Source organism: Leptonychotes weddellii, chromosome 1 (genome assembly GCF_054177405.1).
Source record: "Leptonychotes weddellii isolate Sample4059 chromosome 1, ASM5417740v2, whole genome shotgun sequence".
In the NCBI taxonomy this organism is placed as follows: domain Eukaryota; kingdom Metazoa; phylum Chordata; class Mammalia; order Carnivora; family Phocidae; genus Leptonychotes; species Leptonychotes weddellii.
The window spans coordinates 130,872,402-130,943,842 of NC_138369.1; the positions used below are offsets into that span (position 1 = coordinate 130,872,402).

The following is a 71,441-nucleotide window of genomic DNA, read 5'->3' on the forward strand; positions in this document are numbered from 1 at the left end:
ACCTGAATGTAAAACCCAAAACTATAAAATTTCTGGAAAACATTGAAGAAAATCTTGGTGACCTTTGGGTAGGCAAAGATTTCTTAGATATGACACCTAAGACATAATCTCTAAAAGAAAAAAAATTATGAACTTCACTTCATCAAAATTAAGAAGTTCTGCTCCTTAAAAGATATTATTAAGATAATGAAAAGACAAGCCACTGAGAGAAAATATTTGAAAATCACCTATCTAAAAAAGAAAAAGAAAGAAAATCACCTGATGAAGGACTATATCCAAAATATATAAAGAACTCTCAAACTCCCAAAATAAGAAAACAACCCAATTTTTAAAAATTGGACAAAAGATTTGAATAGAAACCCACCTTAGCAGATCTATGGATGGCAAATAAACACTTGAGAAAATACTCAACATCATTTGTCATTAGGGAAATGCAAATTAAAACCACAATGAAATGTCACAATCTATTAAAATGTCTAAAATTAAAAAGAGTTGCTCATCTCAAATGTTGGTGAAAATGTAGAACAACTGGAACTCTCCTGCACTTCTGGTGGGAATATAAAATGGTGCAACCAGTTCAGAAAAGAGTTTGACAGTTTATTAGTTAAACATGCACCTGCCATATGGCTCAGTCATTCTTGATACTTACCCAAGAGAAATAAAAGCATATATCCATGCAAAGACTTGTACACAAATGCTCATAACAGCTTTATTTATAATAGCCAAAAACTGGAAGCAATCCAAAAATCCATCAACAGGTGAGAGGATAAACAAATTACCGTATATACACATGAGGGACTACTACTCAGTAATAAAAAGGAATGAATTATTTCTATACCTACGATACACGGATGAAACTCAAACTAATTATGCTGACTGAAAAAAATCAGACCAAAAAAAGTACATACTAAATTATTCCATTTATATAAAGTTCTAGGAAAGGCGAAGTGATCTATGCTTGCAGAACACAAATCATTGATTATCTGGAGATGACCAGAGGGGCAGACTGGGAGAGGAGGAGCAGGAGGGTAGGATGACAAAGGGGAATGATGAAACTTTTGGAGGTGATGGATATGTTCTTAATTGTGGAAATGGTTGCATAGGTGTATGCTTCTGTCAAAACTGATCAAATTGTGCACTTTAAATACATCAAATTTCAGGGCGCCTGGGTGGTTCAGCCAGTTAAGCATCTGCCTTTGGCTCAGGTCATGATCCCAGGGTCTTGGAATCGAGTCCCGTGTCAGGCTCCCAGCTCAGTGGGGAGCCTGCTTCTCCCTCTCCCTCTGTCGTTCCCCCTGCTTGTGCTCTCTCTCTCTTTCTGTCAAATAAATAAATAAATAAATAAATACATACATACATACATACATACAATTTATCAAATGTCAAACACTTGACAATAAAGCTATTTTTTAAAATATTAATTTTGGGGGGCGCCTGGGTGGCTCAGATGGTTAAGTATCTGCCTTCGGCTCAGGTCATGATCCCAGGGTCCTGGGATCGAATCCCGCATCGGGCTCCCTGCCCCTGGGGGAGCCTGCTTCTCCCTCTGCCTCCCTCTCTCTTTCTCTCTCTCTGTCTCTCATGAATAAATAAATAAAATCTTTAAAAATATATATATATATTAATTTTTGTTAAAAAGAATGTGGTAAAACTCTGTGTGCTTACAAGGAAACAGCGGTTATCTTGTGGGGATTATATGGGATTTTCATGGCCTCAAAATATAGACATTATATTTAAATATTTAAAATTTCAAAACATGATTCTTTACAGTGAGGAGAAAGAGACTTGTCACCTGGGGGGGTCTTTCTTAACATGGAGCACAAGAACGTCAGGGTGGAGGGAGGAGGAGACATAGTCAGGTGCAAGCATTTAGAAAAAAAAAACTCTATCTTGACAGACCCTCCCTTCTCTCCACTCCTCTTTGAAGATTTAAGGGGGAAGGGAACAGAATGGGACAAGATGGAAGAAATGTTTAGGAAGGGAGATGTGCCCAGAAGACTGGATGGAGGAGTGTGGCCTCCATAGCAACAGTCTAGGAGCAGGTGGTAAGCACGTCAAGGAGGGCTTGGCTATGGCACTGAAGCAGGAGAGTGTGGAAGTCAACAAGAAGGACGGAGCAATAGCATGTGTTGAAGGCTTATATGTGGACTAAAGAAGCTATGGGCAGGAAAGAGGGAGTGGTGGGAAACAGGAGTTCAGGACACCTCTGGGCACGAGGCCACTGGAAGAATGGTGACACAACTAAGAGAAGAAAACTGGGGAAAAACAGGAAAGTCATTAAATAAGATATTACTTAGTCTAACCCCTCAGTTCACTGATGAGAAAACTCTTAACTGGAGAGTAAAGTGACTTGCCCAAAGTCACATGGCAGACCCCAGAACTCATGACTGCTAGGCTGTTTTCCTATTCTCCAGGCTGCTTCCCTGGAACACATGTCCTCCTACCTGAGGAGTCTGAGGGGTGATGGGCATCCAGGAGGTCATGTCCCACCAGCATTTAGAACAGTCAGTGGAGAGCCTGAGATGGCTTGGGAGCTGGAAATATTGATTAAGGAGCCAGGAGTTGGCTGAAGCAGCAACAGCAAATGAGATAAAAGGTTTTCTATCCATTTCCATTAACTTTCCCTCTTTAGATATATTATCCACTTGTATGTCCTGCTTTCTACTCAAATCAAATTTGCCTTGGAACCAGCACCTCTTCCCGACTTTCCTGACTTCATTATCCCAGTGTCACAGACTCTAACCCTGGGAGACTTGCTTGGCTCCCCTGCCTCGTCTACGTCCTGCATCCACGCTGTCATTAAGCCAAAGTTTTCCTTTGAAATGGCATCCCAGCCCAGCCCTTGGCTTTGTAATCTTGAATTTCTACAACACCTTGCCAACTGGCTTCCCCAGGCAAGGTGTGGAAGTAAAACCAATACCTGAAAGAAACAGAGACAAAGTCACAGGAGCACATTGGCCATGGGGACAGGAGAGAAGACTGTGTTGGGAGGCAGATGGGTCCAAAATGTCAGATGCCACAGAGAAGGGAGGGGCAGCGAGGACTGGGGCATGGAGACAGGATTTGGTCAGTGCAGGCTGCAAGCAGCCTGGAAAGAGAAAGTGCAGGGTGGAACCTGGCTGCAGACAGGACGGGAGGCCATGGAAGCAGCAGAGCTGAATCATCTGTCTGTGAAGTTTGGGCAGTGAAGAAAGACAGACAGTATAGTTCAACAGGATGATCAAGTTTCCAAATGTTCATTTCATTTCGGTTTTCAGAATGAAGCTAGCTATGCAGACTTGAAAGACAGCTGAGAGAAAAAGAGGGAAATAGAAAATTCTGAAGCTGGAAAACGATCAGAGTCCTTCCGAAACTGGAAGGGCGGGTGGCTTTCCCTGTTGCAGTGATCAGCCAGCATCCTGAGGGTTGGCCTGCATGGAGGAAGCTGGTGGAAGATATTTGGGCCTCAAATCTTGATTCCCAGCCCTCAGCCCATACGGCACAGGAAATTTCTAACACAAAGCTGCTTCCTTTGTCACACTATTTTCTGTTTGGAGTAAGTATAGGAAGTAATCTGTCCTTTTCTTTTAACAATTCCAAGGGAACGCCAAAACATCCCCTGGTCTTGGCCTTGCTTGATATACAGTTGTGACAGAACCAAAGTTCTTCCTGACCTCTACTCTTAATCTTTCCTGCTGCAACTGAAGCAAATTCCCTCTCATCCTGTCTTCGAGGGGAAGCCTGTGGTGGCCAAAAAACCCTGCCTGGATGAGGAAATCTGCAGCAGGTAAAGTAATATGGATTTCTTCCAGATCCTAAGGAAGTTGTCCCCATAGATTGCACACCCACGTTCCCTGCCAGCCTTGCCTAGACTGAAAAGGTGGGGGCACTCAAAAAGATTAAAGAACATGCGAACGCACCTGGATTTCCACTGATATTGTAAGAGAAAGACCTCTTTAGTCATCTCAAAGATCCAGGTCTGAGGAAGCCAGAAGGAATTCTGCCCCTAATAAACTGAAGCATATCTCAAGCTACCCAAGAAAAGTTATATGCACTTAAGTAGTCACCAGACACATAATCCAGTCAGTCCCAGGAGCCTCTCTGTGTCACTAAGTAGACTCAGTGAAGAGTAAAATTTCCTCTCTGATGCCATCTCCAGAGGCTAGGAGGATCTGCTAAGCATCCCTTGGGGATATGTCTTATAGCAAGTATTTTTACAAGAAAGAAATCAAGATGTGGAAAAGAAAGAGAAACAGGTTAGGGTGAAAAAGGAATAAAAACAAAAGTGGAAGAGAGATGTTGATAAGAAGAAAACAAGATAGGAGAGCGAGAGCGGTGGAGAGAGATGTAGAGCAAGGGAGAGAATCTCTTCCCGCTGTTCACTTAGAGCAGGATCTCATAAATAAAGTTTTATTCAAACACAGCCACGCCCATTCATTTAATTAGTGTCTATGGCTGCTTTTGTGCTATAACAGCAGAGTTGAGTTGTGACAGAGACCATATGGCCTGCAAAGTTGGAAACATTTACTATCTGGTCCTTTACAAAAAAAGTTTTGCTGACTCCTGACTTAGAGTAATAAATAATGTCATGATTTCCTCTAATACTGGTAAACTCTTCATGGTTCTTCAACTGTTCTTAATGCTTAAAGTTACCTTCAAAAACTATTATGCTGGAAAAAAAAAAGGCTGGAGCCAAGTGATGGGAAAATTATTCAGAGCTGTAGCTTAGAGAATGACCAAAGCAAATTGCACCAAGATGCAAAAGAAATCACAAAGCCAAAGAACAAATCTGACTCTCAAAAGGCTGTTATGGATGGCAAATATGTATGTGTAAAATACAATTTTAGCATTGCTAAATACTAATCATAAATCTATATACAGAAATATGTGTGTGTATTTCTAAGTTTCACATTCTGATAGACATTTTTTTCTGACTAGTATTTAGCAGTACACAATTTCCAACTGTTTTGTGGTGGAAAGGTTGATTAGTATGGTGCCCAAGAGAATGAAAGAAGTTGATCAATAGAATATATGAATAATAATATAAAATTAAAATATGGATAACAGGTGAATTTAGGGAAAGAAAATAGTTTAAGCGTTTCCATTATCATCTTCTTATATGACATGAGGGTACAAGTTTGAAAGTGGTGTTTTTTTATATCTCTATCCAACGTGCTTGATAACATGGAGGACAAAGGCAGGGAGTAAAGGATGAATGCCACCTCACGGAATGTGAAACAGGGTCATCTAGGCTGTTCTGGACCTTCTGCAGAGAAATTAAAGAGCCAGATAAAAGCCCCATGTCTCCTGCATTTGGCTCATATTTTTCCAATCTTATCTTCTTCAGATTACTCCTTTCCATACCCTCCAAAGCCATCCCAGTCTATCTTGTCCAGCCTACACACACACTCACGCTTCATCTCACACACAAGATTATACTTTTCATTCTCATTTATCCAGCAATCCCTGCCCTGTCCCCATCCCTAACTTTCTGCTCAAAGGCATAGACACTGCTGGTTACCCACCCCAAATCCACGCCTCCTCACTAAGAGAACGGCTATATTATTCAGAAGGGCAATGTGCCCAGCTAAAATGTTCACCTGCCCCAGCTCCTTTGTAGAAGGAGTTGCCATGTAACCCATTTCTTGTCATGAGACACGACTCAGAGAGAGTCAGCTTGGGAGTTGGGGAAAGTGTTTGCCCTCTTATATAACCCTCCCTTTCTCTTCCACATGCCTTTCTCCTTTTTCTATTGTCCTTTCCTCCCTCTCTCCCTTCCTTCCTTCCTTCCTTCCTACCTTCACCTGCCTGGTCCACAAACAGGGGGCAGGAGGTAAAGCAGCCATCTTGAGGCCAGAAGGCAACAAAGCCATAAGCTAAGGATGAAAGGAGAAAAGGAACCTGGGACACTGATGTCACCTTGGAGTTATTGTGTAGTCTTGGACTTCTTGCTCTGTGAGAATAATATGCCTCCATTTAGTTAAAGTTCTGTAGTCAGGTTTATGTGATGAGTAGTCTAATGTAACTATTTGTCATATGTCATACCCATGCTCTTCCTTCTACCTGGAAAGTTGCTTTCTCCTCACCCCATAGGCAGTTTTTGATGTCCTATGTGTTCTTCAAAGCCCACCTTAAATCCCACCTCCTTTTGGAAGGCATACTATGACATCTCTCTCATAGTCACATAGGGCACAACTGAAATCATTAAAATAGCATGCATGTATCAAGCCTGCTTCGTGTCATAAATACTTATGTATGCTTATTCACAAACACCCCTGCTAGGTTGAGAGCTGCTAAAGGCAAGGATCTTCTTTCACTCATTTTGAATGCCCTGCAGCACCCAGCACATTGCCCAGAGCAGTCACTCAGTAAAGGATTGTTTACTTTGATTGAAGAAATGCTCCTTCCTTCCCAAGTGTATATTAGGGGTCAATTTAAAACACCTGGCTTCTATGTAGATAGGGTGAGAAAGTTACCAAATGGGAAAAGACTTTAGAAATCCTCATCATATTCTCACCATGCTTTGACAGTTTTGAAACTGGGCAGTTTATTGCTGACTGACAGCCCAGACGTATAAACTAAGTTCAAAAGAAGGGACAGAAATGAGACAATATTTAAAGCAAGACTGGACCTATATATACCACCAAAAAAGCACGCTGGTTTCCCCACCAAACTCAACTTCAAATCTGTATCTCCTGAAGGTAGATTCCTATCCACAGAAGTTAATCTAATGTATTGCATTATGATTCCAATTACACTTCTACCACTACCATTTATTTAATTTATTTAATTTATGTTGTTTGACAAGAACTTCTTGAGCATCTACTATGTGCAAAGCTTAGAGTGACCAATCATCCCAGTTTGCCGATGACAGAGGGGCTTCCTGAGATGCAGGACTTTTTAGTGCTAAAACCAGAGAGTCCCAGGCAAACCAAAATGGTTGGTTTCCCAAAAAGCTCTGTGTTTGATGTTGAATATAAAGCAGTAAAAAAGACAGATATGGTCCCTGCCCATAGGGATCTCTACAATCTAGTGGGCTTTTCTTTGGGGGTTGAAGGGGTCCCAGTAATTACAAATAGATTTGCACCCTTTAACTATACTTCCAAGCCATTCATGTTAGATTCTATTTCACAGTAATCAAGTCCATCCAACACGTCCAGGTGCTAACACACAAATCTCTCAGCACAGCTGGCTGTCCATGTGGAAGGAAGATGAAGGACTTTGGAATAGGAGAGTAAGCAGAAGTTCAGTTCATGAATGTGGTCATTGTTCTGCCGGCTGTGAATTCCAACCAACTTTAATCACAGCCTGAGCCAGTTGTCTGTTGTTCTTGGATCAGCAGGCATACTCTATCTTCGGGTTCTCAACCCTCTTTGTGACACTAATTTTGACCTGTTGGGTGGAACAGTGCCTTCTTTGGAAAGGGCCAGGAGATCTGAACCTTTCTGGGGGAATGTGGAAGTAATCTGACTATGGCTTCTGCTGATGTGGCCATCACAGCTAGCTGGGGCATGACTTTTTTTCCATCATCGTTCCATATGCATTCCTCCTACAACTGGATGCTGGATTAAAAAGAAAAAGCTCTTCCACTCTTGGGTCAAGGGCCTACGGATGACTTAGTTTACCTTGTAGAATGTCAACCCTTCTTCTAGACTGGGAGTATGAGTTTAACAATCCAATGGTCCTATCCCCCACAGTCACCACCCACTCAACAACGCTGAAAGTCCTGGTTCCTCATTCCAAAAATCAGTGGAATAGTTCTGACTCTATGGGGGACTTTTTCCCTTCAATCCCCAGACTTCATTTCTGCTTGGCTTTAATAACAACCACCAATTGGTTTTCTACAATTGGCTAGACACCATGCTAGGTGCTTTTATATCCATTATCTTATTTAAATTGCACAACAACTCAAAGTAGACATTGTTATTCCCACTTCCAGATGAGGCCCAGAAAGGTTAGGCAACTTTCCCCGGGTCACATATTATAAATGGACAGAGTAGAATTTGAATCCTACTCTGTCAGGCTCTTCTGAGAGTTGGTTTGATGACCTGAAAAGGAACAGATCTTGTATGCTTGAAGATAAGTGTGAGAAGGGCTTCAGGAAGAAAAGCAATTTTGTGTCTGTTGATTTCTAAATCTTGCTTGGGGAGGGGGCGAGTAGGACAGGGAACGCTGCAAATCAGGGAGGAAGGCTGGACAAAAGCCCTGGTCTACTGCTTTGCATTAGATCAAATGTAAACTTAGTTTATAACTATATATGAGTTTGTGCTTTGAAGCAATAAGGAATTAATTTAAAGACTGCCTAAGAAGGTTTTTTTAAGGACATTTTTTCCCAACAAACAAAACTAAAATGCTTAATTTCATTTCCATGGAACTTTTTATGGCAAAGATGCTCTAAGTAGCCTAGAATTACCCTTTGGAAAGATACAGATCAGAGAAGGAAGGGAGTCCTCCCAGTCAGCTTTATCATTGAGGCACAACCCTGAGGGGCTCAGAGCCTGACCTCATCACTGCCCATACTATCCATCAATGCAGTGGTGGGATGGGGCAGGGATCCCAGAAAGAGCATTTACAAATGAGGAAAGTGATGCCTAGAGTCATGTATCCCTAGTGTCTTGCAAACCACCTGATTCACAGTAGGTGTTCTATAATTTTATTGAATAAATGAACAAATAAATAAACTAAGTAATTTTTCAGAAGGTCACACAGCAGGGACAAAACTCCAATGTCCTAAATCTTAACTCCATCCTTGATCTATTTACATCATCCTCTAGGTGAGCCTGGCCAACTTTAAAGTGGATATTTGGATGTCGAAATGAATAGGGCACTGTGCCTGACTTAAGCAATATCAAAAATTTAATTAGAGATGAGGAAAAGATGGAAGTGGTGAAGACCTCCTGTTATCCAGGTGCCAGGACCATTCGGTGTGGTTGGTTTGATTTCTAATGAGCATCTGCTTCCCCTCACCAGTCCCTTTCCACTTTCATACAATGCACAGTTCACATTACAAAGTCAACAGTTCATTATCATCTGTGTGGTCATTCACCCTGTTGTTGTCTCTCCCTGGTAATTGTTTAATCTGGCTTCCCCACCACATTTCTTGGCTGCCTGCTCCCTCCTGCCCCGTCAGTCAGGTTGTACTCAGGGAACGTAAAGGCATAGAAAGCATTTCAAAGTCAATTATAACTGATTGGGTGTTTATCTACTGCTCTGGATTATCTCCATGCCCTATATAGATACACAGTATAGGCTGGTTGAACAACCATCCACAGATTAGGGAACCTTCTAAGATTGGTACTCAGCTCTCCATTGTCAGTGATAATAGAGGGGTGAGGAGTGTGGATGCACAGAAGATACATTTTTAAAAATCAAGGTATAATTTACACCTGTTCTAACTGTACATTTTAACGAGTTGTAAGGTATTCTATATCTGTGCAACCATCACCATAATTGAGACAAAGCACATTTCCAGCATCCCAAAACATTCTCTTGTGCCCCATCTCAGCTAATCTTGCCCTACCTTGGCCCCAGCAACCAACAATCTGCTTTCTGTCACTATAGATTAGATTTGTCTCTTCTAGGGTTTTCATATAAATGGAATCATAGAGTATGCACCCACCAAAGTTATTTTTACTTGACTTTGGAATAGCTTCTCCGATTTCCTTCCCAGTGATGTCTGGTTCAGGCTGATATTAAAATGAGTTCATGTTCCCTACACCCACAGTGATTTGACAAGGTGGGCAGAGCTAGGACTTGGAAGAAATCTGAGAGGTAAGAAGCGGAGGCTGATGAGAATATAATTGGCAATGAGAAGAATGTTGGCTCTTCACAGCATTGGTAGAATATGACAAAGAGTGTGTGCCCACTTTGTGCCCTGAACCTATTTTCAATGTCACTCAATATGGCTTCTCCTACACCTAACTGCCTAGGAATTTTGTGCTCTTTGCCTTGAATGGGCACTTTATTTGGGAACTCCAGACTCCAGCCAGACCCTCTCAGCCACGGAGTCATTGCACCCTCTGGTGTAAACCCGGGGATCTCTCACCCCTGTGGCCTGAGGCATTCCCACCTCCGTGCGCACCATCTATCGCCCCCTGCAGCGCCCACCGCCCCAGGCCTTAGGTTCCCCTGGCCCCCTGAAGCAAGAATCCAAGACCAGGGAAGTGTCAGACTCCCTCCAGCTGCTGTGAGGTTCCTGGGTCGGAGGCTGAGCTTGTGAATACGGGAACATAGAGGAATACCAAGACATTAACCGCTTCAGAGAAGACAGAACAGAAGAAAGGAAACCCCAGAGAAGACAGAGCAAGCTAGACATGGAAGATGAAGAGGTGAAGGGTGGAGGCACAACCTGGAAAAACAAAGCAGGAAGCAATAGAGGGATGGATTTTTTTTTCCATCTAAGAGAAATCCTAAAAATTCACTCCTCTGCCCAAAATAGATTCAGACCCAGACTATGAAAATCCTTGAAAAGTGGATTTTAACATGGAAATGCTGATAAATCTTTTAAACAACCTATACACCACCCCCCACCCCCACCCCACCCCCACCCCCTGCCCCAGGTATTGCTGGACCGGCTTAATCCCTTTAAACCTCCAGTAACTTCAACTATGGTGTTTAAAGTCTCATAAATCTGCACTAGCTTAAAATAGGGAAATATAAATCATGTTCAGGAGCTTAGGGGTAGGGACAGAAGATGGGCACTCTAATGCCATTTAAAACCACAACACAGGTTTTTCATCAAATTATTCCAAGAAAAGCTGAAATGGAAAACGCTCAGGTTTCTGAGTTGTGGTTCCATACGTTCTCAATTTGTTCTTTTTCCTTCTTTTCAGGGGGTGGGGTGGAGTGTGAGGGAGTTTTGACGAGCTGTGTAGCTGGAGAAAAAAAAAAGTTGTAAAGATCTATCTCACTTAGTCCTATTTTTACACAAAATAAAACCCAAAACAAACAACAACAATTTTTACTGCCAGAAGTCATTAGCAAACAGCACTATTTCTAGTAAGGCAGCAACAAAAATGATGTCTGGGTTTTGTTAGATGATTAATTCATGCCAGAAAGTAAAAATTGTGGCTACGATTCTACTAGTAATTGCTAGTTTTTCTTTTTCATTCCTACTATATGCCAGGCACCTCCTGGGTGAAGAGAGCTGGGTATACTCTCTAATTTCATCCTCACGGCAGCCCCATGAGAAATATTATTCTCTCCACTTTAGATGAGGAGACTGAGGTTCAGATTGTTTAAGTACGTTGCCCAAAGCCACACTGCTGGTAAATGATGTAGCAAAAATTCAAACCCAGGTTTTGCTTTGGAAGCCCTGATCTTATCTATGGTGCCACCTCCCTTCTGTGGTGTAAAGGATGCAGCCCACACACCACCTGGGTGAATCCCAAATATCATACTCTGAGAATGGATGTGTTTTCATCTCTTTCTGGACCTGGTCCAGTGACCTTTTCAAACCCCAAAGTCTTAGAAAAGTCTGCTCTGTTAACTGAATCTTTACTCAAAGTTCAGACCATGTAGAGAAAATGAGAGTTCCCCCACTTGTGTTGCTTTCTTCAAATCGCAATTTTCCTGCACTGATGTACTACCCAGTGATCCTGGGAAAAGCTCTGAACTCTAGTCTCCTCACCTATTAAATAAGGACCTAGAAGACCTACCTTCTGGGTTGTTGGGAGGATTAATGTATGGGAACACGGTCCGGAGACTGCAAAGGCCAGGCAATTGCTGGGTCTTATGATGATCATGGTACTTTAAATACAAGAAGGCGTAACAGCCCCACTGAAGTCTAGCTTCACAGGGAAGATAGAAGAGAGAAGACGTTTGAACCACTGGGATGAAAGCCAGAACTCATTTCGAAACACTCATCATTGAAAGACATGCATTTGAAAGAGGGAAAATATATGTCTCTCTACCATCATTTCCCAAAATGTTTTCAGTGGGGTATTAATAGATGTTTTCTCAAAAGGTCTATGGTCAAAGAGATTTGGAAAACACCATCTCTCAGAGATCACAATGCACCTTGTTGTATTAAAGGTCCTGAGAAGTCCTACCATAAAATAGTCTCTGCTTTGCCCAGCAATTCCTAAACGCGACCATAGGAACTCGAGTTTTGGGTTTCCAACTCAAGCATCTCCCAGAACATCATGGAATATAGTTTAGGAGATGCCACTCTCCATAAAGATGGCTCACCCTGCCCCCATCAGTACAGCATCTCAGTCAACTCTTTCTTTCTTTCATTTAAATTTCACATCATATCACAATGAGGAGATCCCCCAATACCTGTGAACATGCTTACACAATACCAGGCCTGCCCAGAGGACAGTATACACAGCATGCCCCCAGATCTCTGGGTGCAGGCTCCACTGCCTTAGATGAGAAGACAGAGGAATAAGAGGAAGGGTGGTTCTCTTTAGCAGCTCTCCGGCAATGTGTGCGTAGTGATGCTAACTTATCCTGGAGAATTGTCTTAGTTTGGGGTCCTCTAGAAGCTGACCTTGAAACCAGGATTTGAGAGCAAGTAGTTTATTTGGGATTTAATCCAAGGAAATACCAGCAAGAGAGTGAGGAAATGAGTCAGGGAGGGGAAGACAGCCAATAAAAAGTGAATTATGAAGCCAACCACACAGTGATCAACTATTGCTTAATCTTGCTGGGGAACAGTATAAAACACACACCTCAGAATTATCCCACCCAAAGGATGAGGTTGCTGGGATATTTATACATCATCTCCCATCACTTATTGGTTGAAAGATGCTCTGGGGGATGGGGGACATTTAATCTTCCAGAATGTCTGAACTGCTATGGACCTCAGGCCTAGTGACCTTCCAGGTTTCCAGATGAAGTCCTCAAGCCCCAAGGTGCAGATAACTGGCAATGGGAAGATGTCTGGAGCACACTGAAATGGTAAGGCCTGAGGGATATGGGTCTGCTTCTGTGTCTCTTATACTTGCTCCATATTTCCAGAAAATCAAGTTGGAAGTTCAGTGTACCTTTACCCCCCAAGCAACTGTCCCAGGTAATTTTGAGGTACAATGCCATGCTAAATGTGAACTTGAGTCCATAGTCCCAGACCAAGAAGATGACTGAGCCAAGGACACAGGTGACCACTGCCTCTTCTTTCCCTTGATGCAGTGTCTCTCGGACTTTTTCTGGCTCCACATCGCTAGTATTTCTCATTACAAGCAGTGATTCTCAAAAGCCGAAGGTAGGAGGAAGCCACATTCCCCCAGAGGTGGTACATGAGAATCTGTCTTGTTACTGGCAATAGCCCTCTACTCCTACATTTTTTCAAGTTCCCAAGGGAAGTCTCTTATGCACTCAAGAGCTTTTCTTTTGTTTTCCATCTCTGTCCCCACTTATTTTTTCTGTGACCACACTGATGTCTGTGCCAAGGCTGGTGGCTGTAGGAGCTCCTAGAGCTACAAACCTCAAGGAATCAGTGGTTCTATACTCCCCAGAGTCCTCCCTGGTTAAAGTCTTACCAAGTCTCTGTGAAGTGGTGACACTTTACTTGTGTAGAACACTTTCCCCCACTGCTACCAAAGTAGCACCTCTGTTTACGTTCCTCTGCTCACAACATCAGTTGTGAGATCATATTCTTCAGATCCTGTTGAGTTGCTAGAACTTGGCTCATCATAAATACCCAGGAGAGATACCATGTCCCCTCCTGATTCCCTTTTTTTTCCCCAGGAACTTGAACAAAACACCTTCCCTCTTCCTTCAGGCAAATCAGCCCCTGGCACACCTGCCCACTTTTCTTTGGAGAGATACGAATCTCCTTTAGGTTCCAGATCAGACAGCTAGTCATCTTCTATATCTTCTACTAGGGGAGAACCACTCAGTGAGATTTAAATTTTTTTTTCTCTATGTTGGTGCACCTGTGAGCCCAAATGGCTGATGATGTATTCATGGGACTCCAGCTGGGTCTTAAAGTTTGTTCCCATTATGGGTAAAAAGAGACACTGACCCTTCTAAGAAAAACCCATGGATCCAAGAATCTCAGAGATCAAAGGAGGAAGTTAAGATTATGTGCAAGTGGTATAAAATCTAAAGCTATACAATTTCTAGAACAAAACAGGAAAAAAGGTCTTTGCAACGTTGGGGTAGACAAAGATTTCTTAGTATACAGAAAACATGAACAATTTTTTTTAAACAAAGAGTTGATAAATTAGACATAAACCAAAATTTTTATTTTTAAAAAAGATTTTATTTATTTATTTGACACAGAGAGAGAGACAGCAAGAGAGGGAACACAAGCAGGGGGAGTGGGAGAGGGAGAAGCAGGCTTCCTGTGGAGCAGGGAGCCCGAAGTGGGGCAGATGCTTAATGACTGAGCCACCCAGGCACCCCATAAACCAAAATTTTTAAACATTGCTCTTTGAAAGACGCTGTTTAAAAAATGAAAAGTTATGCCACAGAATGAGAGAAATTATTTGCAATGCACAAATCTGGCAAGGGACTTACATCCAAAATAAATAAAGAACTCTTATAACTCAATGATATAAACACAAACAAAACAATTTTAATATGGGCAAAAAATTTGAAGCAATAGTTCACCAAGGAAGATATATGAATGGCCAATAAGCAATAAGAAAAGCTCAACATCATTAGTTGGTATTGCGTATTAGTCATTATAATAATTAAAACCGAGATGAAATACAATTACACACCCATTCACATGGCAAAATATTAAAAAAATCTGACAATACCAACTGCGGGCAAGAATGTGGATGAGCTGCAGTTGGTTAAGCGACTGCCTTTGGCTCAGGTCATGATCCTGGAGTCCCGGGATCGAGTCCCGCATCGGGCTCCCTGCTCGGCGGGGAGCCTGCTTCTCCCTCTGACCCTCCCCCCTCTCATGTGCTCTCTCTCTCTCATTCTCTCTGTCTCAAATAAATAAATAAAATCTAAAAAAAAAAAAAAAAAAAAAGAATGTGGATGAGCTGGAACTCTCTTAACAATGCTGTTAAAAATGTAAAATTGTAGGGACGCCTGGGTGGTTCAGTCAGTTAAACGTCTATCTTCGGCTCAGGTCATGATCCCAGGCTCCTGGGATGGAGTCCCACATAAGGCTCCTTGCTCAGCTGGGAGCCTGCTTCTCCCTCTCCCGCTCCCCCTGCTTGTGCTCTCTTGCTCTCTCTCTCTCTCTCACAAATGAATAAATAAAAATCTTTTTTAAAAAAAGTGTAAAATTGTACAACCACTTTGAAAAAGAGTGTATCAGTTTTTTAAAACGTTAAACCTGTCATTTGATCCGGTCATTGAACTCCTATTTATCCAAAGGAACTAAAGCAAACATAAAAGTTTGTATGTGAATTTTCACAGCAGCTTTAATCATAATAGACCCAAACAGAAAATAAGTTAAATGTTTCTCAACAATTAAATAACGGAAATGTCATGTAGTCATACAGTGAAATACTACTCAGCAATAAAAAGGAATAAATTATTGATATGTCAAGATGAATGAATCTCAAAATAATTATATTGAGTGAAAAAAAAAATCCAGACACAGAAGAATACATACTGTAAAATCCTATTTATAAATGGGGCATCTGGGTGGCCCAGTTGGATAAGTGTCAGACTCCTGATTTAGGCTCAGGTCATGATCTCAGGGTCATGAACTCAAGCCCTGCAAAAGGATCTGCACTCGGCGTGGAGTCTGCTTGAGATTCCCTCTCTCCTTCTCCCCCTGCCTCTCCCCCTGCCCACGTGCTTGCTCTCGCTCTCGCTCTCTCTCCTTCTCTCTCAAATAAATAAATAAAATCTTTTGAAAAATCCTATTTATACAGAATTCTGGAAAATGCCAACTTTCCTATAGTAACCAAAAGCAGATCCGTGGATCCGTGGGGCTAGGGGCAGAGAGAAAGGTGGACTGCAAACATGGACAAGGAAATGGGGATTTGGGGGATGATGGAAATGTTCTATGTGTTGACTGTGCTGGTGATTTCCCAGGGGTATGCATCTGCCAAAACTCATCAACTGTATACATTTTGTCAAACTGTATAAATTTACGACGTGGCAAAGAAAGTTAAAGAAGAGAAGGAGTTAGGAGCCGGGAGCTCTCATGTCCTCAGGGAAGTTCAGAGAAGACCTCTTTGTTGGGTGGGAGGTTGGGTAGGAGGCTGCAGAGTGGACTGAGTGTCAGCTAGCTGCAGTCAGAAGAAGGGAGCTCTCCTCTGCCCTTAAGGACCACTCACTGGTGGTCAGTTGGAGCCCCTGTGAGCCCTGCACACATCCTCCCTGCCTGAAAGGCTTTCCCTTTCCCCACTGCAACTGTCACTTCTTATAATACTCTCTTCTTCAAAAAATTATTTTCTAATTTATCCCTGCCCATTGTGCATCCACAGCATGATCTCCACTAAGTCATCCATCCTTCCTTTCACATCTGCTTGTTGCCCCAGCTATATTTGCTCTGGGGGTTAGATATTGCCAACCGTCGGCAAGGAGGTGGGGAAACAAGCCCCTCATTCACTCTGGCATAGCCATTCTGAAGGGCAATCGAAGACCTTAAAATCCAGCAAGCTGACCCCTGGGGATACCCCTGGGGAAGTTCTTCATGGGAACACAAAGAGATGTATTTAAGGAAGTTCACTGCCACACCGTCGGGGGTAACCTAGGTGTCCATCTCTAAGGAACGTACCAGTAAAACGTGGTATATGAATACACCAGGATAACGAACTAGATTTCCACACAGCAAACTGGATTGATCTCAAGAACAGAGTTGAGAGGAAAAAGTAAAAACAGATTGAGATTTATAACATGATTCCATTTATATATTACACACCCACATAAAACAGCCTTGTGTATTTTTGTAAGGGTGCTCATATAGCTAAATAAACATCTGTCAAATGGATTGGAAAGACTATATTAAATAAATTGGAATGGATGCCTATAGGAGGAGGGCAGTGGGATTGGGAATGGTGGACGAAGGGAAAAAACAAGAAAATAAACATATTTTCCTTAAAAAAAAACAAAATACGAGAGTCCTTCCATGGATAGATGATGATATTCTGTGAACTGAGAACGGGATTAATGCAAGCATGTGCACCTGAATTCCAGAAGATATAAAAAAGAAAAAAGATAGATATAACAGATGATCAGTACCCACATACACACGTACACACACACACACACAGATACACACACACGCACACACATACACATGTACACACACATACATGCACACACAAACACACATGCTGTTTCTGTGTTTGTTTCCATATTCAAAATGAACAAACTAACTATACTACTGGTGTAGTATATTACTTTCCTATTGATGTTGCAACAAAGTGCCACAAATTTAGTGGCTTAAAACAGTATAACTTCAGTGTCAGATAGTTCTGTGTTGGTAGGAAGTCCAACACAGATGTCACTGGGCACAGAAGCAAAGTGTAGGAAGGGCTTTCTGGAGGCTCTAGGGGAGAATCTGCTTCCTTCCCTTTTCCTGCTTCTAGAGATGCCCCACATTCCTTGACTCAGGGCTCCCTTTCTCTGGCTTCAAAGCCAGCAAAGGCAAGTCTGGTTCTTCTCACATTCCTTCCCTGATTCTGACCTCCTCTTCTGCCTCCCTCTTCCACTTTTCAGAACCACTGTAATTACATCGGGCTTACCTGGATAATCCAGGATAATCTTCCTATCTGAAAATCAGCTGATTAATTTCCCTTTGCCACATAAGGTAATAGATTCATAGGTTCCAGGGATTAGGACATTGACATTTTGAGATCCATTATTCTGCCTACCACACCTTTACATAGGGCAAAGAGCGAAACCACAAAACCACATATTCTTTCTTATTGTGACTTGGTTATTCAGCCAAATAACAAAGAATCTCTTGAGTCCTACTATGTGCCAGATCTCTGTGGTGAGAGCTGAGGTTACAGTATGGGTCAGAGATTGGGAGTTTGGTAATTTTTCCTTCTCTTTCCAACAAAGTTCTCACCCTGGCTTATTTTAGCTAAGGAATAAATGAGAAACAATCTGATTAAGCTGTCCTCATTACATTAAATGACTGGCCTATAGTAACCCTCTAGAAGAGACATTTATATTCTCTGTAAAGGAGCACCCTAACCCAGGGCTTCTTAAACTTTCATGGGCCTACAAATCACGTGGGGATCTTGTCACATGCAATTTCGATCCAGTAGGCCTGGCATGGGGCCTGAGCCTCTGCTTTTCAGACAAGCTCCCAGGTGATACTGCAGGTGGAGGAACAGTCCTTACCTCGAATAAAGCTCTACTCTTAAGTGATATTCAGTCTGACCCTGCCACCAATGCATCCTGATGAAGGCTTGCCTCCTAAGAGGTAATGGTAATCAATAAGTCAACCACAGCACCACACTTTGTCACTATGACCGAACACCTGTAGCAGAGGGGACACTCTGCCTTCTGGTAATAGTTTCCCACAAGGATGGTTTCTGACCAAGACTCACATTCATCCCGATGGGGGAGGGGGGCACATGTTACAATCCTTAATATAATAATGAGTCGCCAGGACTCCTGGGCCAACATCCAAGGCTTACACTCCCCACGCCCAGGCAGTGACTGAGTGACCCAGTACCCAGATTCATACCTATTGTTGAAAATTTGTAAGGTTTGAATTCGTTGAGGATTCTCCTACCAGACAAGCTAAAAAAAGGCTGATAAGATTCCACCTTATCTCTCTAATGGGGATTCAGTTTTATATACTAGCTCCTTTGGGGAGTGAAGGGGTGACATGGGCAGGAGGGCAGAGTAGAAGCAACAGAATCTCTACAGGTAACTTAGAGAATCTTACAGGGCTGGTGAAACCTTAGTAAAATGCATGGACCAATGGGAGGACACATCATGGCCTGAAGTGAATTGATCATGTAATTGTAAAGTAAAAGGAGGTAAGTTCCTATATATACCATATGGCTGTCCTTGATTAATGAGTTTAGGCAAAATTCCTTCATAGTACACCTCTGATCATTAATGTATTTGAGTGTACTCTGACTTACGACTTCCCCAGTCCTTGTTTCAGTCTCCGAAAGAGATCATTTGGGGAAATGAGGCAGAACCATACCTATGGTTTCCTACCTTCTATTTGCAAGATAACTAGGTATATCTCATCCTTCTGGCAGAGTGATTTTATACTGTTTCCCTCAATGCCTCTTTGAGGACCCTCCATTTCATGTTATCTATAGGCCTCCTTCCTACCTTATCTTGGTTGGGTAGTTCCTAAAAACTCTCCGGTATGGGCTAACACTGCTGGAGCTCCCTGATGCAAACAGCACAGATCCAAACTTGGCACCTGTGTGATAGAAAGCTGGTAAAAGGCATGACTCTGCAATACTGAAAGGGAGCATACTCTGGCTAGAACAGGACTTAAGGCAATCCCATTCATCTAGCATCTAAGCTGGACGTTCTCTAGGAGAGCTGTTCCCTATTGTAGAACAGATTAAATTAGGGGTTACTATTCTCTCTCACCCTAAGCATTCATCCAAGTATTAAGGTGTCGAATTTTACACCTAGCAGCAGCTTTTTAGACCCAGTCTACATATATCACTGTATGGAAAAAGAAAAGGAAGTCTAGATAAGGGAAGAAAATCATTCAATCTCAAATGGACAGTTCATAACAGAGTCTATATTCAAACCCAGCCCACAGAGGTCAGGTAAATAGTTTGAGGTCATATGTCTAGTTGATAGCAATGCTGGGACTAGAATTATCTCCAATTTCAAGACTTTTTTCCACTACAGCCTCCCTCAACCATAGCTACCCTTAGTAGATTTCCCCACCCTGATTATGGATTCACTAATGCCTTTGCAGATATCTAGCTTCAGTGCTGGGGAAGAGGGTAAATGGAGCTACCTGGGAATGCTACTGACCAGGCCTGGTCTTCTTTGCTACAGTCCTATTTGCCTTGCCACCTAATTCCAGTTTCATGGCTTAAACCTTTTAGTATTTCTCCTACCGAATCCCTCTCCCATGCATGATTCCTATCTTGCTATTTCAGGTTTCTGTCTGGCTGAGTAAAATCTTCACTCTTTGTCCTGACACTGAGTTTTTCCTCTTTGATGTCATCTCATCTGCCTGGGGGGCTGGCTTACCTTCCTACCCGTCCATTGGCATCTCACTCAGTTCCTCCCACAGCTCCGTTTTTCACCACCGTCATACTTCCCACTTCCTCTCTCCTTCCCCTTTTCTTGGAACGATGGCTCCTGAATTTCTTGCCCCCACCCAAACTGGATGGCTTTTCTCCCTCCGCTTAAGGTGGGGGGACGAGCCGTGAAAGCCCCAAATGCCATCTTTCTTCTTATTTCCTATTTCCAGCACATATCCTATTTATAACTCTGCCTCCCTCTTAGCAGATTGACACAGCACTCTGCTTGGTTCCCAGAATAAATGCAATTCAAGAATAAGAGACAAGTCCAGGCTCCCAGGATTCTTCTGCAGTCAGGCACTGGTTAGGAGTTTTTCTGCCAGCATTTGAGAAATGTCTCTGAGGGCAGCTATGCTTCTCTGAGTCCATCTTCCGCTGTCCTGGAAATTCCTTCCATATAGGATTTTCTTCCTGGCAGATTTCCCTTCCTGATTATGTCTAGAGCAAGCTTCTATTAAAGGTGGGTGTTATTCCCCTAACATACATTGATTATGTCATAAAAGATCCTTAAGAAATATTCGTTAGGTGAATGAATGTTGGCATACTAAGAACAGGTCATAACTGAGTTTGTGGGAAGCCAATAGAGAATTATAGCTGATCCACAAAGTCAACAATACATATAAAAATTCACATTTTTAAAACAAAAACCAATTTCTTATTACACCCAATGCCTCTGGTGTCCCCATCACCAAATCGTTATAAAACCTGAAGGAAGGAGCGACATTTACATTTACATTCCACTATTAGGAATTGTGCTTTGCTTGGATTATTTCATTTATTCTACAACCTCTGAAATAGGATTTTCATCCCCATGCGTAGGTAACAAAACTGAGACTCAGGTAGGTGAGCACGCTTGCCCTAGAAAGAGTAAGTGGATTCTACCCAAGTCTATCTGCCTTCAAAGCTCACTTTAAGAACCTAAAGGGGATGCTCTGAACACAGCACGTGAGGCAGCACAGGCTGATGATCTCTGGTTCAGTCTGTGTCTCCCTGCTTAGTTCTTTCCTGCTTGACACATAGTAGGTGCTCAAACAAAAAATTTTAATTAAATTATCGGATACGCCATTTCAACTTAGTTTCTTAACATGGTATTCTAATATTCTGGGCTTGATGGAGACACTTCAGAGGAAATCCACCATCAAGCTTTAGAAGGTTGTCAGATGGGGATACACAGGCCCATGCTGCCTGTCTTCATCAAGGAAAACAGATACGGGATGAAAGCTCAGCAGGTAGGGTTTAGGTTAGAACCAAGGGAAACCTTATAAGACATCGGACCAGGCCACTGAGGAAGACAAAATATTTTGTCTGCAGATGCCATCTCTCCGGGATGAGTCAGATTCCTACCTGCTGGCAAGGCTTTGCTTCTGAGGGTCTGCAGAGGCACCAGGAGCTGCATCTCCTGCATTTGCTGCTGCAGAAACTGTCCTCATTCAGTGGCGTCCTCTTCATAGTAATGTGGAGTTGTTACTTCCTTTGATTGCTCTCTGATGCGTAGCTTTAATTGTATCCTTGCTTTTATGTAGAGAATAGAATCATGTTCCCCAGAGGATAGCTAGGAAAACCCATTGCCAGCCTTGGAATACAAATAGGAGCCTGCCGAAAATGCTGCTTCATGGGTGGGCACAGGGAAAGGGAGATGAGGGAGGACAGCTACCTCCAAAGGTCGCGGGTTTATGCATGGAGGCTTTGCCGCCCCTAGTGAGCTCTTCTAGGGGTAGAAACAGCACCCAGGTTATTCGTAGGCAGCTGCCTGGAAATTGCATAGGAAATTTCCCATGCACAGGAAATTGCCTGTGAGAGAGGGTTTGTGTGGTGCTGAAAAGCTACCATCCCCCCAGAAAGCTGTCCCTCACCCATATATGAGCTTCTGTAGGCTAGTACCACTGTGGACATAATTATCTATTGACTGCCTCAATTTTTTATGCATGGTTCTCTATCACTGAGGTCATATTGTATGTAGGTTTTGTAATCTACCTCCTTTAGTTAACACTGTGATTTATAAGCCTTGGGGGGGTGGAGGGTGCAGTAAAATCTAGGCATTTTACAGTGGAGGGTGACATCAGGCAGAATTGGCAGCAGTGACCAGCACTGCTGGGTTGGCTCCTGGGAACTTGAGTAGTCCTGTCCCACTGGGGTTTGGTTCACCCATTTATACAACTTCTTGGGGCAGTGGGCAGTGGTTGGTTCTAGGAGGTAGGATTAAAAGAGTTTTGTTTTTTTTTTTAAACTTCTCTCAATTTCTTTTATTTTCCGAATTTCATAATAAACCAGTATGACTTTTATAGTCAGAAAAAATTATTTTAAGTGTTTCCTCTTTCTGCTGCCAAGAAAGCAGTAAGGCATTAGAATCTGAATCAGCTGCAGTGAAGAAGACACCCAGGCTCATCTTATCATGCCTTAGGCTCCCCATCTGTGAAATGGAACAGCCACTCTGGACCCTCCCACAGTAGAGACTATAACACCATCTGTAACCTATATAGAAGGTGACATCACCCTTAGACAAGACGAAGAGAGAAGCAGCCCATTTCTGGGAGGTGGCCGAGCTTCATGATCCACTGCCCAGCACTGCTCCAAAGACTCCACGCCTGTCAAAAGAAGATCATTCATTCACCTTATTTGTGGTCAAAAGCTCCCAATTTAGGCACTGTTGAGAACAGATTGGAATCCAGGTATCTTTAGATCTTGAAAAAAGGGAGTCAAGCTACCTTCTTTTCCCATTGTCCATTTACAGGGCTAACATTCATTAGGTGTAAGAGACATGGTACCTAGGGACCACAATACTTTTAGAGGCCCACAAAAGTGTTTTAATAGATAATGTATTTGTCATTCCATCAACACAGTTGTAAAACATAAGCTTTCATATTTTTTGCCCATGAAGGCAAAACTGCCTAAGGCCCATGAAAATCATAACGTAGCCCTGTGCAGCCCATATCAGCCTTATATTTCCCAAGCCTTTCCATGAAATCAAGGTGGATTGTGGACCAGAATGCCTACCACTCCTCTCTATTCATCTTCTTCATCTTTTTGGTACAAAAAAAAAAAAAAAAAGAAGAAGAAGAAGAACTTGGGTGTGGATTTTTGGCATGAAAATAACTAACCATTAGGTCAGACTGAGACCCCACAGCAGAATTAGGCAGGTGAAGACATATTTAGCAGACAGCAGAAGAAATAGCTTTTTTAATTGCCCACACAAACAACCATTACAACACAGGAAGGATAAGAAGCAATAACTCTAAGAAATGAGCTGGCATTTCCCCCTCTTCTTGAGAATGATTACCCCTCATTCCTTAGGATAAGGTGTCTGTGAAATGCGAATATCCTCTTTAATAACTCTGGTCCTTCTTTTCAAATTAGAGCTATAAATAAATAAGTACAATTTGCAAACCATTTGATTACATCCCTGTACTTTCCCAAGATTCCCTGAGAAGGCACTTACACCAATTTGTGCATCATTAAATATTTAAATAAAAACTCGAGGTGAATTATGGGACAAAATGGCATTTATGAAGCACAGGTTTGGGCACAACGCAGCACCAAGTCTTAGACTCCGGCAGCAAGTAGAACATTGGGTCCCTGCAGACCAGCAATAGAACAGCTGAGTTCTGAAGGGAGAGAATCTTGGTTTCAAGGGAGGAAGCCAGTACAGAAACCCCCAGTTTTACTCCGAGTCCCTTATTCAGCAGCCACAAATACACAGAATGCCACCAGGAACCAGGAAGTGAGCACACAATGCAGCCGGGCAGCCAATCTCACGTCTCAAAGCCCAGGCCTCCGTTGGTTTAAAAACGTTGTGCAAAAGTTGATTCAAATCACCCCAAATACCTATGGTATGAAAGAAAGGAATTTAAATTAAGAACACTTTGTCTATGAAATCAGGTGATCTTTCAATACATTTTATCATGATTTTCCTTGGCAAATGTTCATCAAGCACGGCTCTATGCCAAGAGGGTGTGCATGATAAGTTAAAATAGCCTCCACCCACAGGAATTTGCGATGTGTTTGGGAAACGCGGGAAATTCTAGATGTAAATGGATCACAGCAGTATTGGGCGTACACCTTGGGTGGCATGGGAGCAGTCCCTACTGTAAGTTCGGTGTGGGCACCGGGGGAAAGGCAAATCCTCAAGTGACTGCCGAGGCACTGAGGATCCAGCAGGAAGCAGATGGCACACTCAAAGCATTTAACTAGAGAGACTTTAACTAAGGAAATACTAACTGAGGTGTGGGCAGACATAAGCCAGCTCATCACAGTGGTGAACGCAGGGACGAGCAACAGTGGGAAGTCATTGCCACCGTTGGCCTGAAGGGTCCCTGGTGCAATGGAAGAGGGGATGCTCTACATGAACTGAGGCCATTGAGGGACAGGAAGCTCAGGCTGAGACTGGGACGTAAAGACCCAACCTGTGGTCACCTGTCGATACCTCCCACAGGCCAAATCTACCCAGGAACTAGAGGGCAATGGGAGCTAGGAGACACAGTCCTGGGGCACAGATTAGAGCAGAGAGCGGACCCAGAGGGACAAATGGACTCACCCAGCCTACAGGCTGGGCACCGTGCTTCAAGCTTTAAGAGAAAGGGTCAGTTCTTGGCATAGAAATGAAGGGGGAGGGCATCTGAGGCAGAGGAAGACAGGCATATATATAGGTAATGGGAAATACTTTTTTTCTGCCAGGAAGTAATGTATACAAAGTGCATTTTCTTAAGAAGAGTTAGGCTATAACATTCAGGAAACTTGGAGGAAGAGACACAAAGCAGGGTTTCTCAATCTCAGCACTATTGACATTTTGGGCTGGATGAGTCTTTGTTTGGGGACCGCTGTGAGCACTGTAGGATGTTTAGCAGCATCTCTGGCCTCTACCCACTAGATGCTGGCACCCACTCGCAGGTGTGGTAACCGAAGCTATCTTCAGACATTGACAAATTCTTCTGGGAGGTACAAAATTGCCCCCAGTTGAGACACTGGGAGAGGAAAGGAAAGAGACCCAAGAAGGGAGACAGCTGTTGAAGCACAATGCAGACAGGAGACGCTAAGGGCTTAGACTCAGTGTGGCTCAGTGACACTGACAAGGAAAGGACCAATGCCGCAGACGCTGTGTAGGGGGAGCAGGCAGGCTGCATGAGGAGGGGCAGAGGGGGTGGTGGCGGGTGACTTCCGTTTGTAGATTGGATAACGAGGAGGATGATGCCTCTACAGCAGAGCGAGGAATGTGTGAGGCTGGCCTTGGGGAAGGATGATGTCTTCTGGGAACTTGTTTGAAGGAAGCCTGGGGCGTTTAGACAAGGGACTGAGTTGAGGAGGGAGGCTGGGACTAGAGGTGCGAATTTGAGTCATCTACAGAGAGACAGGCTTCTCTCCTCCTATGGATAGAAGTTCTCCGGGAGGAAGGTAGAGAAGCCAACCACTGAAGTTTTCTTTCTTTTTTTTTTGGCGGGGCACAGGGTGATGTGCATATTTAGAATAATGTGAGATGGAAATAGCAGGCGCCAGAGGCAGGAAAATTAGGCAGTTTTCTGTGGCGGAAGGCAGTGCAGCCCAGTGCCGGTCCCTCTCACCAGCCCATCCACCCCAGGGCTATGTCTACCACAAGAGATCACCCTCCACTAATGTGGGAACAGTCCTGAGGAGAATCAAAACTGCCACAGAAGGCACAAGTCCCAAGACAAAACAGGAGCCTTGTCTAGCCCCACCCCCACACACATAGTTAACAGTCCTCTATCTTCTTAAATCACTCAAATCCTGAAAGAAGTAGACTTTGATTAGGTGGACATTTTCACTTACGTGGAAGAAACAGTTTGTTCTTCATTAAGTGAGCAGTTATAGGAAGTGTTGTTCCCCTAGAGTCCTGAAGGAAAGGTTACACACAGAGGTAGCAGGAAGACCTGAGGATCCAGATCGACAAAGGGTAGCCATGCTTATCTGTCTCTGTCATTCTCTCTGAAGATGGTGTACCTTCTTGTTTTTTCCCTCTCCCAAAGATGCATTTTGTGGTAGGCAGAATTCTAAGATGGCCCCTAAGATTCCAGCCCCCTGGTGTACATGCCTTGTATAATCCCATCCCTTTGAGTGTGGGTGGGACCTGTGGATGTGATGCGATTATCATTCCCATGACTAAGATTATGTGGCAAAAGTAAATTTTCAGATGTAATTAAGGTCCCTAATTAGTTGACTTTGGGTTTCTCAAAAAGGATATTGTCCTGGGCGAGCCTGACCTGATCCGCTGAGCCTTTAAAACAGATGGAAAGAAAGCAAACCGCCATGTTGTGAACTGCCATGAAAGACCGCATTGCTGGGACCAGAGGGAGGCTTGTAGGAGCTGAAAGTGATTCCTGGCCAACAGCAAAAAAGAAAACGGGACTTCAGTCCTATAACAACACGAAACAGAATTCTGCCTACAATCAGTGAGCATGAAAAAGGACCCCCGAGCCTCATACAAGCTCATAGCCCCAGCCAACGCTTGTATTTTAGCCTGGTGAGACCTTTAGCAGAGGGTCCTGCCCTGGGGACACTGAGACCATAAATTTGTGTTGTTTTTAGCTACTACATTTGTCGTAATTTGTTATGTAGCAAAAGAAAATGAATGCATGTATGACGAGAGACTATGTCCACAGGGTGGACTGGCTCCATGAGGAGACTGACAACCACACCACACAGCTGAGCCCCACAAGTATGCGCGGCCTGGGCAGGCCGACTGTGGTGTGACCCTTGCTGTTCCCCAGACCAAGCTTCCCCATGATCCTAGCAGGCCATAACTCATTTCCTCCTGTGAAATGGCCAACTTAAGATCTGAAAAAGTGGGCGCCTGGGTGGCTCAGTTGGTTAAGCGACTGCCTTCGGCTCAGGTCATGATCCCAGGGTCCTGGGATTGAGTCCCGCATCGGGCTCCCTGCTCTGCGGGAAGCCTGCTTCTCCCTCTCCCACTCCCCCTGCTTGTGTTCCCTCTCTCACTGTGTCTCTCTCTGTCAAATAAATAAATAAAATCTTTAAAAAAAAAAAAAGATCTGAAAAAGTGAACCACAATATAAGCCACACAGGATAGGTAGAACTTACCTTCTGAGCTGAGATAGCTGTGGCCCCAAGGCTGGAAAGGATTCCTACCCATGGCACCAGGTGTGTCCCTTTCTTGGCCAAATATAACTTTAGCCCCTCAGAGACTGAGCTAGCAAAGCTGAATGGACACTGATGTATCACTTCTCAGGAGGGCCTCTTAGAAGCAGGAAGGAGAAGGAAGAAAGGTGGAAAGAGAAGAAGAAAAGAATTTTATTCAGCAAACAAATATTTATAGTGCTCATCACATGTGTAGTCTTATTCTAGGCCCCAGCAGCATACAGTGAATAAAACAAAAACCCATGCACTGCAGTGAGAGAATATAGACCAATTAATAAAACAAAATTTTAAAAATATAGTACGGAGTGATAATAAAGCAGAGGAGGAGTTGGAAGGGGAAGGGTTTGGAAAGGGATATCAGGAGTATAGTTTGGAGGGGCTCCTGGGTGGCTCAGTTGGTTAAACATCTGCCTTTGGCTCAGGTCATGATCTCTGGGTCTCGGGATCGAGCCCCGCATCCAGCTCCCTGCTCAGTGGGGAGTCTGCTTCGCCTCACCCTCTGTGCTCGCTCTCTCCCTCAAATAAATAAATAAAATCTTTTGTTAAAAAGGGTATAGTTTGGGACATGTTAAGTTTGAGAAGCCTATTGGACACTCAGTGTGCTATCAAGTAGACAGTGGGATATTCTAGTGTGGAGCGTGGGGAAGAATTGGGGCTGGAGATATCAATTTAGTATCTAAAACATAAGACCAGATGAGATAAAAAAGGAGTACATGTGGATAAAGAAGAAGTCCAAGGGTAAATCCTGGGGCCCTCTGACATTAAGGTATCACAGAGAGAAGAAAGAACCAGAGTCAGAGTTCAGGCTTCTGTAACAAAATACCACAGATTAGGGGGCTTAAACAACAGACATTAATTTCTCACAGTTCTAGAGGCTGGAAGTTCAAGATCAAAGTGCTGGCAGAGTGGTTCCTGGAAGGGCCCTTATCAAGGTTTGCAGAGAGCCACCTTCTTGCTGTATCCTCACATGTCAGAGAAAGCAAGCTCATCTCCCTCTCTTCTTAAAAGGACACTAAACCCATCATAGGGACCCACTCTCATGACCTCATCTAAGCTTAATTACCTCCCAAAAGTCCTACTGCCAGATCCCAACACATTAGGATTTAGGGCTTCAACATATGCAATTGGGAGAGGGGGCACAAACATTGAGTCCTCAGCAACTAGCAAAAGAGATGAGAAGGAAGAGGCAGTGAGGAAGGAGAAAAACCAAGAGAGTGTGATGTCCTGCAAAGAGTTTCAAGGATCAGAGACTGATCATCAGGGTCAAATGTTGTTGACAGGTTGAGTTGAGGCTAAGAGATAACCTTCAATTTAACATCATGTCATTTTGGGATCTTGACAAGAATAGTCTCAGTGGAGTGATGAATCAGGTAGATTCAAGAGAGACTGGAAAGAGAAATTAGAAGCAGCAAGTACAGACAACTCTTTTTTTTTTTTTTTAAGATTTTATTTATTTATTTGACAGAGAGAGAGAGACAGTGAGAGAGGGAACACAAGCAGGGGGAGTGGGAGAGGGAGAAGCAGGCTTCCCGCAGAGCAGGGAGCCCGAGGCGGGGCTTGATCCCGGGATTCCAGGATCACGACCTGAGCCGAAGGCAGACGCTTAACTGACTGAGCCACCCAGGCGCCCCTACAGACAACTCTTTTAATGAGCTCTGCAGTAAAGGGGAGTAGAGCAGCAGGGCAAAGCTGCAGGGGAATATGGATGGGAGAAATTAGAGCGTATCTGGACTTTGATGGGAATGAAGGGAAAATGTACAGTCAATTTTCAATTGCACAAGAAAATATAAATAGTGTGACCCATTTGATGAGTTTACTTAAATTTTACGTAATAGCTGAAACATATAAGAAAGAACATATAAATTCAGAAGCACAATGAATACCCAAAAAACCACCAACCACACCAAGAGCTGGACCACCACCAATCATTTCTATTTATGTGCTCCTCACTCTCCCACCCTCTGCCTCTCAGAAGAAAGCAACTTCCCTGAATTCTGTGGTTATCATTTCCTGTGAAGTCATATTCTCTTCATTATATTCTGTTGTATTTGTTACTGATAGATCAAGGAAGACCTTACTTCTGTCCTTCAACCTACCTTCTGCAGACGGACATCAGACCACTTTGGTCAGTATCACAAAATTCCTCTCTTACATTTAACCTGCCACACTAAAAGTCCATTTTTCATCTTCCATCTCCAGCTGGCCACTGCTTTACCAGAAACACCCCTTCTTTGACATCAAGATCATTATTATTCATTCCTCTCTGTATAACGTCCTCCACATGAAAGCAGGAATAGACAAGCACACCTTCTTTCCTCCTAAGCACACAGAACAGACCCCATTGGGGTCTTTTTCTCCTGGGACACACACCTGCAACACTCAAACCTGGAAGATGCACCTGTAGCACTCAAACTCCAGCCTCCCCCTCTAGTCCTAAGGCAGGTGCCAATGTCTGGTGGCCCCTCCACAGGGGGCTCAGGAAGGCAGGTGACGGCCAGTGGTTAGGTTCCTTTTATCCCCAAATCACCTATGGGCAAGTGGCCACCCCCAGATCATCCAGGACTGTCCAGGAATACAACAAGGACCTGCAAAACTTTGACAAATGCCAACAGACTGAGCCCTTTACAAATGGATGACAGCAGGTTCTGAAAAGCCTTCTGCATACATAAACCAAACACCCAGCCCCCGTGCTTACTCACTGATGCTTGAAATTGCTTTAAGGAGAGAACGGCTTTCATCTCACAACTAGAGAAATCTTTGAAGCCCTGGACGAACTAACTCAGTGATTTAGACTAGCAACACGCTAGTGTGTAAAAGGCCCTTGATGATGCAAGGGCCACTTTTAAAAATGAGTGTTAAGTAAAAAAAAAAAAAAAAAAAAGAGTGTTAAGTGACAAGAGGTGTAGCAGAGAAAGATGGGGCTTTTCTTGTCTGCTTGGTGAATATCCTCCTTCTTTCCCTGTTGCCTCAGGCATCTCGAGCTCTGTGCATATCCACGCTAACTCTGTCCCTCTGTCTTAGCATTATAGAGATTAAGGGTGAGGAATCTGGAACCACGCAACATAGGTTCAAATCCTAACTCTATCACTTGCTGTGATCTTGGGCAAGTTACTTGACCGCTCTGTGCCGTTTCCTCACCTGTAAAAACGGAGATGATAATAGTACTTGCCTCATGGGGAGATTGTAAAGATTAATATGTGTCATGCACTTAGGGATCATTTTGGCGCACACACACAAAAGCACTGCAAGTGCTTGCTACTATTATTCGCAAAGGCTCCTCCTCACCTGCCCACTTTCCACAAGCCAAAAGATCATTTTAAGCTCCTCCACTTCTGCTCTCTAATATACAAAGCCCACTGTAAATTGCCACTTTGCCAAAGCCCATTGAAATCCCCCAGGTTTCCTAACGCCCCCAGCGCTAACCTTAAACAGCCAGGCCATCCGGTCCTCCCACCACAAGCAAAGCCCCCGCAGTTCTCCACTCGCCCAACCCTGCGGATCCGAACTTCCGCAACCCAGACTCCGCCGAAGGCCTAGAGGGCTGGGGTGGGACGGGGCGCGACGGGGCGGGGCGCGGCGGGGCGGTGGCTCTGTGACGTCGCGCCCGGGCCCCGCCGCCGCGGTTGCCAGGCGACGGCCAAGCGCTAACAAAGCCTGGTTGGTCCCGCCCCACCTCCCCAGTCCCTCGAGGCCGAAGCCGGTACCGTCTTTCCCCGCCCAGGTTCTGCGGCTTTCTCCTCCGCCAAGGGTGCGTGGGACTGGATCTGTCCCCACGCCTCCCGCCTGAGGCCAGACGCGAGGTGTCGCCTCGGATCAGACAGCCCGTTTGGGAGCGAGCCTCAGGTAGCAACCCTAGAGGGGAAGTGGATGGAGGGAGGTGCCCTGAGCGCCTCTAGGGCTGCGCGGGGCTGAGGGGAAGAGTCCTGCCCATGGGCCCATCTGGATTCTGAATCCTTCCTTGTTCACAGAGCAAGAGGAGAGGGCTGTGATCTTTAAGAGAATGTGATCATGGGTGATTATTGCTCTCTGCCCAAACTGTATGTATGTTTTGTTCCCAGAGCTACTATTTTATGATTTCTTACACAGAGGACAGTGATTTGAAACCATAACAGAATCTGGGATCAGAGCCCTCTCCAGACTAGCCAAATCACTTTTTTCCCCCCATATCTATGGGGGGATTGTCATGAAGATTAATGGGTGTGAGTAACACTTTAAAACTGCTATCAATCTTTCATTTCCCTAATATCTATTGATCACTGACTGTGTTCCAGGCTAGGCATTACGGATTCCATAGTGAGCAGAAACTGACTGTCCCTACCCTCATGTTTAGTCTATTGGGGGTGGCAGATGTTAATCGAAGAACTACACAAATACTATGAAATTAGAGCAGAGCTACATGCTGCCAAGGAGAGGTACGTAAGTGGTGCTCTGGGAAAGTGTAATGGAACTGACAGGTCAGGGAAAGCTGAGCTGAGATCTAAGAACATGTGAAAAAGTGGGGGGTTCATTCCAAGCAAGAGTAACCATGTGTCTAAAACCCACCATCTCCTATTCCAAGCCCAAACAAGTATATTCAATTCCCTGGTCCTTGGTTCCCAGAGCTGTTCATAGAAATTGCCTCTGAGATTCTGGTGTTGGAGCCTTTAATTCATGTAACTGCAGCCTTTCGTTATTATAACTGAAGCTCTGTCTAGCCTACACCAATAAAACCAAAAAAGCAATTCCAGAAACGAATCTATATCACGTACTTGATAAGACCTATATTCTTCAGCATCCAACACATATGCGTTGACCTGCCATTCCACATTGGGAGGCATGTAGGCTTCACAAAAAAAAAGGAAATCTATTGAATTTTAAAGAGTTGTGGGGGCCTGGAACAAATAAATGGGGAAGGCCTACCCTACTGAGAGCTTTAAGAGTAGAAAAGCACTTTATAAAACATTAGAATCATGGACTATTAAGATAAAATGGACCTCTCTTCACTTCTTTTCTCTGATGTGAACAAATGATCTATATTGCTCAAAGGCAGAAAAGCTGGGCTCTGGTGCCTCTTCAACCTAACGAGTCTATGATTCTAAGTCTGTGGCTCAAAAGTACATGGAACTCCTGAGAGTAAAAGGGAACATGGGAGGAGAATCTGACCTGCCCCTCCTTCAGTGTTTTCCATTTACCACAGTGCCACCATCGACCCAGTCATCCAAGCTTGAACAGTGGGGAGTCACCCTACACTCCTTCTCCCACAGTGGTGACCAAGTCCTATAGCTCCTGCCTCTCTTATCCCTCCCCATTGCAACTCCTAAAAGGCAATGATGCTCTCAAGAGTTGTTGCCAAAAGTCCCGCCATATTCTTTTAACCAGGCTCCCTGCCTGAAGCTTCACTCCACTCCCCTCAACCCATCTATACAGCTGTTGATGGATCAGTGTGTGTTTCAGGGTCCAAGAGAGAGAAATCAGATACAAGCTTAACAAAGAAAGTTCAACATAAAGAATTTTTAACTACAATGGGATTGGAGTAATGGAAGATTAGCTAGTAAGATGTAAAGAGAGATCTAAAGTATACAGGAATCGGGCGCCTGGGTGGCTCAGTCGTTGAGCGTCTGCCTTCGGCTCAGGTCATGATCCCAGGGTCCTGGGATCGAGTCCCACATCCGGCTCCCTCCTCGGGGAGAAGCCTGCTTCTCCCTCTCGCACTCCCGCTGCTTGTGTTCCTGCTCTCGCTATCTCTGTCTCTGTCAAATAAATAAATAAAATCTTTAAAAAAAAAAATCTACAAAATAAAGTATACAGGAATCACTCATATAAGGAGCAACCATTACCCTGGAGACAGATCACCCAAGAAGGAGCTGACTTCCCAAGAGCTTGTCAAAGAGGGCGTGGCCAGAGTTCGTGAGGTGTCAGGCAGGCAAAAATCCACAGTCTAGAATGCCAAGGAAGCCATTTATGAAAAGAATATGACCATGGGTGATTATTGCTCTCTGCCCAAACTTAGTGGCAGCACTCTGCTCCACAGCTTCCCCAGAGAGGGGCCGGGGAAGCTGGTGGCCCCTGGGTACCGCTGGCTGCCATGTACAACAGCAGTAAGACATGCAAGAGCTCACACACTGCAGGAACCAGAGGCTGGAGGAGCTGTGCACTACAGGACTGCTGCACTGCAGAAACCACAAATGCTCCTGATGCCCAAAAAGTGGAGCATGTGGATCCCACAAGAGAAACCCTTTCCTCCTCCAGTATCCCTACCGACAGAGTTTGACGTGCCAACTGACAAAGGAGAAATATTTAAAGGACCTAATTCCATTTTTGCTGCAGAGGCAACGCAGGGTATATTTGGAGCTGAGAGGCGGCAAATTGATAACTGGCATATCAAGCTAACATCAAGTCTGATTTGTGACTCTTGTGCTTAAATCCTCAGTGACTCCCTATTGCCTTCAAGATAAAGTTCTCGGGCGCCTGGGTGGCTCAGTTGGTTAAGCGACTGCCTTCGGCTCAGGTCATGATCCTGGAGTCCCGGGATCGAGTCCCACATCGGGATCCCTGCTCAGCAGGGAGTCTGCTTCTCCCTCTGACCCTCCCCCCTCTCATTCTCTCTCTATCTCATTCTCTCTCTCAAATAAATAAATAAATAAATAAAAGATAAAGTTCTCAAGCCTTAGCACAGCATCCCAGGCCTTCAATATTCTGGACTTGGGCTATAGTCCCAGGCCGAGGCACAACTACTCCAGCTCCGCCCACCCTAACCCTCCATAATTACTCACAGTTCCCTGAATTCGCCACATTCTCTGATGCCTCCACACTTTCGTCTAAGGAGTCGTGGCCACAAAAAAATTCCCTCCTTGTTCTCATCAGTAAACAGATGCTTAATGAGTGCCTGCTCTATACCTGGCACTATTCTGGGGCCTGAGAATACAGCAATGAACAAACCAGGCTTCCCCAAGTCTCTATTCAAATATCATCACTCTTCGGGAAGTATTTTCTGATGACTTTCTCCTACCTGCCAGTGTTAGATGTCTTATCTGGGAGATTCTGTTTTCCTCTATCTATGCAGACTTTTTAACACTTATCCTATTTTATTTTATTTTTTTAAAGGTTTTTATTTATTTATTTGAGAGAGAGAGAGAGAGAGCACGAGATGGGGGAGGGTCAGAAGGAGAAGCAGACTCCCCGCTGAGCGGGGAGCCCGATGTGGGACTCGATCCTGGGACTCCAGGATCATGACCTGAACTAAAGGCAGTCACTTAACCAACTGAGCCACCCAGGTGCCCAACACTTATCCTATTTTAATCGCTTGTTTTTCTATCAGTCTCTTCTTCTAGCCTAGGAGCTCTCTGAGGGCAGGGTGTATGACTCATTCATTTCCGTATCCCACTATTCAGCACTAGTCCTGATACATAAGGTTTTATTGGAGTAATTACTTGCTCAGGATCACATAATTAGTCAAAGATAGGCCTAGGGCCAGAATCCTGGTCTCCTATCTAATAGCCAAGAGTGCTTCTTCACTAGTATGGCTGTTATAGCTCATCTAGCTATGAAGGACAGTTTGTTGGAAGAGACAAGTGTAATGTTGAACATCATCAGAAATGGTAAAAGAAACAGGAAAAAAACATAGCCCTCTCCTTTTTTTTTTTAAGATTTTATTTATTTATTTGAGATAGAGTGAGAGAGAGAGCACAAATAGAGGGAGCAGCAGAGGGAGAGGGAGAAGCAAGCCCTCCACCGAGCAGGGAGCCTGACTCAGGGCTCGATCCCAGGACCCCAGGATCATGACCTGAGCCAAAGGCAGACACTTAACAGACTGAGCCACGCAGCTGCCCTGATAGCTCTCTCTTATATTGAAAACTAGGGTGCGTTCCCTCCAAGCCCTCACATATTGGAGTTTCTGAATCATAGGAATGCTATAATGAAATCAGAAGTAGGGAGGCCAAGTAAAAGGAGGAAAATGATGTGGGAGTATTCTGACATTTCACTCTGAAGAAATGAAGGCTAATCAACTAATGAAAGATTGTGTTAAGGTGGCCCCAGGTTTGTACACCAGATCCCCAAATTGGGGGACGTATTGCACAACTTTAGAGAGCACAGTTTATATGGCAGTCTGTAAATGGTGTCACTGGGCTTGTGGACCATGATATGAACATGGGGAATTTAAAATATGAGCATGGATAAGTTAAGATAAATCAAAAGGGATACCTGTTCACTTGTGAAATGATAAGTATGTGGAACTCATAACTTCCAAGAAGTGGTATTAGCATGATATATAAGCAATTTTGATAAATTTGCTGATAACAAAGCCAAAAACTCCTGCTCAAAAAAAAGGATAAGGTCAGGTAGGACAGCTCTTAGCAATATTGCTGTTGGCATCCGCTGCTAGGTTGGCTTGACCGTGGATTAAGCCCCGGATAGAAAATGATCCAGATTTCTGTGAAATAAAGTTGGAGAGGCAAAGCTGATATGAATAAGATGAATTGTGGAGAACTTGGAAGTCAGGCAGTACATCATTTTGATGAGAAAAGAAATGAAGATCCACTAAAAATTTTTGAGAGTGATGTGATAATGTGAGTGCTAAGACATGTTACCTGGGAAAACTAAGCCTCAATTTCCTGGCATTGGGAAAATGATTATAATATTAGAACCTTCCCACCCATAGGGTGTTGTGAAGATTAAATGAGATAATGAATGAGCAATAACTGCTTGTAGGCATTTCTTATGCTGGCCATCCTTCCATTCTCTGCAACTGTATGGAATATAGTTAGACAATTACCATATTTCCAGGACAAAAAATTAGGACATACTCTGACAAATAATTTTTGTTCCACTTCAACGTGCTAAAAATGTACTTTTCATGATGCAAATGGGAATATTCAGGATAGTTCAGTGATTTAGGGGGACAGCAGGATGTAATATTTGAGACAAGGGTTGTCCTAGAGAAAATCCATAATGTGTCAGTGCATTATTTAGAGAGAAGGAGGCAGTACGATATAGTGTGAAGAGAGCAATAGTGTAGACCCAGATTCTTGCATCTGCTCCAACATAAACTGTTACCCTGTGCCAATCACTTCATCTCTCTGTACATCAGTTCTCTTGTTGGTAAACTGAAGATCTTGAACTACATTGTAAGTCAAATTAAGCTCCTTCCTTTTTTTAATTTCTATTTTAAAAAATATTTTTAATTTATTTATTTGAGAGAGAGAGAGGTATCAAGAGAGAGCAGGAACAGGGGAAGAGGGAGATCCAGGGCTGGATCCCAGGACTCTGGGATCACGACCTGAGCCAAAGGCAGATGCTTAATCGTCTGAGCCACCCAGACTCCCCAAACTCCTTTTTTTTTTTTTTAAAGATTTTATTTATTTATTTGAGAGAGAGAGAATGAGTGAGAGAGAGCACACATGAGAGAGGGGAGGGTCAGAGGGAGAAGCAGACTCCCCGCCGAGCAGGGAGCCCGATGCGGGACTCGATCCTGGGACTCCAGGATCATGACCCAAGCTGAAGGCAGTAGCCCAACCAACTGAGCCACCCAGCCGCCCCCCCCCCCCTTTTTTTTTAAAGGTGTTCCTTTTTGTTTTCCTAACTGACAGTTTTCTTAAAAAAGCTCATCAGGGACTGAAGTGGGGAATGAAAGAGAAAGATGGATCAAAAATGGCCATGATACATCAGATAAGGCAATTGAGAGAGTAAAAGTCTGTCTGGGGCGCTTTCATGGGAGAGGAGAACTCTATAGTAGGTAGCTGGTGGATACAACTGCAGTGTCGTTGAGAGTCTACCATGGGAATTTGGGAGGCATCAGAGTAGAGCTCTGGTTGAAGCCAAGAAAATGGGCCTTATCTCCAGCTAGAATATAGTAGGGTACAGTAGCTCAGGAGTCCAACTGCAACAACTTTTAAAACTCTAGGGAAAAATAAAAAAAAAATATATACACTCCCCACTCACAGGCTCCCCACCCAGGACCCTAGGATCATGACCTGAGCCAAAGGCAGACATTTCACGACTAAGCCACCCAGGCACCCCTGGAAAATACATTTTTAAAAACATTGTATAGAGAGTGGAGAGCTTTAGAAGCAATGAGGACTAGATGGATTAAAATTCCAGGGGGGCATGGAGCCCCTCCAAGGTGAGCTGACAATCACAAGCAATTTTTTTCCCCTGGGGCCATTTGGCAACTCTGGCTGTGGACTGAGGATTGTGCTTGACCCTTACAGAGCAACTATACTGGGGGCAAGAGAAGCCGGCAAGGCTTTTGGTAGTCAAAGAGCAGTGGCATGACAGATTAGAAATTTTCGGTACCCCAAACACACTTTAGTTTTAGTTTTGACATATAAATTTAATACTGGGCATGCAAATGGAGCATGAAAATGTGTTTAGATAGATGAAGGTAGGCAAAGGATTGCAGTGTGGATTCATTCTGACATTCTTGGACTCACTCAGGTAGGAAATGGCTTCGTGTTCTAAAAGTGAGGACAATAATTGGGAGGGATGCAGCCTTGGGTGGAAAGTCATTCAGTGGAAATTAAATAAGAAATAGAATCGTTGGAGAAGCAGGAGTGAAGGAGTTTGAGAGTAAGGGAGAGGCGTGGTTGGGTTGTGCTGCCCTGGATGATATTGTAAAGATTATTATACTGTTACTGTTTTATAAAATAAAAATAGATTAGTAATAGATTACAATTTTTCTATTCTTTCAAATTCACTCAGCAGATCTCAATCTTAGAATCACATGACGATCTTAAAATTTGCTCATGCTTTGGTGTTTTATAGGTGTCAGAAATCTTAAAGACAACCCCCCGCTTAACAACCCAGCAAGCAATTTCAATTCTCATGACAGAATCCCAGCTCCTATTAATAAATTAGTACAAAGTTACGCTGCCTTCGAATGTTTCCTCAGTAAGGGAGTTTCTGCTAGTGATTAGTCAGATGTTCCTACTTCTTTCCCTGGGCTCCTGTTTTCTTTAGAAAGTACCAGGTGTCTTTGGCCTGTGGGATATTCTGTGAATTCTATTTGCCTGCAAAAAACAAGACATTTATTCACTTTGCTAATTTGTCTCAAACTTTCTTGCTGGCTTCTAATACTCTAAGTGAGCAATATAAACTAGAAGCTAATTTTTCCTTTAACAACCAGTATTTTTACAGTTTACTTTCTAATGAACATTCTTTTTAAATTACATAAATCTCAGCGTATACTAGAAATTGATCTCAATAATCACCAGAATTTCTTCTGTAACACAGAATCTTAAAACACTGCAACTTAAACACTGAAAGAAAACTTAAAAGCTTTTCAACAGAAGTACTTGAGCTTCCTCAACCTTTTTCATGTCATAGCACACAAAGAAATATATGTAATGCACACACTGGGGTAAACTGCAGGGTATTGGGAGGTTTTTATGGCGCTTATACAAAAAGTCAATATATTTTTATTACATAATTATAATAAAAAGTAAAATACAGAGTAACAGTAAAGATATAACTGTTTAATTTGAATGAAACTCCCAAATAAACATTTTAAAGCTTTTTAAAGAGAAGTCAAGCTTGCTTTCCTATCAGGAGCTTGCTTTATATCAAGTTTTGTGTTGAAACGAATACATGAGGTTCCCGACAAAAATCTTTCAATGATGTTCTCTTCAAATTCTTACAGCTACCATCAGTGGAAAAGTTTGCCTCACAGATGGGTCTTGGAAAATAGTAGAAGGGTATTTACTGATTTTTCTCCAATTGACAGAAACTCCTTTCTCACTATTAACCAGAATCTGGATCATTTAGTTCCTTCCTTCTTTCACTGAAATTCTCGTGATTACATGAAAAGATTTCTAATGTGCTTGAACTTTATCATATCATGTATTTCCAAATAATGTGACACTTAACAGATGTTTTGCTGCTAGTCTTCTTTAGGACTGAAGCTAGAATATCAGTTAAACTCCCCACTGAACTGCATGTGACCTTACATTTCCTTTCAACCCATGAGCATTGTTGGTATACTTATTTTCACACACTCCTTGAGATTTTGATTAAATTCATTCTGGTGCTCAAAAATGTCAAGTAAGCCAATTTGCTGAAGACAATACTCTCCTCAACAACTCTGCAATAAAGATCATTGACTTTTTTTTTTTAATTTTTCTTTTAGCTCCTAATCTCTAGAGAAAAAGCTTTTCCTTTCCTAAGTACGTTGGTAGGAAACAGCAGTTTCTTCACATAAAGCTGAAAACAGAGGGAACCAGAACGGCTTGGATTTTATTAGTAACATCCTTTAAGGTGGAATTCACATTTACAGGGGAACTACAGACAAGAGCTCATTGTGGACAAAACAGTGTTTTCCTTGCATCCCAGGCATTGAGAACATGAAGAGCAGATAAGATGGAAAGCCTTCCCACATTTCTGTCATCACAGATTTCCCACCAGTGCAGGAACTGCTGTGCTTGCATAATCTAGAATATCTGATTTGTTTTAAAGTACTTAGTTACTACTCCACATACATCATCCTGAATAGTTTGTTTGGGTACTTTTTGGCAAAACAATCCACATTCTTCCAAGCATTCTTCTCCAGGGATTCTAACTAGTGCTATTAACTGAACACAGTGACTTAACATCCGCAGATTCACCACTCCGCAAGGAAATGCTTGGATTAATTAGTCTTGTACAGAATGTCATCAATGCATCTTCTAAGAGTATTATTCCAGAGTAGCATTTATATATTTCCTTGGCTTCATATGGTCCCAGATGTGTGGTCATTTCCCAGGCAGGTTGGTAAAAGGAGTTATCCTATAATTGTGGGAGATATTTTGGCTTTAGTTCCTAATTATGGGACCTTTTAATTAGCTTCTTGAATCTGATTTGATGTAAACTACTGTTGCAAATACCGTTGTAAACAGTTTCCTAAAACAGTGGTTTTCAAAGTGTGGTTTAAGGGACTTCAGAGGAGCCTTGAGACTTTAGTGAGTAGGAGTCCATTGAAATTAAAACTATTTTTGTAATAATATTAAGACATGGTATACCTTCTTCACTCTTTTCCTTAAGAGTATACAGTGGAGTTTTCCGGAAGCTACATGATGTGTGATATTATAACAGATTGAATGCAAAACAGTTATGAGAATCTGACCATCTTATATTAAGCCAGACATTAAGAGATTTGCAAAAAATGTAAAACAATGCCCCCTTCTCATTAAGGGTTTTTTTTGTTTCTGGAAACTATAGTTACTTTTCATTGAAATGTTACTTATGTTGATATGTAAAGGATTTATTATTTTAAAATTAATATTTAAATTTTTGCTTTAATTTCTAAAATGATAAATATTGATAGATATAACCCATATTAACAAAAGCTCTTTGGGATCCTCAGTAACTTTTAAGGGGTCCTGAGACCAGAAACTTTAAGAATTATCCTCTTAGGAAACTATCTGTGTAATATAGACATTTTCTGTTAAGGCCCTGGCATATTTTTTCTGGCACCATTTTCTCATTTGATAACTTTTCCATGAAAATAAGATACTGAGGCAGACAAAGAAAAAAATTATCAGAGCAAACAACTCTAAATTTGAAATTATCCTAAAAATAATAGATGTTAATAAAAATGATTACTACTTAATTTTAAGTTATACTTTATGGTAGGAAAGTAAATAATATATTGAAAATGTTAAGGAGACTATGGGCCTTTTTGACCATAACAAATCAATTTGCAAAGAAAATAAGGTGGTCCATTTTCTTATGAATATTTTAAAATAAATCACATAAAATTTTGAAAAATTAAGCATTTGATAAGTAAGGTGGGAATTCTGAAAATATTATTTTATAATCAAAGTGCTAGATTTCTTTTTTTTTTTAAAGATTTTATTTATTTATTCATGAGAGAGAGAGAGAGAGAGAGGCAGAGGGAGAAGCAGCCTCCCCGCAGAGCGGGGAGCCCAATGCGGGACTCGATCCCAGGACCCTGGGATCATGACCTGAGCTGAAGGCAGACGCTTAACCGACTGAGCCACCCAGGTGTCCCGCTAGATTTCTTTTTTAAAAAAGATTTTATTTATTTATTTGAGAGGCAGAGGGAGAGCACGCGCACGCGAACCAGAGCCTGAGCACAAGGAGGGGGAAGGGCAGAGGGAGAGGGAGAAGCAGGCTCCCCACCAAGCAGGGAGCCCCACATGTGGCAACATGGGGCTCAATCCCAGGACCCCGAGATCAGAACCTGAGCTGAAGACAGACGCTTAACCAACTGAGCCACCCAGGCGCCCCAAAGTGCTAGATTTCTAAGCATATAAACAACTACTTATAATCAAGTGGAGTTAAAATATTTTGAAAAATATTTTTCATGGGATATTAAAGAGCTTCAAACCCCTTTACTAAATCAATTAAATTATTTTCCATCATTATTTGTTTTTAGAAACATTTTTTATTTCTATAAACAAGTAATATCATTACAAAATTTCATTAAGAATCAGATTTTGAATATTTTACATCAAAAGCCAAGAATAACTAACTATATAAATCAAGTCACAATTTCAAACAAAGAGCAAATGGTGATGATAATGATGAAGCACGTATGCCTCTTTGTTGGGAGAAAATACAAAAAATAAGCAAATTAAATGAAGAACTACGTATTTGAAACATATGCACAAACGATTATCACTGGTAATAAACACATTATAATTAAGTGAAATTAAGCAGACTCACGGAGATGGTTCTAACATGATGGATAAAGGGGAAAACCCTATATACAAGCATCTCCTCTGGCAGGTGTTATGCATAAAACCTTAAGCACAAAAACAATAATTACTGAAATCTGGAAGTTTACTGACTGAGCCCAACTGTTTCCGAATATAATTTCAGGTGTTCTAAATCAGCAAATGGTTGTAAAATGGTTGTAAATTTTGTATCACTATAAAAAGTTTACAGCCATCAGTCTCTCCTGGAGACACCTGTAACCCATTCTGCCATGGCCACTTGTGGAAAGCTCAGCTGTAGAGATCTGTAAAAGGCAGAATGGGAGAGGGGGGTGCCTTGGTGGCTCAGATGGTTGAGCGTCTGCCTTCAGCTCGGGTCATGATCCCAGGGTCCTGGGATCGAGCCCCGCATCAGGCTCCCTGCTCCTCGGGAAGCCTCCTTCTCCCCCTCCCTCTGCCACTCCCCTTGCTTGTGTTCCCTCTCTCGCTGTGTCTCTGTCAAATAAATAAATAAAATCTTAAAAAAAAAAAAAGGCAGAATGGGATGAAATGGTAAAATGTGTATTACAAATAATACCTGATGATTCTCGAGTTTTCTAGGAAGGCTTATGGCATAGTAGGACTCAAGATGAACCTTAGGGGTGTGTAGAGTTTGAATAGATGGAAAAAAAGAGAGCACTTCGAGTAAACCAGACAGAATTAGCAACATCCTGAGGGAAATAGAAAAGCAAGATAGAGTTCTGTTAACAATGGATGAGCAAGTGCCAACCTTCAGATATATAATCTGGAAGGATTGGAAGGATGCCAGAGTAGACTACGTGTTGGAAATTTGTGTTGGTAAGTACTAGCAGAAAATTTCTAATTTAAAATTGTGTGTAAATCGTAGAGAACCTTGAAAGTCAGGATGGATATGATTGCCATTTTTGAGCAGGGCTCTCTGACCTATTAACAGCAGCATAGAAGATAGATCTGGACACACTCAGAATAGACCAGGGAATGACCTGAGACAGGGATACCGGTTAGGAGGCTGCACAGTAGGTGATGAGGGGCTGAACCAGAATAAAAGGAGTAGAAATAGAGAGGAAGGGATGAATTGGAGACACATTTCAAAGGAAATATCCATGGGATTTCGTGAGATTCAAGAGATTGAAGAGAATGGATGGCCCCAGGCTTTGAGGCCAAACGACTGAGAAAATAGTGCCATGATGTTCAGACACAAATTTGGGAAGGGGACTTAGTTGGGAGATGGAGAATAAATTGTGGTGGAGATGTGTCTTGGAGGCAGTAGGAAGTGAAAAACAAAAGCACGGGTGAGAGGTCAGGGGATGGAAGAACAAGTATAATCAACACCGGATTGGATGAAGCTAGGAGAGGATGTGAGCTCTCCAAAAAGAGTGACAGAAAGACATAAGCTCAGAATGCTGAAGACTGAGCTTTGGGAAGATTGCAAACTCATGTTTAACACGAGGAAAGAGGAAAAAAGTTACAGTGACAGGAGGAGTGCGAAGGAAAATAGAAAAAGAAGAATGGTATCTGCCATCAAAGGAAGAGAAAGCCTCAAGAAGGAAAGGACACTCATGTTTAACGGGGCACCTCCCGCATCAGACTGTGTGTGTGTTCAAATCCTGCCTCTGTCACTTATGGGCTATGTGTCATTTCAAAAGTTTTATTCTCTCTCTCAGTTTCATCATCTCTAAAATGGTGATAATAAAGACTACCTCATAGGGATATTTTGAGAATTAAGTGAGAAAATGTATCCAGAATACTTAACATAGTATCTGGCACAGGCCAGAAGTTAATAGATGTAACTGATGACTTTTAACGGAAAAATGGGGTGGTGAGAGAGCAGAAAGAATTGCAAGAGGTTAAAGAAGGACTGATCATGGAGAAAAAGAGATTGGCCAAAAATGGAGAGAGATCACAGAATGTTCTTAGAAGAGGCACGGGGTAAAGGCTTTGCTTAAATCTGCTCTGTACTGACCAAGGGTTATCATTGTTATTGTTATCCCGGAAGCCTAGTTAATTAGGGTTGGGCCATCTTTTCATTTATGTAAGGCCATTTAACCTTTAGAATAGAAATAAAACAATTGCATAACTAAAAGATCCTGTCAAAATATATACAAATAGTCTAAGGTGCAGCTTCTTTGAAAGAACAGTCTGGCACTGCCTCAAAAAGTCAAAAATAGAATTACCATCTGATCCAGCAATCCCACTTCTGGGTATATGCCCAAAAGAATTGAAAGCAGGGACTTGAAAAGATATTCGTATACCCAGTTCATAGCAGCATTATTCACAATAGCCAAAAGACAAAAAAAAAAAACAAAAAAAACCCCAAATGCTCAACAACAGATGAATGTGGTATATATATATACAATGGAATATTATTTAGCTTTAAAAGGGGAAGAAAATCAGACGCACTCTACAATGTGGGTGAATCTTGAGGACATTATATTAAGTGAAATAAGCCAGATACAAAAGAGCAAATACTATGTAATTCTACTTATATGAAGTACCTAGAGTAGTCAAATTCATAAATACAGAAAGCAGAATGGTGGTTGCCAGGAGCTCACGGAGGGGGAAATGGAGAATTATTGTTAAATTGGTACACAGTTTCAGTTTGAGAAGATGAAAAAGTCCTAGAGATGGTTGGTGGTGATGGGCGCCCAACAATGAGAATGCATTTAATGCTTCTGAACCATACCACTTAAAGGTGGTTACAATGGTAAATTTTGTCATGTGTATTTAACCACAATTATATATATATATATATTTCCCGACAGTATGAGCAAAAATATGAGCCCTTTGCTAGATAAAATGGATTGAAAAGTTCCCAGAAACAATCAATTTGTAATGGTAACTTTTAAATTGTGAAATACTTCATACCTAGAAAATAAAATGCATAGGGGAACCTGGGTGGCTCAGTCAGTTACGTGTCTGACTCTTGATTTCGGCTCAGGTCACGATCTCAGGGTCATGGGATTGAGCCCTGCATCAAGCTCTGTCCTTAGGGGAGTCTACTTGAGATTCTCTCTCTTCCTCTCCCTCTGCCCCTCCCCCCACTTGCTCTCTAAATAAATAAATAACATGTATATGTAACCCTACACAGTATATTTCCTTTCCATCCAGCATTGCTAGATTTACCCATAGTGATGTCTGCAGCATACTCACTGAGAACTGCGCTGTGTTCTCAATGAATTGAAGCTTTTATCATTACGACCCTCCTTATCTCCTGTCTGGTATCAACATGTCTACATCAACTTTCTTTTGGTTTTATTTGCCTATTTATCCATATATCCTTTCACTTTCAGTCTTTCTGTGTCCTTAGGTCTTTTCAGATGTGCCCATAGTTGGATTTTTAAAAAATCTCGTCTGACAATTTCTACATTTTAATGGCCACGCTAAGACCATTTATTTTTATTGTGATTACTAATATACATGGATTCCTTTCTATCATGTTGTTCATCCGCTTTTCCTATGCTCTCCCCACTCCTTTCTTGTCTTCTTGTGGGTTGATCAAGTTGTTTTGTTGTTGTTGTTGTTTTTAATTCCTTTTCTCCTTTCTACTGGTTTGCTGGTTTTATTATTTTTATAGTAATTACTTTTGAAATTTTACTACACATACTTGAATTTTTACAAAGTCTAAACTCAACCAACATCTTTGTACTCTTCTTCCTTCAAATAAAAGAACATTCAGTAAATGAGAATGGAGTACTCCCAGCCTGAGGCCCCTTTACCACCAATCTCAGGCCACTTTAGTTTCTTGTCTTGGGATTTCCCAACAAGGTCAGTGGTATAAATCTAAAACTTAGACCTAGTTCCTGGCAAGACTCGTGGGAGACCATCTAGCCCCCAAGAAGAAGCAACAATGTAGACACATTTCCCCCTGCCCCAGGCAGATATTTTTACTGTTTATATTGAGGATGTGTGAACCTTGGAGGGTCTCAGATTTGGGGGTGGGAGTAAGAGAGTCCTGCAGTTTAGTTGTTCACCTTTTGTGGGCCTTTGACCTGGTCTGTTTGCAACTTGCCTGATCATTTGTCTGAAAGGGTCAAGTTCCTGGCATCTACATTTGCCCCTTACTTTCTTCATTTGCTTACCAGTCTGGTTTCTGCTTTACTCGATTTATTTGGCATTTTTAAGGATTTCCCTCACTTCCTTCCAAGTTCGGCAAGGCATTCTAATCTAAAGGATGTGTTTGCCGGGATTTGTCTAACATGTAGGTGTTTTGAAGATGGGGGGCTTTTTGGATTATCTAGTCTCTTTTTTTCTACTAACAGCAGACAAAATCTTTTAATCTGCTGTTTGTATACCATCTATGGATTTTTATGTTTTCTTTCAATTTGTCCTGGAACTTTTTGAATGAAATATACAAGTTTTCTCTTTTACAATTAAAAAAGATAAAAACATGCAGATGTAAGGAGAGATATTCACCAAACGGCTGTTTAATGATCATTTTTATTTGGAAATAACCTAATATCAAATAATAGAGGATTCACAGAGTAAATTTTGCTACAACTTACTCTGCCATAAGAAGTGTGTGTGTGTGTGTGTGTGTGTGTAACATGGAAGATACTCATGACCCCGTTTCTATTTATACAAGCACATATATATTTACATTGAAAAAATTCTGGAAGGAGACATCCAATATTTGGGGGGTGACATCATTAAGGAATATTTTTGCTTACTTCTTGCTGATCTCTACTATTTAAATGAAGAACTATTGTGTGGTTTTTATATAAAGGGCGTAATTATTTACAAGAACAAAAAGCAACGATTAGTAACCCATTCTCTAACTTTGGAATTGTGTTAACAATAGAATGCGTACACCTTGCGAGGTAGTGAACTGCCCGGTATGGAGAGTGTCAAACAGAGGCTGGGTGGCCTCCGGTCGAGGATTCCTGTCGTTTTATGATTCAAAGATTCCCAGTTTATTTATTTATTTATTTATTTATCTTTCCCCTGCCATTAGGTCGACCAATCAATGCCTCAGACAGATAAGCAAATATGCATCCCCCCGGAGCTGCCGGAATTGCTGAAGCAATTCACCAAAGCCGCCATTCGGACCCAGCCGCAGGATCTCATCCAGTGGGCGGCGGAGTAAGTACCCTTCACCTCATCCCCAGGTTCCCGTTGGAGGTGGAGGCGGGGCGTGGAGGAGGGGAGGTCCTCGCGAAAACCGAGGAGGTTGTCATGGCTGCAGCCTGGGAGTCGGGACTGATTAGCATCAGCTTTGTTGTATTCAGCTCTCGAATTGCTTTGGTGCTTTAAAATCCATACATAAATACATCACACTGGGTGAGGGTGGGTGAGAGTGGGTGAGGGTGGGTCGCCCTTCCCGAAGCGACCCAGACTGAGCGATAGGACGCCAGAGCAATCGGCCGAGTGTCCTGGGGCGCTCAGCAGGAGTTAGAGTCCCACAACCCGGCGGCACACGCACCTGGTGCGGTCCCTGCACGCCCTCCCCGGTCCCCGCGGAAAGAAGCGCTGGGAGCCCCTCGGCAGCCCCGCCTGCCTTCCCTGGTCCGAACCGGGGCCTGGTCTCCGGCCTCACCACTAGAGGGCAGCAGCGCGCCTCGGGGAGGGGGCGCCGAGGCCGCAGGTTGGCCGGTGCGCGCTCAGTCCCAGCTGGCTCTCCTCTGCGGTTGGGACACCTTCCTCCTTTTTGGGACACCTTCCTCCACTGCCGATCAAGCTCATTCTTGCCCCAACCAGAGACGTACTGTAGCTTGTCTTTGGGCAAATTGTTATTTAGTGTTTTTTGAACTCATTTGCTCCCTCAACATGTAGACGTCCACGCAGTGCACATTGCACTCTGGAGAGAGAGGAGGCAACACTGAGTGCTGAGGGCAGGAGGAGCGCGGGCCGGGCTGCAAACACTGTGGCTCAAACTCAGGTGCCCCCTTTCAGGAGCGACCTCCAGAGGCTGTTCAGTGAACGAGCTTACCCAGCGAGGGCTCGCTGCTGGCCCGGCATGAAACAGCTTTGCACGGAAAGCCTCGCAGCTATGAAATTGTTTCTTAGGCACACATGCCCGCTTGAAACTGGGGATCTGGGGCTTGAGGCAGCAGCTGGGAACCATACCTCCCGGATCATTTTCAGGCTAGTTTTACTGCTTAATGATGACCTCCTTAGTAGCTTTCAGCGGGAGAAGGGGAGTCAGAGATGCAGTTGAGCCTAGCTGGTGGGCGGGAGGAAGGGAGAATGTCTTCAGCAGGAGGTGTATTGAGGATGAAGCTTTTACAGATGGAAGGAAAATAAGCCAGTAGTGCTCGTAAAAAGGGACATAATGGGGTTGCTTTGCTAGTAATGAACACTGTTTAGTTTTCCAGTCTAAATTTTATATATTCTCTCCAAGACTGCACTTTGGCATCGTAAGACTAATTTCTTTTGGCATACTCAGACAGACTTTGTTTTACACTTACACAATAGTTTAACCCCCCATTTTATTATGCTGCTGTTTTATAACAAGGAAAATGACATTTCTTGCAATTGTCCCTAACATTTATGGGAGAAAACATTCCACTGTTGTAGCCTGCTTGCTCCCATTTTGTATCATGTGCTATAAATTTTTTAGATATCCGCAAAGAATCAGTTTGTAGTTTAACTACAATGTAAAAGGAGAGCATGACCCGAGAGCACTCTCCATCTATTCAGACATGAAAAGCATTTATCAGATGGTTTTATGAGACTCACAAGCCATCAGCACTTTAGAAACTCCACAAAGTATTTCCAAGACAAAATATGTGCTTAATTCATCACAAGCAAGAATTTCCCTGCATATGTGCTGTCCGTGAAGAGATCACCTCCCAGACATCAGCAGGACATAAACTTGCCCTGCGGTATGTGTGACCACACGGATTTGTAACATCCGTGAATAACCGTGGAATTGTTCATTGCAAATGAAGCTAAATAATGCACAGAGGACTAAATCCATGACTTCGACCTCATTTCCACATTCTCTCACCAACTTGGCTGAAAAATCCAAAGACATTGCTGCTGAGTATCACTCTGTACTGGGGCAGTCACTTCTGTCAAATGATGTGCTGTGTTTCTGTCTCTCCTATTTATGCCACTCAAGTCTCTATAGCCCGCTCCTGTTGTCACCCTGCACCCACACCTACCCCAACCCTGGTCTGTCTGTGGAAATTGCTCACGCGCATGATAAAAGGTATCCAGACTGTATTTCTTCTGCCCTCCCTGCTGCTGGCCTCCAAGGGGTACCTGGAAAGCGTTGTTTTGTCCTTGTAGCTTTAGCTCTGCATTGCTCTGTGGCCCAGAGACAGGCAGTGGTTTATCCCCATTATTGTATGGCTTGACCCTAATATGGGCTTCTACAAAATTCCCTCTGTTATTCTTTTTATACTACCTGGATCTGGAGAAAAATAATGAAAAAAAATGCATTCATGAAAACTAAAGCAGAGAGGGGCAGAGCATGTGATCCAGGGACTGTTAATAACAAGGCTTTTGATGGAGACAGACCCTTCCAGATAGCATTGGTGACCCATGTGTCAACTCCTATGTCCATTCCCTGCTACAGGCAGCCCTTTTTATCTTTTTTAAAAAAGATTTATTTATTTGAGAGGGGGTGGGGGGAAGGGCAGAGGGAGAGGATATCCAAGCAGACTCCTGCCGACCGAGGAGCCCAACACCGGGCTCAATTCCAAGAGCCATGAGATCAGGACTTGAGCCGAATCCAAGAGTCGGATGCTTAACCAGCGGAGCCCCAGGTGCCCCAGCCCTTTTTATCTAATACCAATCCTGAAACAAGACTCGGTATTTTTTCCACATTGTACTCAGAGTCCACTCCACGAAGCGTCAGTGAGCAGGCAGATTTTATTAAAATTTTTGAGGAAAGATTGAGAAGAGTTTTACTTCATACACCCCACATAAGATCATCTCAACCCTTCCGTGGCTTGTCTTCTCACCTGAGCCTCCCTCAGTGCCCTGCCAACCTTCTCTCTCTTCCCCCTTGAAGCCCAAGCCTCATGACCTCCAGCTGGAAACCTTTCCTAGCTCACCCCAAGAGCAACCCCCTCCTCCCCTTTCTTGTACATGTCACTTTAGTGCTCTTCCAAATTTTTTCCAAGATTGCATATTACATATTACCAAGATTACATATTACCCACTTTCTAGATTACCCACTACCAAGATTATATATTACATATTACTCACTACCTAATAATCAACTTTAAGCATGTCAATAGCCATGTTACTGAAAATAAAGATTTTATGATTGAAAAATAGTTCCTCTAGGTACCAGGATTCTTCTTCCATAAAGGAAAGTGGGGGATTTAAAATAACAATGATATTTTTCTAACTCCTATTATATATATATATATAATGCATATAATATATAATCTATGTATATGTATATTTACGTATATGTATGTACATATTATATATTATATAATAATATGTATTTTATATAATATGATAGAAACACAAATTACTGCTATATTATGTATTACATATGTATTATGTGCATATATATTATATGTCATATATATTATCTTCTATATAATGTATAATACATACATATTCTATACCTCCTATTATATGTATGTATATGTGTATGTATATGTGTGTCTGTACACACACGTGTGTATATAAAACACTTAGGGGAGGAGTGACTGGGAAAAAAATCTCAGGGAATTCCATACCAAAATTTTTATTGATTATTCCTCATCCTTAGAGACAAACAAATCTTTTTACTCCCTAAGTGTTCTTTATACCTTGAATGGCAGGTAACACATTCAGACTTTTCCTGTACATAAATGAACTAAACAAAATGTCTGGCATATAGAAGCCCCTAACAAATGTTCTTTCCTCCATCCCCTTCCCTCAAGAAAAAGGGGCAGGGGTTCTCAAAGCAGCCAGAGGCCACTGGAGTGTAGGATGTTCTCCCCACCCCCTAACTTTTTTTCTTGTAGTTATTTCGGGGCTATGTCCCGTGGAGAGATTCCTCCAGTGAGAGAGCGGTCTGAGCGAGTGGCTTTGTCTAACTGGGCAGAGCTTACACCTGAGCTGTTGAAGATCCTGCATTCTCGGGTAAGGGCTCTATCACAGCATCAAGGGGGAGGTTGGGGCAATGCCGAGGCCAGGTGGCTACAGACAAAAGCCCACCACATCCCCCGGCCAGCTAGCTGGCCACTCGGTATCATAAAATCCACTAAACCATGCATTGAAAGCAAATCTTCTCTTGGAGCAATAGGAATGATACTGAAATAGGCTATAAGTGGAGTTATTAGTGGGGTCATCCCAGATTTCCCTGAAGCTGGCAGAATGTCCAGGGGATCAATTCAATACTAATCCCTTCTCCCCAGAAAAGCACAGATCTACAGTCCTTTGACTGTGTCTCCCTTGTTGATCAAGACCATAATATGATGCCAATCACAGTTTGCCAATTTAGTTCCCCAGTTAAACCAGGTGCAAACATAGCCTAGCTTTTAGGGAAACTCCTGGCTCTCTTCCCTGCCACATCACTCTGGGAGCTTTCCAGTGAATGGATGAGGAAGGTCTGACTTGAGAAAGCTGTAGTTTGGCCAGTTCCCAGGAAGTATGGTTTAGCATCACCATACTCCGCTTTAAAAACCAGGACAGAGGTCTTTGGGGTGTTTGAGGACTGACAGCCAACTACCTTGCTCCCAGAGGCTTGGCGTTTCATTAGAATCAGAGGGCCAGGGATGGTGCATGCTTCATGGGTGCATAGCCTTACCACATTGTTGGCCAACAACTACCCATTTGTTCCCTTTCTCCTCTTAACCACCAAGCACCTTATGCAACAGACATGGAAGAGATCTGAGATACCTGGGACCAAGCAATATTAGGCATCCAGACCACAGATCCTATATTATTCTTGGAAAAGCATGAGGAGTGTATGTGAAGTTTAGTGCAAAGAACTCCATAGAACCTAGAAGCAAGAGACTTAACATCTAGTTCTAATTTCACCACTAATTAGGGGTCTCAGACAAGTCCTCTGCCCCTTGGTTACATTTTCAGGTTGCCCTATCTGCGTTATAGGGCAACCTAGGGATAAAACAGCGACAATAAAAGCATCAGAAAAAAAAAATTAAAATGTAATATAAAGATATTATTTCCCTATAATTTTGACATCTAGAGTTAAAATGATTGAATTATACCTCAGCGTGCTTAACACTACCCTGAATATTTCTCTACCCTTGCAGAGAGAACCGCCAGAGTCCTCCCCTGATCCCCCTCCGCCATCAGACCCCTTGCGGTGTGCTGGGTGAACGCAGGCCTTGCTGGGCAGTGTCTCTCGGGGCATTCTCTCATTCTGTCCCTCCCTGTCTGTCGTCTGTCCCCTGGCCTGCAGGTTGCTGGCAGACTGATTATCCATGCAGATGAGCTGGCCCAGATGTGGAAGGTGCTGAGTCTCCCAACAGATCTGTTTAACAGTGTGATGAATGTGGGCCACTTCACGGAGGAGATTGAGTGGCTGAAGTTTTTAGCTCTTGCTTGCAGTTCTCTTGGAGTTGTGAGTGAACTTTACTGCTTTTTGTTCCTTACAGGAAAAGCTCTGTCTGGGCCTGGAAGAGTAGTACCTCTGTACACACAGTCCATCTCCTGGGCTGAGGACGAGCATGCCCGTCTTGTCTACTTCCCTTCCTCTCTGAATTAGGTCATTCCTCTGCTCCTCAGCCAGAAGCAGGGGGGAGGAGGAGAGAGGGGGAAACTGTCATCAGACCCTGGGGAGAATTTACTAGAATGTGGCTTCTGGATTATTTATGAATTTCAATCATTGCCCTCAGATTTATTTCCATCACCATTCCACTCATATTCCTAAAGATACCCAAGAGCCAGCTGCAGGAGATTTGCTTATACTTGGGTTCCAGACACCTAGAAGGTAGACCAATGGAGCCTTTAAAAGAGGTGCAGCCTTACAGAAAACTACTATTTGATAAGCATAATTGGATACAAAAATCAGAGATGAGAGAGCAGGAAAGGAGAAATGAGGCTATTTCCAGACTTACAGTTACGACATCATCATGGCTGTAGGATGCTCATACAAATTCATGCCTTTTCTAAATTTGACTTGATTTACAATTGGAAAAGGAATGTTTCTGTTTTAAAGAAAAAGATACTGCACCCAGTTCATATAAAAGCTTTAGGTATCATCTTACATATGGACTCACTCTTACTGAGCACCGTTATAATAGATTAAATGAAAATGAATCAGAAACATGGTTTTTTTAAAATCCCGGAATATGCGCAAGTTTGAAAGTTAATGAGAAAATTATTGCCTCTGCCAAAAGCAAATGGTACACGAAGATAGTTTGAATCAGTCAACAAATCTAAACACCATCTTTTTCTTTCTTCTTGAATACGTGTGGATGCATATCTGACATTTTGTTTCTGACAAAAGTTATGAGAAATATTACCTAGTTCAACTTTTCCTATGGGCTTCCCCTGCAACTTTCATTATAACCATTTCTTTAGAGACAAGGAGAGGAGAGGCCATTCATGGTTTTTTGTCTTCATTGTCCTGTATAGTAATATGATGTAATGAATAAATTGCTCTCCTCCAAAGAGGAGAGGAAAATGCAGCCTGGGCAGATGTTTTGTCTACTAGCACTACCACACTTCTGTGGAAATAGCCCCAAAGATTGAGGGAGGTCCAGGAGGAAAAATTAAAAATGGACACATTTTCTTAAATTCTCATAGGGTCACAAATTTACTCACACTACACGCAGAGATGGCTGGGGTGGGGAGGTGGGAACGTACTTTATCTGGAGTTAATTCTGATCTTCCTGATTGATCTACCCTACCCACAGCGGGTTGAGTAGGAAAATAAGTAGATTCAATTCAATCTAGGAATTTTAGTCTGATGCAGTACCAGAAACAGCTTTGAGGTAAATGCCCAGTCTCTCAGAGTTTTCCACATGACTCCACTCTTCAAGATGGCAGCGGAGTGTGTAAGAGGGAAATGGTGACTCCAGAACCACAGAGCCATCAAGCAAAGGGTTTCCCACATCTCTTGGTCCTTGGAAATGCATGGGAATAAATATTGTCTGTGTGGTCCCAGCTGCTTGCAGCCTAAGTCCTGGGTCTCTTCTCTCTCACAGCACGGTGTCCATGCCCAACCCCCCACCCCCCGGCTGCCAGCTCATCGCCATTCTGGCAGGTTCTGAGGGCCTCCCTGAACCCTTTCAGGTTGCCCTCATCTGCTCCCTTGCTCCAGTCGTCTCCTGCACAAACCCTCACCACCTTGTGAGATGTGTGAGTCCTCTCCTTGTCCATATACCTCACAGTAACAAAAAGTGACTACGGAATACTAAATTCCACTCCTCCCTCTGCTGAGCTCACAGGGCAGCTGCTAGGTTTACTTTGGTATGTCTGCCTCCCCCACTGGGGAGGGGAGACCATGAGGTGAATTGCATCTTTCTACCTCCCTTCCAAAATGAGGAGGTTGGATTAGATGTTTCATAAAGTTCTTTCATCTCTAACATTCTGTGATTCTATTCTGCCTTCTCTACTTCCACTGAGACACCCTCAGGTCTGCTTTGGATAACAGTGAGGTCCTGAGGTATCTGACTGTGCCCCTCATCATCCCAACATCATAGAACACCCAGAGGTGAAGTCAGCCTGAAGGGCTAATCTGTAAATAAAGGATGCCCTGTGAATCCAGGAACCAGGCCCATTATACCCATCTGTTTCATGTTGGACTATTGCTGGGAACTTCATGTGGAGGTATGAGGGTGTCAACATCTGGTGGAGGCTTTGCAGTCTAGTTAAACCATATATCCTTAGAGCGCCTGGGTGGCTCAGTCGGTTAAGCATCTGTCTTCGGCTCGGGTCGTGGTCCCAGGGTCCTGGGATTGAGCCCCACATTGGGCTCCCTGCTCAGCGGGGAGCCTGCTTCTCCCTCTCCCTCTGCTGCTCCCCTTGCTCGTGCTCTCTCTCTCTCTCAAATAAATGAATAAAATCTTTTTAAAAACCCCATATATCCTTAGAGGCAAGCCCAGGAATTTCTCCTTCCTTTGCCAATTCACCAGCCAGCCATGATCTCCGTGCCATTTAGAAAAACCAGTTCCCTCCTTTCGTCAAATGGCAGGGACTTTCTTGAGCTCTCCCAGTCTACACCCAGGATTCAAAAGACTGTGGCATGCAGACCTGGATTCCTCTTCCCTCTCAGCACTCCTTCCTCTAGACTAGCTTATATTCCCTCCTGCTCCCCTGGGACTGATTATAGAAAAGGAAGATTGTGTTCACTGGAAGGAAGGACATGTATTTTAGCAAATAAGTCACTTTCTGAGCCTCTCACCTCTGGGTTTGTGAGTCTCAGAAGATGCTTACAGGCTCTCTTTATCAAGTGGATCCCCATCTGACCAAAAAATCTTGTGCAACTAAATGCAGATCCTTGTTTACTTTAGATTTATTTAAGTTTTCCAAAAAGCTCTAGTCCAGAGAATTCTTTATCCAGTCTTCCATGTATAAAATATTTTAAAATATTTTTTTAAAGATTTATTTATTGAGAGAGAGAGAATGAGAGACAGAGAGCATGAGAGGGAGGAGGGTCAGAGGGAGAAGCAGACTCCCCACCGAGCAGGGAGCCCGATGCGGGACTCGATCCCGGGACTCGATCCCGGGACTCCAGGATCATGACCTGAGTCGAAGGCAGTCGCTTAACCAACTGAGCCACCCAGGCGCCCAATATTTTAAAGTATTTTAAAATTTTATGAGGATGATAGAACTTAAAGGTTTGTGTTTGAATGATTAACAAAAGATACTGTTTAGAGTAGAAAGCACCTGTATTACCTTGTAGGGCTGCCGGAACAAAGTACCCCAGACTGGATGGCTTAAACAACAGAAATTTATTTTCCCACAGTCCTGGAGGCTGGAAGTCTGAGATTAAGGTGTCTGAGGCCATTGCCCTTGGCTTGTAAATGGCCATTGTCTCCTTGTTTCTGTCTTTTTTTTTTTAAGAATTATTTATTTATTTGAGAAAGAGTGTGAGTGAGTGTGGGGAGGGGTAGAGGGAGAGAGAGAGAGAAACTTTAGGAGACTCTTTGCTGAGCTCTGAGCTCAATAGGGGGCTTGAGCACAAGACCTTGAGATCATGACCTGAGCAGAAACCAGGAGTCAGACACTTAACCGACTGAGCCACCCAGGCGCCCCTCCTCGTTTCTTCACATGGCTGTCCCTCTGGGGATGTATGTATCTGGTGTCTCTACATCCTAATCTCCTCTTCTTACAAGGACAGCAGTCCTATTGGTTTAGGGCCCACTCTAATGACTTAAAACTTCATTACCTCTTCAATGGCCCTATCTTCAAATATAATCACATTCTGAGGTACTGGGGGCTAGGGCTTCGGCATATGAATTTTGGGTGAACACAGTTCAGCCCTGAACAGCACCCCAATCTGGATGAGCCTGCAGGAAGAGAACAGCAGAGCAAAGGCAGTAGGGGATTTTGTTAAGAAAGGGAGCAGAGAGGATGAGCTGTGAGTGGAGATGACAGAGTTCATTGCACACATGCGTGCAGATCTCCCCAAACCCCCTGTCACGCTGACCTCACGTCACGCTCGTGCCCCTCCATCACCCTCCTCCCTGGAAGCGCCCAGCACATGGGCACAGTGCTACACAGCAGTTTACATGTGAGGACTCCCAAGGGCAGGCGAGGGTCAATGAAAGGGGCCCGCTGCAAGCCCCAAATCTCTTTGAAATACTGTGGTTCACCATTTTAAAATTCACGTACACTGAGGATTCCATCTCATAAAGTAGCAATGTTTATCAGTGTAAAGAAACAAAATTTGAATACTAAATCAAGTGAAGCTAATAATGCAAACAATGTTTAAATCATTTGTCATCGGGTAAAACCGTCTCTCTAGGAAGATGGCCAAGTTGATTCAGCATCCTCCTATACCTGCTGATACATCCCCACTTACAGCCCTGGGTAACACACACCAGTTAAAGGAGCATCCTGTAGACACTCACTCTGTTCAGGGGGAGGAAGGGAACAGAAGAGCTCACAGCCACTGCAGAGGAAGAACAATGCTGGCCGGCCTTCTGGGGAGATACAGCAGCTGCCTTTTCCCTCACCCAGGCACACCCAGCTCACCCCTCAGGACTCATTTTTCACTGATCCCTGGAAGGTGTTTAAGGATAATCTGCACATCATCTGTTTTGGTCAGCTACCCTGGTAGACATGCTGACCTATGTTTGCTAATTCAGAACTAAACAATCCTGTCTTCAAATCACTTCTTCCCTTTACCCCCGTCATTTCACTTGTGAAATGTATATAAAGAATAGGTTTACATGAAAGGCACAAGTGAGTAACACCTAATTCTGAACATGATCTTTTAATGTTGAAGTTTCATTGTAAGGAGGACTTGCTCCTGTACCATAAACCTCTGGCATCCATCATCTCCTAGTTCTTCCCCAGCAACAACCAGGTGAATGTTATGTCATATAAAATACTAGGTGTTTGGATTAGATGGAGCTACATGTTTCAGAAGAACTGGTTTTAATGTTCAGCATCACTTTTCCTGTAGCTGGGATTCCTGTCTTCCCAGGGCCTGACCCTTCTCCTCCCTCCTTCCCCCTACTGTGGCATTGCTCCAAGCACCGCTGGAGCGTATGAGCTAGACTAATGACCTCAACTCTTCAGAGGTAAGATTGGAGAGCAATAAGAAGAAGAAATAATTTTAATTTTTTAGAATGTAAAATCAAATTCTCCTTTAGCGAGGTCATTCTGATGAAAGTAATAAATATCTTAAAGTATTCAGCAATTCATAAACTTAATTCCTTGAGAGTATCCCTCCAACAAAGAGAGGAAAGGAAAAAAAGAAAGACACCCAGTACATCAATATTTTTTCGATGGAATTAAATGATGTTTGGGTGTAAAAAATTCAAGCTTTCCAGAATATGACATCATTCCCACTTCATTTTATGAGAGCAATATTTTTGTTTTCTTTCTTGTATCTAAACTGATCTTAGTGGGGGTGCCTGGGTGGCTCAGTCTGTTAAGCCTCTGCCTTCTGCTCAGGTCATGATCTCGGGGTCCTGGGATCGAGCCCCACCTGTGCTCCCTGCTCAGAAGGGAGTCTGCTTCTCCCTCTCCCTCTGCCCCCCCAGCCCCCGCTCCTGTGTGTGGGCACACACGCTCTCTCTCTTTCTTTCAGATAAATAAATAAAATCTTTAAACGGATCTTAGGAATTTAGTTTGGAATAGTGACCTTCTCATTTTATCTTATGACTTTATAGACCATTGCCAAAACTCTCAAGATAGTGTGCGAAGTGTTATCATCTGACCATGACAGTGGACCTCCCCGGATCCCATTTAGCACCTTCCAGTTTCTCTACACATATATTGCCGAGGTGGATGGGGAAATCTCTGCCTCTCATGTCAGCCGAATGCTGAACTACATTGAACAGGAAGTGTAAGTAAAATGTTACCCATCAGAGGGGAAAAAATACGGGGAAAACAAACCTAGCAGGCCATGATACAATGAGGTTACTACATTATACTGCTCTGGGGACAGAAAAGTGTTGTGAAGAACAAGAACTAAGGACCCAAAAGAGAAGGGGAAAGGGCAGGGAAGAACGGTGTAGGACAGTGATGAGTTTGAAACCCTACTTCTCAGGCTGCCGCCTGAAAATACCCAGTCACAAACTCAGGGGCCGGACCCAGGCATCTGCGTCTTAGCAGGCTCTTCAGGTGACTGACTCACGCTCAGGTTCACCTAGTAGGGGAGGAGTGGAGGAGGAGAAGCAGGCTGCCAAGAGGTCAGAGAAAAAGAAGGCGATGAGGGCAGGAGCCACACAATTCATCTGGAGTGAGACAGTTAATATACTGTCTTTTTAAAGATTGATTGTTCAATGAACTAACCCCAGATATATGTTTTTCCCAAACAGAATTGGTCCTGATGGTTTAATCAAAGTCAGTGACTTTACCCAAAACCCCAGGGTTCGGCTGGAGTAAAAACACAGTTTTGGCCATTTTAAAGGAAGATAACAGAGATGATTGTGCTTCAGAATGACTGAACCCCACGTACCATCTAATGTCAGTTTTCTTGTACAACTGGTCCACACTAATAAACGATTAGGCAAACATGTGAACTCAGAAATGTGTGGAATTAAGGTGTAAAATTGTTGGAACAAAACGAGTACATTAACAGGAGATGCATATCCTTCCCACATGGACACTGAGTGAAACCAGTGCTTCTAACCAGGCTTGGATAGAAAATGTGTCTCAAGTCAAAGCCAGGCTGTCAGATTTTCACAGGTAGCATGTTAACCAGACACAGTTTTGATGTTTTGTGATTATGAAGCACAGAGAAGTATCTTCTACATAGTCAATCCATATTTTTACCAGTTTAGTTCTCCATTTGTTGGTATGATGCTAGTCACTCACTCACGCACTCACTCAGTAATATTTGTTGAGTTTAGCTATATACGAGGAATGGGATGCCAGATAAAACACAGGACACCCAGTTAAGTTTGAATTTTGGATAAGCAAATAGCTTTTCAGTATTGTTTTTGTTTTCATGCTAAACCTGGCAACCCCAGCTAGGAGCTATGCTGGCTTCTGGGCATATACAAATAAATCATATCAGAATTCTGCCCTCTGAGATAGCTCACTGTCTAACATGAAGACAAGACATAACTCAAACCACTTTTTTTTTTGAGAGAGAGCACACACAGGGGGGCGGGGGCAGAGGGAGAGGGAGAGAGAGAATCTTAAGCAGGCTCCATGCCTAGCATAGAGCCTGACCCAGGGCTCAACTTCTCAACCCTGAGATCATGACCTGAGCTTGCCCCTAACTGACTTAGCCACCAAGGCGACCCTGAACTCAAATCATTTTAATGTGAATCTCTCTGAGAGGTACCCATAACGTGTTACAGAGATCAGTATTAAAGTGGCAATGTCAGCAGATTTTTCTGACACCATATACAGATGTAATGAGACCCTCTTGGGAATTGCCCTGCATGAGCTTAAGACCTCTGACAAGGTCACTGAAAGATTTTTCTTTCATCCAGGAAGCAGATGAGATGAACAGGCTGTGGGGTTATTGTTCTTAAGGCCAAGCGTGCCAAGGTTGCTGGATTCCTTCTCTCTATTATGCTCTTTTTTCTTGAAAGCTGTTTTTGTTTAAGAATCATGTTAGGGTGCCTTTTCCTTTATACATATCTTCCTTCGGAATTGGGGAGAAATTAATCTGTTAGCGTCTAACTCAGTAAAAGAATATTGTGAAGGGACGCCACCATAGGTCCTTTAATTTGGCCTAGAGTGAAGTACTAAACAGAGCTGAAACACATTCTACCCGCCCCAGTCATCCGGTTACACCTGCAGGGGTTGGGCAACAACCAATTCCCCCTGCTGTCTGCCATCTTAGCCAATGCAGCCTATCATTTATATCCACTCGGGCACCTTTGGCTGTTGGAAAAGGCTGCAGCCCTGCAGGCAAATCCTGGCACTGGAATTAACTGGGGCTAGAGAATGAGAGAAATCCTTCAACCTGCCCCAGTCTCTTGGTTTCTCTCTCACTGTGATCAAAGAATTCCAATATGCTCTTCCCTGGGAGTGGGGAGTGAAGGGCCATGGCACAGAGGGAACAGCCCCCCTTTGAAAGGTCCTAAAACAACAAGTTAAGGTCATAAACGTAATAGAAGCAGATGGGGCCTTTGTATGTTTGAGAAAACAGATTGAAACTAGAAACCAGACCTCAGTAGCCCTGAGCATAATCCCTCAAGAGTGAGGTTTCATTAGAAACCACAGTCATCAAAGTGAATAGTGGACCCAGATACGAAGTCACTGATGGCGCTGTGGCCACCGGATGAAACTCAGCATAACCAGGAGTGCCACCTGTTCGTCTTCTAACCCACCACGTGATGTTCACCATTTTCCTCTCCTGCCCTGGCTCACGGTGGCAAGGCTTCCTCTAAGCCACTGAGACTGATTAGCCCCAGATGCTCATGGACAGCCCCTATAGCACATCTGCCAAATTAGCCTACCTCAGAGGTCATCCCGAAGGTGAAGATCAGCTTTGGCCTCAACCTGCACCGTGCTGTATTCACAGTATTATAAAGACGGTATAAATGATCATCACCAACATGTATTAAGCACTTACTATGTGCAGTCCCTATGCACACGGTTTTACATACATTGTCTAAATTTTCTTTACAACCTGATCTTGTAAACTCAATATTATTCTACCCATTTTATAGATGAAGAAACAGCCTTAGAGAAATTAAGTTGTTCACTGCTGCTGATGAGAAGGCGTTTGAATCCAGGTCTGTCTGACTCCAAGCTTGGGCTGCCTTGTTTGCTCAATGCCTTTTTTAGTAGTTTCTTCCCAGAAACAGCCTTTAAGATAAGGATTTAAGTGCAAGTAGTTTATTTAGGAGGCAATCCCAGGAACAGTGGAAAGGCAGTAGGAAAAAGTAATATAGTGATGGAAAGAAAGCCAATAGACCATGTGTTATCAAGCCACTAATCCCTAAAGCGCAGTCATGCTGGAGGACTCCAGGAGACAGGGTAGAACACATCTAAGAATTGTCCCAACCTGAGGGATGAGGAAGCTCTTCATCAGTGGCTATGGGTCCTTCCTCACCAATTTCCTGTCATTGACTAAGGATTGTTTCCAGAGGCATTGACTTACTGGCGTTTCCAGCTTGCCTGGCTTAAGGCCTGAGATTTCTCCTTTTGCTGCAGAAAAAATGCTCTCAGGTAGAAAGTCACGGGTGTTTACAAGAAGCAGCCTTTGAAGGCATTTGCATGGGGTACCACCAACATCTGCTACAATGCCTTACAGAGAGTTTAATAAAACAAAAGTTTAGCATTTTCATCACAGTTGTTTCTTTCCTTGGGTCAGGCACAAGTCAGTAGGGGCTGCAGGGCAATAAGTGACCGACACCATGTGAGTTCAAATCACACTTGACCCTCAAACCTGGCACATTGTCCCAAACCAACAGTTTCTTCCTTATGATGAGATCATTGCAAAGGGGCTTTCTTGGTCCTTGCTGCTAATAGACCCTTGTCAGATCCATCCCATTGGCCTTCCTCTCATGACCAGAAATATTTGAATCCTAGGATGATCTCAGTTAAGCTGTTAACCTGAGACCCCTGTAAGATATGGTTTATATTTCTCCTTTAAAAAGAAAAACATTCAGGAAGCAATAAAATCAAGATTTTATAAAGAAAAAGAAATGGGTTCTTTCTTTCCTAAATTAGGCTATTTTGATTAAAGTGAAGACTGCATATACATTTAAAGCTTCAGTGGGAAATGCAAAGATTATGGCTCAATTCCATGTTCTCTGTGCTTCATGCCCTCTCTCTCTGTGATACCGTTCAATCAGGTAGTTTCTCTAACTATCCTTAGTTAACCAACATCCAAGATCGACAGGGCCCTGCAACAGAAGGAGCTGGACAATCACATGTGAAAAGTTGGTTTTGAATTAGGTATATGAATAGGATTCTTAACCTGAAATCCTTGGAGAGGTTCCTGAATGTTTCTGATAATTATATATACATATATATATATGTATATATATATTTACATAAACATATATATGTGTATATATATATGTATATATATATGTGTGTGTGTGTATATATATATATATATATATATGAAATGTGCACATTAGCATTTTTCTGGGGGAAAAATAGAAAGCTTTTAGCAAATTCCCAAATTATATATGATCAAAAAAGGTTAGGAACCCTTGGGTTATTAATAATTCCAGAAGGCACTGAATGGCTTGAGGAAAAGCAACAGGGCAGCCTTGGATCTTCCTAAGCAGAACTGAGCTCATTCTTCCAACATTTATTTTATAATCCAGTCTACAGCTTCTTTATTTTTGAATCTTTTATCCTGGCTATAAATCTTAACTGTGTTTTTAGATTTTCATATACTTTGCAACTTTGGTGGTTCTATAAACTGGAGCTTGGTTAACATGAACAGAGACTTTCACACTTCAGAAGTGAGCCAATGGGAAAAGCCATTGGCCCAATGCTCTAAATTATAAAACATTGCCTAGACCAGGCAGAGTCACTAACCATGACACTAGAGAGACCTAAAGTTCCATATTAGGCTCAGAGGGGTGAGTCCTGAATAATCCTAATAACAGACTATCAAAATACATAAAGCAAAACTGACAGAACTGAAGGGAGAAATAAACAGCCATATAATAATAGTTGGAGACATGAATACCCCACTTTCAATAATGGATACAACAACTAGAAGATAAATATAGGACTTAAGTAACACAATAAACCAAGTAAATCTAACACATATACAGAATCAAAAATAAAACTGGAAAGGTCACAAATTTGTAGAAATTAAACAACATACTCTTAACCAATTGATCAAAAAAGAAATCACAAGAGAAATTAGAAAACACAAACAGAACATACCAAAACTTAAGGGATACAGTGAAAGTAGTGCTCAGGGAAAAATTTATAGCTACAAATGCTTACATTAAAAAACAAGATAGATCTGGGGCGCTTGGATGGCTCAGTCAGTTAAGCATGCGACTCTTGATTTTGGCTCAGGTCATGATCTCAGTGTCGTGAGATCGAGCCCCGCAATGGGCTCTGTGCTCAGCGCAGTCTGCTTGAGATTCTCTCTCTCCTCCCTCTACCCCTCCCCCCGCTCAAGTGTGCCTTCTTTCTCTCTCTTTCTCTAAAATAAATAAAATTTAAAAAAAAGATCACAAATTAACCACCTAACTTTATAATTTAAGGAACTAAGAAAGAAGAAAAAACTGAAGCTGAAGCTAGCAGAAGGAAAGAATAATAATTAAAGCAGAGATAAATGAAATAAAGAATAGAAAAACAGTAGGGAAATCAATGATTCTTCAAAAGATCAACAAAATTGATAAACCTTTAGCTAGATGGACTAAGAAAAAAAGAAAAGACTGAAATTACTAATATCAGAAATGAAAGGGGAGACATTACTACTGATTCTACAGAAATAAAATATTTATAAGATAGTATTATGAACATATTGGATAACCTACATGAAATGGGACAAATTCCCAGAAATCAAGACCAAGATTAAATCATGAAGAAATTGAAAATCTTAATAGACCTATATCTAATAAAGAGATTGAGTCAGCAATCAAAAATCTCCTTACAAAGATAAGTACTGGACCTGAGGGCTTCACTAGTGAATACTACCAAACATTTAAAGAAGAACTAATATTAATTCTTCTTAAACTTTTCCAAAAAATTGAAGAGGAGAGGACCCTTCATAATACATTTTATAAGACCAGCATTATTCTGATATCAAAGAAAGACACTACAAGAAAAGAAAACTATAGATCAATATCCCTTGTGAATATTGATGCAAAAATCCTCAACAAAATACAAGCAAAATGATTTCAGTAGCACATTAAAAGGATTATACACCATGACCAAGTGGGATTTATTCCTTGGATGCAAGGATGGCTCAACACATGAAAAATGGTCAATATAATATACCACATTAACAGAATGAAGGGAAAAAACCCACATGATTATCTCAACTGATGCTGAAAAAGCTTTTGACAAAATTCAACATCCTTTTATGATAAATACACTCAACCAAACAGAAATAGAAGGAAACTACTTCGAGGCATTTGAGTGGCTCAGTTGGTTGAGCGTCCAACTCTTGGTTTCAGCTCAGGTCATGATCTCGCAGTTGTGGCATCAAGTCCTGTGTTGGGCTCTGCGATTGGCGTGGAGTCTGCTTCAGATTCTCTCTCCCTCTCCTTCCCACTCACACACTCTCTCTCAAATAAATAAAATCTTAAAAAAAAAGAAGGAAACTACTTCAACATAATGAAAGCCATTATAAAAACCCATAGAGAACATCATACTCAATGGTGAAAGACTGAAAGCTTTTCCTTTAAGATCAGGAACATGCAAGAATGCCCATGTTTGCCACTTCAACATAGTACTGGAAGTTCAAGCCAGAGCAATAAAACAAGAAAAAGAAATAAAACACATTCAAATTGGAAAGGAAGATGTAAAATAATCTTTGTTCACAGAGTGTATGCCCTTATATGTAGAAAACCCTAAAGATTGCACCAAAAAAACTGTTAGAACTAATAAATGAATTCAACAAAGTAGCAGGATACAAAGTCAACAAACAAAAATTAGTTGCATTTCTATACAACTAATAAGGAACAATCTGAAAATGAAATTAAGAAAAGAATTACATTTACAATAGGCTTCAAAAAGAATAAAACACTCAGGATTAACTTAATCAAGGAGGTGAAAGATGTACAGTGAAAACTTCAAAACAATGATAAAAGAAATTAAAGACATAAATAAATGCAAACACACTCCATGTTCATGGATTGAAATACTTAATATTGTTAAGATGTCAATATTATCCAAAGAGATTTACAGCTTAATTCCTATCATAATCCCAGTGACAGTTTTTGCAGAAATAGAAAAACTCTTCCTAAAATTCATATGGAATCGCAAGGGACCCTGAATAACCAATACAATCTTGAAAGAGAACAAAAAAGCTGGATGGTTCACACTTCCTGATTTCAAACTTATTACAAAGCTACTGTAATAAAAATAATGTGGTACTGGGATAATGGCAAATATACAGACCAATGGAATTGATAGTCCAGAAATAAACCCTCATATATATTGTCAAATGATTTTTGACAAGGGACCATTCAATGGAGAAAGGACAGTTTTCCAAACAAATAATGCTGGGAAAATTGGATAGCTACATGCAAAAGAATGAAGTTGGATACTTACCTGACACCATACACAAAAATTAACTAAAAAATAGATCAAAGATCTAAATATAAGACTTAAAACTATAGAAATCTTGGAAGAAAGCCTAAGGCAAAAGTTTCATGACATTGGCTTTGTTATTGATTTCTTAGATATGACACTAAAGACACAGGCAATAAGAGAAAATGGACAAACTGAAAACTTCATGAAAATAAGGTTTTGTACATCAAAATACAATATCAAGGGAGTAAAAAGGCAACCCACAGAATAGGAGAAAATATTTACAAATCACATATCTGATAAGATATTCATATCCAGAATATGTAGAGAACTCCAAAACTCATCAACATAAATACAAACAACCCAGTTAAAAAATGGGCAAAGGACTGTTGATGGGAATGCAAATTGGTGCAGCCACTCTGGAGAATAATATGGAGGTTCCTCAAAAAGTTAAAAATAGAACTACCCTACAACCCAGCAATTGTACTACTAGGTATTTACCCAAAGGATACAAACATAGTGATCTGAAGGGGCACCTGCACCCCGATGTGGGGTTTTTTTGTTTCTTTTTTTAAAGATTATTTATGTATTTGAGAGAGAGAGATAGAACAAGCATGGGGAGGGGCAGAGGGAGACAGAGAAGCAGACTCCCCACTGAGCAGGGAGCCTGATGTGGGGCTTGATCCCAGGACCCTGGGATCATGACCTGAGCGGAAGGCAGACGTTTAACTGACTGAGCCATCCAGGTGCCCCTGCACCCTGATGTTTATAGCAGTATTATCAGCAATAGCCAAACTATGGAAAGAGCCCAATGTCCACCGACTGATAAATGGATAAAGAAGATGTGGTATATATACACAATGGAATATGACTCAGCCATAAAAAGAATGAAATCTTGCCATTTATAATGATGTGGATGGAGCTCGAGTGTATTTATGCTAATGAAATAAGTCAGTCAGAGAAAGACAAACACCGTATGACCTCATTCATATGTGGAATTTAAGAAATAAAACAGATGAACATATGGGAAGGGGGGAAAAAGGAGAGAAGGAAACAAACTGTAAGAGCCTTTTAACAACAGACAACAAACTGACATTGATGGAGAGCAGTGTGTGGGGGATGGGCTAGATGGGTGATGGGTATTAAACAGGGCACTTGTGATGAGCACTGGGTGTTGTATATAAATGATGAATCACTGAATTCTCTAGAAACCAATATTGCACTGTATGTTAACTAAAATTTAAATTTAAAAATGGGCAAAGGTTTTGAATAGACATTTCTCCAAAGAAGATACATAAATGACCCATAAGCACATGAAAAGATACTCAACATTACTAATCATTAGGGAAATGAAAATAAAAATTACAATGAGATACCACCTCACACCCACTAGGATGGCTACTATAAAAAACAAACAACAACAACAACACAAATGGAAAATAAGTGTTGGGGAGAATGTGGAGAACATGGAATGGTATCACTGTTGGTGGGAATATAAAATGGTACAGCCATGTGGAAAAGAGTATGGTAGTTCCTCAAAAAATTAAAAATAGAATTACCATATGATGGTATATACCCCCCAAAATTGAAAGCAGCGTCTGGCAGAAATATTGGTATACCCATGTTCACAGCAACAATATTTACGATAGCTAAAATGTGGAAGCAACTTAAATGTCCATCAACAGATAAATAAATAAAATGTGGTATATACGTACAATGAAATATTATTTTGCCTTAAAAAGGAAGGGAATTTTGACATATGCTGTAAGATGGATGAACTTTTGAAGCCAAGTGAAATAAGCCAGTCACAAAGGATAAATATTCTATAATCTTGTTTTGTTTTGTTTTTAAAGATTTTTATTTATTTATTTGACAGAGAGAGAGAGCACAAGCAGGGGGAGTGGCAGGCAGAGGGAGAGGGAGAAGCGGGCTCCTCACAGAGCAGGGAGCCAAACCTAGGGCTTGGGGCTCCATCCTAGGACTCCACCCCAGGACCCCGGGATCATGGCCTGAGCCGAAGGTAGACGCTTAACCTACTGAGCCACCCAGGCGCCCCTGTATGATCTTGTTTATACAAGGTACTTAATCAAAATCATAGAGACAGAAAGTAGAATGGTGGTTGCCGGGGGCTTCCCGGGCGTAGGGGGGTGGAATGGGGAGTTGTTTAATGGGTATGCAGTTTGACTTTCATAAGATGAAAACAGTTCTGGAGATGATGGTGGTGACGTTGCACAGCATTATGAATGTATTTAGTACCACTGAATTGTGCACTTAAAAATGGCTAGGATGTGTATTTTATGTTTTGTGTATTTTACCACAATAAAAAAAAAGGTGAGAAAATAAAGACAAAAAACACTGGAAGCTATTACCTTAAAAGCTAAAAAAGACGGGAAAAAAGGGAAAACCAAAAAGCAGACAAACAAAAAGGAGGGGGAGGAGCAAAAAATTCCAAACAGTAGGAAAATGGCACACCAGGCAGCCATTTTGTAATTGTAAATTACTGAGAATCGATGTTGATATTAAAAATCTCATGTTACAATAATATGCATCATATCATATTATTGTTTTAATATAGTTATACATATATATATACAGTTGGGAGAAATCTAGAAGGGAATGCACCAAACTGCTATGAGTGGTACTCCCTGGGATTATGGATGATTTTTCATTTCTTATCTCTATTTTCTAAAATACGCATGTATTAAGAAAAATCAGTGTAAGTTTCTAAAAACCAAGTCAACTTAAGGAAAAAACTTTGTAATCTCAAGTAACTATGTTAAACACTTATAGGAGAGGGATGAAGAAAGGGAGAGGTTTTCAAGTCTAATTCAATACAAAGCTAAATTTATTAAATACCTGGTTTCCCCAAATCAGTATGATTTTAGGTTTTGGATTTTTATTTTAATTTTAACTAAGACTTTCAAAACGTAGCTCTTCTTCCTATTAAAAAATGTAATCAGTTGGGTTAATTTCTCCCCAATTCGATTTAAAACATTAACCCAAAACTCAATGTCTTAAACACTAAAGACTAATTCCCATTAAAAACCGTGAAGCATGCTAATATAGGAACACTGAATCATTCTTCATTAACAGTAATTACCTCGATTGAAGAGTAAACAAGTATGCATGGAAGTAAAACAAAAATCCCAACTAATGAGCATCATTCTGAGATCAAGGGCGACAGCGAATAATTTTGAAATTGCCATCAGAATTACGCAAAGATAACCAGACCGAGGATTGATTTTTATTGACTATCAAAAACAAAGTCATTCAAAATAGCACACAAAACACAGAGCGAACCACTTCCTTCTGAAACCTAACCGCCCTCTTCCTCAGTCCCTTCCTCTGACCCTGGAGAATGCCTGTCGCCACTTCCCCCGGCTCGTGCAGGGCACAGGTCCTGCACCAGAAGCCCTCGCAACAGAGCAGTGAACTCATTTCTTTCAGGCGTTCAGGGGCGGGACTCCTCAGCCCCGTGCGCACTCCGAGCCCCTCCCGGCCGGCCCCACCCCCCTACCCCGGGCCCCGTCCCGCCCTGCCCCGCTCGCATGCTGTGGGCTTCTCCCACGCTCCCTGCCTGTGTGTGACGAGCCGGCGGCTGGGAGGGGTCAACTGCGCACGCCCAGAGCGCTGCGTTGAGAGTACTGGAGAGACCTTGGCTGTACTCCCGAAACGATGAGGCGCGGCGTTCGGCGGGCTCCTTCCCGGAAGCGGAAGCTTGGGGGGCGGGCCAAGGGGGGCCGGGAGTCAGCGGCGGTTAATTCTTTTTATCGGGCGGCTTTACTTCCCTCCGTGTGGGCTTCCCTGAGGCTGCGAGAGATGGTCAGGTCCGGATCTCGATCGGGCCAGGTGAGGGCTGCGGACCTGAGGCGTCCACCATGGGGGTAGAGAGGGATTGAGGGGGTTCTAGTGCCGGGAGAAGTGCAAAACTCTGAAAAAAGTAAAAACAAAGACAATGCGGCGGCATTAAAAATGCTGAGAAAGGGGAGTTGGGGGGACACCCAATCTTAACATCCTAACAGCCGCTCCGTCCCTAGACGTATATTCTGTTTTAATCGTAGTAGTCCGCCAGAGTGCTGGCTTCGGTGTGGGGCGCGGGTTCGAGTCCAGCCTCCGCCCTGGGTGGAGGAACCTCTCCAAGGCTCAGTACATTGTCGCATCAAATCCAGGTTCTCGGCTTTTCCACCTAGTGCCGCTATTAGCTGGTCCTCCGTCACAATTGCTGGTTATTTTACCACTGGTAAAAACAAACGTCTCCCAATTAGTGCCCCCGCCTTCAGCCTTACCTTTCTCAAATGCATACCCCTCGTTGTAACTAAATGGTTCACTTTTCTGCTTAAAAATTGACACGAACACTTTGGTTTCAAGGTAAAAATCTCAGTTCTTTGCCTGTCAATACAGCGTTTTTTTGATCCCACCAGTGCATTCCTTACCAGACCCCGCCTCCATTCCTGAAGTATCCAGCACTGTTCACCTGTTCTGTATGTCGTGGATGCCCCATGCCCCCTCATGCTTCCATGCCTTTGCACTTTCTTTTCTGTCCGGCTTAGAATGCTCTTCTATTCCTGGTACCTCCACTCTCCATCTCCTCAGCTCGAGGGCGACGTATAGAAGGCTTGCCTAGCACACGTACATCCCCATTGTTTGGGTGCTCCTTGCCGCCCCTTTTGTGCTCTGTGCTAACCAGAATCAAACTCCTTTTCAGGCGAGAGACGTTGCCAATATGTTTACCTCCCTTATTACACAATTTATCTCTATATTCTCAAGGCTTTGGACAGCACCTGGCATATAGTAGATTTTCAGGTAATGAATCAACTATTTCTCAGAGACTTGCTACCTAGAGTGATCTTACTCCTCTTTAAATATATCCACCTCTCTTTCTTACGCTTTTTTTCAAGACCTGGCTCAAGACTTTTTTTTTTTAAAGATTTTATTTATTTATTTGACAGAGATAGCGAGAGCAGGAACACAAGCAGGGGGAGTAGGAGAGGGAGAAGAAGGCCTCTCGCCCAGCGGGGAGCCCGATGTGGGGCTCAATCCCAGGGTCCTGGGATCATGACCTGAGCGGAAGGCAGACGCTTAACGACTGAGCCACCCCGGGTGCCCCTCAAAAGACTTTCTTCATGAGTACTTCCTGACCATCCTCACCCTTTTAGATCTTTCTCTTACATTGAGTAAACTCAAGAGTATGTGCAGTCAGAAAGCGGGGGAAAACATGGTTTTTGTAATCATGGTCACCTACAGATTCAGATTCCCAGTCTGCCACTACTGTGGTAGTGATATTAAGCAAAGTACTTTTTACTTCTCTAAGCCTCCTTTCCCTTAGCTATAAAATAGGTGTAAGTAGGTATCATTCTGCCTCAAAGAATTGGGGAGATTAAATGAGAGAACCTGGTAAAACATCTGTTTCACTCTTGGCATAAATATGCAACAAAATTTGGTTCCTTTAAAAACAGTTTACAACCATCTTAACGATAAGAATAGCTAACATTTAGGTAGCACTTGTGTGAAAGATGCTACTCTTAAGTATTTTTACATAGTACACATAATTCATTTAATATTCATAATAGCCTTATGAGGTAGATACTATTATCATTTCCATTTTATAGATGAGGAAAGTGAGGAACGAAGAGTTCAAATAATTTTCCTGTAGTTACAAAACTCATTAGCAGTGCAGCAGGATTCAGACCTACAAAGCTGGTGCCAGAGTCCATTCTTTTTTTTTTTTTTTTTAAAGATTTTATTTATTTATTTGACAGAGAAAGACACAGCGAGAGAGGGGACACAAACGGGGAGTGGGAGAGGGAGAAGCAGACTCCCTGCCGAGCAGGGAGCCCGATGCGGGACTCGATCCTGGGACTCCAGGATCATGACCTGAGCCGAAGGCAGTCGCTTAACCAACTGAGCCACCCAGGCG

At 42.6% G+C, this 71,441-nt stretch overlaps 2 protein-coding genes and 1 long non-coding RNA gene across 6 annotated transcripts in view; 2 read left to right on the plus strand and 1 right to left on the minus strand.

Annotated features, from left to right (window-relative positions):
- Positions 1 to 23,103: 23,103 nt before the first annotated feature.
- On the minus strand, positions 23,104 to 30,745 carry LOC145723780 (uncharacterized). 2 transcript variants are annotated; one of them, XR_014149046.1, is made up of 4 exons: positions 30,621 to 30,745; positions 27,141 to 27,296; positions 26,303 to 26,419; positions 23,104 to 23,915 (listed from the first exon to the last, which is right to left on the minus strand). It is a non-coding gene; the product is annotated as an uncharacterized LOC145723780 (long non-coding RNA). The 2 variants fall into 2 exon arrangements; XR_014149047.1 differs by lacking the exon at positions 30,621 to 30,745 and adding an exon at positions 29,294 to 30,073.
- Positions 30,746 to 30,839: 94 nt separating this feature from the next.
- On the plus strand, positions 30,840 to 58,902 carry LOC102744322 (ropporin-1). Its single transcript, XM_006737257.3, has 6 exons — positions 30,840 to 31,040; positions 46,794 to 46,921; positions 50,755 to 50,872; positions 52,158 to 52,319; positions 58,048 to 58,223; positions 58,699 to 58,902. Exons 2-6 carry the CDS (start codon positions 46,806 to 46,808, stop codon positions 58,763 to 58,765), a joined length of 639 nt encoding a protein of 212 aa, XP_006737320.1. The 5' UTR covers positions 30,840 to 31,040; positions 46,794 to 46,805; the 3' UTR covers positions 58,766 to 58,902.
- A 10,337-nt stretch (positions 58,903 to 69,239) lies between these two features.
- CCDC14 (coiled-coil domain containing 14) overlaps positions 69,240 to 71,441 on the plus strand; it is a 41,106-nt gene continuing 38,904 nt past the window's right edge. Inside the window, exons 1-2 of one of the 3 annotated variants that reach the window (XM_081832598.1) lie at positions 69,290 to 69,373; positions 70,230 to 70,327. Coding sequence is in view for 2 of the 3 variants with exons in the window: in XM_081832604.1 (XP_081688730.1) it covers positions 69,344 to 69,373 (30 nt within the window). In the remaining variant the exon portion in view is untranslated. Of the gene's footprint in view, positions 69,374 to 70,229; positions 70,328 to 71,441 lie in introns of all 3 variants that reach the window. The other 2 variants (XM_081832604.1, XM_031032265.2) reach the window with 2 other exon arrangements.

Excerpts from the sequence above, each read along its gene's own strand:
- LOC102744322 (XM_006737257.3), top strand. The coding sequence starts at position 46,806 with ATGCCTCAGACAGATAAGCAAATATGCATCCCCCCGGAGCTGCCGGAA. Across the intron at positions 50,873-52,157 it reads TGAAGATCCTGCATTCTCGG|GTTGCTGGCAGACTGATTAT; the intron begins GTAAGGGCTCTA and ends CCTGGCCTGCAG. Across the intron at positions 58,224-58,698 it reads AACTACATTGAACAGGAAGT|AATTGGTCCTGATGGTTTAA; the intron begins GTAAGTAAAATG and ends TTTCCCAAACAG.